The sequence below is a fragment of the Microtus oregoni genome, unplaced genomic scaffold, assembly GCF_018167655.1.
Source record: "Microtus oregoni isolate MIOR12 unplaced genomic scaffold, Mior012 000006F_ref0000085, whole genome shotgun sequence".
In the NCBI taxonomy this organism is placed as follows: Eukaryota; Metazoa; Chordata; class Mammalia; order Rodentia; family Cricetidae; genus Microtus; species Microtus oregoni.
Genome location: NW_024543065.1, coordinates 52579383 through 52651471, shown reverse-complemented (window position 1 = coordinate 52651471; position 72089 = coordinate 52579383). Strand labels below are relative to the sequence as shown.

The 72089-nt window shown below is 43.1% G+C and overlaps 2 protein-coding genes across 2 annotated transcripts in view; both read left to right on the top strand.

The window, feature by feature from the left end:
- Positions 1–20523, top strand: part of LOC121449308 (cytochrome P450 2B1-like) — a 21757-nt gene extending 1234 nt beyond the window's left edge. The window contains exons 2-9 of the mRNA XM_041653620.1: positions 4561–4723; positions 4858–5007; positions 6980–7140; positions 7842–8018; positions 8457–8598; positions 10316–10503; positions 10675–10816; positions 20342–20523. Coding sequence (XP_041509554.1) covers positions 4561–4723; positions 4858–5007; positions 6980–7140; positions 7842–8018; positions 8457–8598; positions 10316–10503; positions 10675–10816; positions 20342–20523 — 1305 coding nt within the window. The remainder of the gene's footprint in view (positions 1–4560; positions 4724–4857; positions 5008–6979; positions 7141–7841; positions 8019–8456; positions 8599–10315; positions 10504–10674; positions 10817–20341) is intronic.
- Positions 20524–42708: 22185 nt separating this feature from the next.
- Positions 42709–67588, top strand: LOC121449216 (cytochrome P450 2B1-like). The gene is made up of 9 exons (XM_041653508.1): positions 42709–42914; positions 48262–48424; positions 48560–48709; positions 50595–50755; positions 51484–51660; positions 52098–52239; positions 54419–54606; positions 54779–54920; positions 66710–67588. Exons 1-9 carry the CDS (start codon positions 42744–42746, stop codon positions 66889–66891), a joined length of 1476 nt encoding a protein of 491 aa, XP_041509442.1. The 5' UTR covers positions 42709–42743; the 3' UTR covers positions 66892–67588.
- Positions 67589–72089: the final 4501 nt, after the last annotated feature.

Below are 72089 nucleotides of genomic sequence, written 5' to 3'. Positions count from 1 at the left end.
GATTTTTCACTCCACTTCTCTGTTTCTGAAGGCCCTTCCTATTTGGAGGTAACTATGGTTGCATGAGTGAGTGTGCATGTGGGGCAATTGACTGGAAGGTGAGCAACTTATGAACAGCTACATCACTGAAGCTTTTCTACTTTTAGCATTTCCCCCAGCATACTTAACTGCCCAGAGACTCACAGGGAGGGCTGGTGACATCCTGTCATGATAGCACGACATGCTACACCTTTTCCCTGCAGGGACAGTCATCATGTCCTGCAAACAAGGTTCCTAGGGGTTGGCAATGTGCTCTGGGAAGGGAATTCCTAACCTTTACAGAACTCCTTAAAGAACTGTTCAAATCCACAATCCAATGTATGTGGCAATCTGGGAGCTGAGCTGACTTCCTTAACTGTCAGGAGATAAGAGTCTGTTTGTAGCTTGTAGAATAAACTCATAAAATTCAACTACACAGGTTTTCTGCTCATCTGGGTGATATTGGATACAAGGAAAACAATAAGATGTAGGAGGAAGCTGCTTGTTGGTTCCTGGGTGCTCAGACACAAAATAATCACACAGAAACTGTATTAATTAAATCACTGCTTGGCCCATTAGGTATAACTTCTTGTTGGCTAACTCTTCCATGTTAGTTTAACCCATTTCTAGTAATCTGGGTATCACCACGAGGCTGTGGCTTACGGGCTAAAGTTCCCAGCATCTGTCTCTGGAGGCTTCATGGCTTCTCCCTAACTCTGTCTTCTTCTTCCCATCATTCAGTTTTAGTTTTCCCCACTAGATCTGTTCTATCTTATCACGGGCTTAAGACAGTTTCTTTATTAACCAATGGTATTCACAGCATACAGTGGGGAATCTCACATCAATAAGAATTTTAAGATTGGTTGAGAGTTCAAACAGACTTACATAAGAGGGAGGACTCGAACAAATCACAGAGACATTCTAGAATGATGACAGGTTCAGAAAAGAAGCCATTCCTGAGCAGCAACTGGTCCTAGGGAAAAAGTAGAGCCAGGTGGATGAGGTCACAGTGTGACAGGGGAGAGGCAGGCATTGAATCTGTAGTTCTTTAAAAGAACTAGCTTGGTGTGAGCCAAAGATGGTAAGAACTGAAGTGATTCAACTAAGCAGGCAAGAGAAAAATCTCTCATGTCTTTATCTCTTTTCTGTTGCTACCAAAAAATTACAGAGGATGAGTTCTTTATAAACTAAAGGTTTATCCTACTCAAACTTGTGCAGTGTGGCAGTCTAAGATCAAGCAGTCCATTCTTCCAATTTCTAGCGAGAAAACGTCTTATGTGTCACAATGCAGGAAAACCTGTCACATTCACAAGAGGCTAATCATGTGGAGTGCCTTTGTTTAATAATAATCCATTCTCTGAAAACCCAGTCCTCTCTGTGAGACCAGCATTAACATAATGTATGGATTATCTGCAAAGACCCAGTGCCTCTCACTAGGTTCCAGCTCCCAAAGGCTCTGACACTTCTCAACACATCCATATTGGGGGCTAAATCAACAGCAGAGCATCAATGAAGGCATTGCACATGGAATAGGCAAGAGGAAAGAGCAGCTGGTCCAGACAGATGCCTTTGGATATGAAGTGGTGGTGATATCCTGTGGTGAACCCCAGACACAACCAGCTTGGCTCTCTCAAGTGTGTCGTAGATGAGCCTGGAGCCTGACTCAAATACAGCTGCTAAAGGCTGTGTCAGCTCCAGAAGTCCAAACCCATGTGCAGCTGACAAGCCCTCTGGAATGTTTCTTAAAAATTTTTCTGGTCTCTCAAAAAGCCGAGATTTTTTTTTTTAAGCTGAGATTTTTTACTAGGCATCTATGTTGATGTAAGATGATTTTGTGGGCTTTAATCATGGTGTGTTTGTTACAAAGACTGAGTCTTAATGATGACAATTTTTTTGGCCAGTAGTAGAGACACAAAAATGAGGTGAACCATCAAAGCTACTAATAAGATTAGAAATCACCACCTTTCTGTCACATAACACTTAATTTTTTTTAATAAACAAACTCTATTATTGCTACCTGGGGGACCAGTGTCACAAAGCACAGGACTCCAAATGAATTCATGGCATTGGCATGACCTAAGATTTATCTATCCAAAGGTGCTAGGGAGAAAGGCACTCACACTATCTATCTCAATGGTTTCCTTCTTTATTCTCTATTCTTCTTGTCTTCTTTATACTGTATACATTTTTCTCTGGCTAACATAACTCAGAAAACTTTTCAGGCAGTATAGGAATCACAATGTGGTTACATTCCATATTTCAATTGAATGATTATAAGAGATTTAGATCAAACCATGGTTTTTATTGCCTTTTCATGATTAAAAACAAAGTCGTTCTGGTATCCCACTTACATTTACATCTAAGTAACTTGTTAGATTAACAGAACAGGAGCAAACAGGAAGTATTTTATCTCAGGCAAATCTTTCGTTTGCAGGCTGCACATTGTGATTACAAAGAAAGCAGCAATCGTTCTACTATTTATCTTGATGGACGATTTTATAAGGAATCTTAAAGGAATCACAAACCTAAACTTTTATGCGTGAAAACTAGTCAGTTGTACTTTAAATCTTTAGGGTGCATATCCACCCATCAATAGTTTCTCAGGACCTCGAGGGCAGGAATGAATATAAGGAGTTAACCATCACCTTTGATCACCAACCAACCCTAGCCAGGAAAGTATGTCAGCCAGCAACAGTTGCCTTGTGTTTTTTACCCTAACCTAGTGAATCTGCAACTCAGATCTGTGCCCTTGTGAACATAATATTGTTTTCTGGGGCTTTTCATCATAAGGCTGTTATCAAAACATATGATTTAACCTGAAATTGTCTTAAATGTTTGTTTTAGCTAATGATGCACACAAAAACTTGAGAATGTGTATTTTAGCATCAACATAAAAGGAATTGAGCCAGCCTGGACCCTGGGACACAATTGTTTCTCTTAATCATTAGCTTGAGCTATGATCTATACAGCTACATAAGTGAAACTCATAGGTGTTGTGGATGTCACAGCTCAGGGGTGTGGGTTCCCATGGGTCTGTGAAATGAAGACTCAGAGACACCTTAAGAATGAATTTAGCCTTTCTTGGCTACAGGGCGGGTCAGTCTCTCTAGAGAACCTACAAGACTGATCCATCAATACTCAACATTCAGGACTAACCCTTCAGGACTCAGCCTTCAGGAATGACTGTTTTCCCTTTGCCCAGGGCTCCTTTATTGTTCTCCAATTTTCACCTAGCAAGTACATGTCCATATCCTCAAAACATCCTGACTGGGCCTCTAAAGAGATGATGCAAAAGAAATTACCTGATTCAGGACGAACCACAGTTTTCAGGGTTCCCTTCTAACCATGTTTTTCATAGGCTTTGTACCCACGGGAAATTCTCAGACAGAGGGCAACAAGAGAAACCAAAAAAATTAATTGCTAATAAAAGATGGATAAAGCTAGGTGCTAGCACTCTGGAGCTGGACCAGGTGTAGTCCAGCAGGAATGCTGCCACACATAGGCCCTGCTCTGTCATATTTCCTTATATTTACTTTTCTTCCTCAACACTGTGTATAAGTTAACATTATTATATCTATTAGACAGTAGAGTTTACACTTGTTTTTGTGTTGCATTAACTTAACAACTTTAACTTACACCGTTGTTATGATCTGAGGCTTTTTAGTTAATTGCTGCATAAGATTCCATGTTGTGGCCCCATCCAAAAACATAAATACATCAACATCAAACTTATGCAGAGCTTTTTCTTAGCATTGTCCCCTAAACAACCCTGGTCACTGACCATTTTCATAGCCTTTCATTTCTATTAGCTGCAGTGCAATCTAGAGAGAGTAAAAGTTACAAGAGGACAAGGGAGGGCTGTTTGCAAACCCTGCACCATGCTCCTCAAGGGCTCTCAGCACTGCAGGGTTGTCATGTTCCTGGGACCAATTCCCTGTAGATGACCTGATGGTAGCAGGGCCAGGTATTTCCCTAACTGTTCATACTGCAGTCAGACTCACATTCAAAACCACTACCAGGTGACTATCACTTTCCTTCCCATATAAACAAGTGGGTGGGTCAGGGCTGTTCTCTATGAACGTTGTCAGAAGGCATTGGACAGGCTGAAGCTGGACCACAGGAAGCATGGTTCACATGGCCAGACTGAAGGGTATGAGCACGGAACTAATGCACATCTGCATCCATATCTGTATCTATTATTTTTGAGGTAGGGTCATGTGCAGGCGAGACTGGCTTCAAACTGGATGTGCAGACAAGGATGACTACTGATTCTCTGGTCTCTACTTCTCTTGTTCCAGAATTATAAACAAGTGTTGCCGTGTCTCCCTACTCTACAGTGCTGGTGTCCTGATTAGAAAATCCAACCAATCAGTGCAGACCCTGTCTGTCTGGAGAATTAACCTTCACCTCTTAGGTCCTCAGGAGAGAAAGGGTGGCCAGAGAAGGGGTACCTACTTACCAGTCTGTGACTAGGTGTTTTCACAGTGTAACAACAACGTCTGCACCGACTAACCACAACCCTTGTACCCTTATGCTTGGCAGCTTCGAGAAAAATATGGAGACATGTTCACAGTGCACCTGGGACCGAGGCCCGTGGTCGTGCTGTGTGGGACAGAGGCCATAAGGGAGGCTCTGCTGGACCAAGCTGAGGCTTTCTCTGGCCGGGCGATAATTGCTTTGTTTGAGCCAATTGTACAGACATATGGTGAGATACGGGACAGGGTGAAGTGGCGGATGTGGTCAGGGAAGATGTGTGTTAGAGGTGGAGCCCAGCTGTGGGGAAGGACACAGGGTTTTCCAACTTCCATTGTAATCACCCATGCTTCACCACATTCTTAGGTATAGTCTTTGCCAGTGGTGAACGCTGGAAGACACTTCGCCGCTTCTCTCTGGCCACCATGAAGGATTTAGGAATGGGCAAGAGGAGTGTGGAGGAGCGGATTCAGCATGAGGCCCGATGTCTGGTGGAGGAGCTGCGGAAATCCCAGGGTGAGTCCCAGAGAATGGGCAAAAAGGAAGATGGTGACACAGGGACCTGAGTGTAGAGCCAAAAAATAGGAAGAGACATACAAGGATATAGAAACAAAATGGCACACAAACAGATAGACAGACAGACAGACACACACATATACACACACAAAAAGAGGTACACACACAGAGGGAGAGAGACACAAAAGACACACTGAGTTTGGAGATGAGGAGATTAAGAGAGAGGTGGGAAGAGATTCACAAGAGCAGGAAAGAAATGTGAGGTATTTTGTTTCCAAAATAACTCAGAAGCACGTACTGCCCATGGTGGTCACTTCTCTCTAAAAAATCAATCTGTAAATTAATTCTCTTTGTCAATTGGATAGTTTTGGTGGACACTCACCCTTTCAGAACTCAGAAGGTGAGGCAAGATGACCATGAGCTCAAGGCCATCCCTGTCTACAGTGTGAGGTCCTGCCTTTGATGTGGCTGTGGCTGAGTTGTGCAGAGCTTACAGCACCATATACAGTGGGCATGGTCCTGCATGTGTGTAATCCCAGCACTCTAGAGGTGGAGACAGGAGGATGAGATTTCCAAGGTCTTCTTCTACTGCACAAATTGTTCATCCAAGTTCTTCTTCTACTGCACAAAATGTTCAAGACCATTTTGACTTAATCGTTGTAATTGTCACCTATTCCTGCTCCCCTCCACGGTCTTCTCAAAGTCAATCACAGAGCTTTAGTTGATGAGGGGAATGGAGCAGGAAGACCTGAAGACACGGCCTAAGCAGGGAACTGTGTTTTCTTCCTTGTGAGTGTGCTGGTGAGCAGCAGTGAGCACAGAGGCTCATGAGAGTTTGATTTTGGTAAAAATCAGAGGTACTCTGAGGTTATTTTAAGTTTGTTGTATCAAGGGCACATTGGTAACAAGACTGTTGCTTGCACCTCCATTTTTTTACATGGGATATTTGTCATTTCTTAATGACCTTTTCCCGGAGATCTGGTAGGTCAGTGCAGAGGGGGGGAGGGAAGAAAGGTGCAGAGGGTGAGAAAAATGATGGGAGAAAGAAGTCAGTGATGGAGGGACCCAGAGGAAGAGAAACACGCTGAGAACGAAGCTAAAGGGGGACTGAGAGTGAAGCTCTGAGCTCCAGGAAAGTATCCTCATAGGATCAGAGACCACAGACAAGACAGCCCAAGGGTGAAGGGCAACAGTGGCCAAAGACTGCTGTACTGACAACAGCCCTCCAACTGCCAGCGTGCATGACTGAACATGGCACACAAAGGCTACATGCAGCAGTGGCTGATGGCTTCTAGAACACCACAGATCTCAGAAGTCAGAGAAAAGAGAGGTGGAGGAAGTTGGAGAAGTGACGGAGGAAGTGGCAGAATGGATGGAGGAAGTCAGAGAAGAGATGAAAGAAGTCAGATAAGGGAAGGAAAAAGTCAGAGAAGTGATGGGGGAAGTCAGGGAAGGGACGCAGGAAGCCAGGGAAGTGATGGAGGACATCAGGGAAGGGATGGAGGAAGACAGGCAGATAGGCATTGAGTATACAGGGCTTGTAATTGACACAGCCATCCCTGAACATTTCTGTGCACCATTCCTGCCAGTGGCAGTTAGCTAGCAGTTCAGAGTGAGGATATCATCCTGGGAGGAGGAGCATGTGCAGACTGACTGCACTCACTCTATGTCTTGTTCCTAAAATCCTAATTGCAGCCATGTTCCAGCCATGATTAGCTGAGTTCATGGTGAAGGTGCATCCCTATCTGTATATAGAAATGGCATCCCATATTCTGTACAGTACTGAGGGAGTTAAATAAAGGTATGCATGCATCTCTGAGTGAAGAGCCCAGACTCTTATGCGCACCATATGTGCAAATGTGTTGTTGTTCTTGTGCAGTGAGTGGTGGGGACGACTTTACAGAGATGGGGCTGAAGCCAAATACTCCCCTAATTTTGTATTCCCTGTCTCTTGTACTGTATCCTCCTTCAGGAGCCCCCCTGGACCCCACCTTCCTCTTTCAGTGCATCACAGCCAACATCATCTGCTCCATTGTCTTTGGAGAGCGCTTTGATTACAAAGATCGTCAGTTCCTGCGCCTCTTGGACCTGCTCTGTCAGACCTTCTCAATCATCAGCTCATTCCATGGTCAGGTCAGTAGGTGGGAAGGGAGGAGCTTTGAAGGCAGAGGAAACAAAGCCTGCTTTGTGAGTGAAGAAGGGAGTGTCTTTTGGCTGGAAGGAAGACAGAGAAAACATGGAACAGCAAGAAGCCTGTGACCTGGAGGGATGGAAGGAAGGAGGAACAGAAGGAGAGAGGCATGTTGAGCAAGGTGGAGAGACCTGAATGCAGAAATACAGAGCCATCCAGACATGAGAAAATGATGACAAGGGGGATGCAGCTCTACCTTAGAGGACAGAGGATACAGTACTTCATGCATGAGCCCTTGAGTTCATCCCCAGGACTTGGTGGTGAACAATACATGAAATTCCAGCATTTTGGTGTTAGAGACTGGGCTATCAGAAATTTGGGCTGATCCTAGGCTACATGTTGAATTTAAAGCCTGTGTGGCATTAATGTGTTCAAAATGCAATACCCCACAATGAAAACAAATTAAGACAAAACAGCAAGGAAGATGGGAGAGAGCGCAGAGAAGAGGAAAAGGGAGACACAGAGAACGTAAACTGAAGGCTAGAGACTGATTTAAAGGCATGTGCATGGTGTGCGTGTAGGAGAGGTGTGTATGTGTCTCTGTGTGTGTGTGCTCCTCATGACGTCTGAGGACCTAGGTGCACTGCCCAATTCCTGAGACCTGATAACCCATTGTGACCTGCTGGGCCCTTCTTTCTTGCAGATGTATGAGCTCTATTCAGGTTTTCTGAAGTTCTTTACTAGAATTCACAAACAAATCTACAAAAACTTGCATGAAGTCCTTGACTACATTGGCCACAGCGTGGAGAAGCACCAGGCAACCTTGGACCCAAACAATCCAAGAGACTTCATCGATACCTACCTTATACGCATGGAGAAGGTAAGTCCTGTGTGAATGAGATGGGATGGCTGAGAGTGAAGGCCAAGGATGTGAGTGGAGGAAAAGGGAGCAGAGGATGGGGAGGCTAGACAGAAAATGGAGTGGAGGAGATGCAGAAGCGTCTGCAAAATGAAGCAAATAAAAAGGAGAAGAAAATGTGATAGGGAGAAAGAAGGGTGGAGAAGAAACAGGGCAAGGGACAAAAAGCAGAAAAGACTACAGAGGAAGAGAAAGACTGGGAGACAAACCGTGCTAAATTACCAGAGAGCACAGTAGAGAGAGAAGACAGAGAAGAGACCAAGTGACATTGTTGAGGACTGGATAATGCTACGTGGTCCAGATAGTGAGACAGAAGGACAGTTCCCTGGATGTGTGTGCATCTTCCTGCATGGCTTCTGTTACCCCTGACCCTCCCTTCTCTCTCCCATCTGGAACCAGGAGAAGTCCAACAAACACTCAGAGTTCCATTACCAGAACCTCATAATCTCTGTGATTTCTCTCTTCTTTGCTGGCACCGAGACCAGCAGCACCACACTCTGCTTTGGCTTCCTGCTCCTGCTAAAGTACCCCCATGTTGCAGGTGAGTCACAGGCAGACAACTGGGGAAGCTTCTAACTCCCCCTTTTCTGCAGAGGTTTGTGTGGATGAGAGAGACATGAGACTCTTATAACTGGAGTTCTGAAGGCTTTGGTCTACTTCTAACCTAAGGCAGTGCTGTGGGTGGTGTGTGAATGAACCCTCAGCTGGTCCATTTCCATTGTTTTCTGCTATAACTTGAAGGTTGGATCATCTGTCCTTCCTTCCCTCTTTCCTTTCTTATTTCTTTCCTTCCTTCCTTCCTTCCTTCCTTCCTTCTCTCTTTCTGTCTTTGCATCTGTCGGATATTCACCCATCTTTTTGTTCATCCACCTCTTCATCTATTTACCCATTCTGTTCTTGTTCCAACCATTATCTAAACTTACATATATTCATTTTTCCATTCATTTTTATCTATACACCTGTTCACCCACACATGTAATCCTCTGTTCATCTTCTATATACCCATAGATTATTTATCCTTGATTCTTTCATCTCTAGTTAACTTAATGACATATATTTAATTCATTTATTTGGATGAATCAGTTTGTGAGTTTTATTCTTTATCACAGCTAGTTGAGCAGGCTCTTTGTCATTGATTCGTTGGTTCACTCATATACAAATCTTTTCATTCCTTATTCCTTCCCAGTGGCTTTTGAATTCACCCCTCATGTGTCCATCTATTCCTCCATGTATCTATTTAATAATTCACTCCTTTATTTGTGATTTGTTCATCATTCAACACAACTACCTGTTTATTTCTATATTTGCTCGTTTATTCATCCACATATTTGCTTGATATTTGGTTAGTTGCTTTCATTGATTTATTTGTATATGTTCCATTTTGTGCAGTGGGTCTCCCCTGCACATTCACACGGGTTCTGATATTAAAGCCAGGCTGTCAGGATGGAAATCAATGCATTTGCTGACTGAGCCCTTTCATTGGCCATCATATTACCAATGTGTTCATAGTCCATGTTCAGTTACACACAGGTTAATTTACTTTCCTTTTATTCCTGAGTCTATAGCCTTATATTGTTTGCCTGTATTTTTAATTTTTTTAACTAATGTTCATTGCTGTTTTCTCTGCATATATGTCTTTGTGAGCGTGTTGTTCCACTGGACCCAGAGTCATAGATGGTGTGAGCTGTCATGAGGGTGATGGAAAGTGAACCTGGGTTCTCTAGAAGAGCAACCAGTGCTCCTAAGCACTGAGATATCTCTCCATCCCCCTGGATGTTGAAATATAAATTCAGGAAGTCTCTCTCTCTCTCTCTCTCTCTCTCTCTCTCTCTCTCTCTCTCTCTGTGTGTGTGTGTGTGTGTGTTGTGTGTGTGTTTGTCTGTCTGTCTGTCTCTCTCTCTGTTATACAAGAACACAATATATAACATTACATTTCAAATGCAGAAAATTCTTACCATCTTCCCCTCCAGCCCTTAGACTGATAGATATAAATAGCCCTTTGCTATGGCTTTTCCTTTCCTCTCTTTTGTGAGCAAGGTTGGAGCTTGGGAGAGAGCCTCTAACACAGCTCCGAGTGTGGCTGGAGAGACAGATGCCCGGGAGAAGTGTAGGTGTGCATGTCCCAGAGTGCAGTGTGTCTTTCTCAGCAGTCTCCTGGCTCTGCACTGCCCTAAGCTATTGCTTACAATAAACAGGGTCACAGTGCATTGCCTTTGTGAAGGGGGCAAGCATTGTCTGCTGTCTCCCTTTCTGTGCAGAGAAAGTCCAAAAGGAGATCGATCAGGTGATCGGCTCACACCGCCCACCAACCCTTGATGACCGCACCAAAATGCCTTACACTGAGGCTGTCATTCGCGAGATCCAGAGATTAGCAGATATTCTCCCGATTGGAGTGCCGCGCAAAGTCACCAAAGACATTTTGTTCCGAGGGTACCTGCTCCCCAAGGTGAGACCAGCTGCAATTCCACATCTCTATGCCATGGTCATCCTCCACTCTCCCAATCACCACCATTGGCCTGTTTGTGGTTTCCCAGCATTCTGTGGCTCTCTAAGGACTAACAGTCTGCTATGGGAGCCAGGGTATGCTAATATCATTGCCTCTCACAATGTCTCCTAGAACACTGAAGTGTACCCCATCCTGAGTACAGCTCTCCATGACCCACGGTACTTTGAACAACCAGATGCCTTCAATCCTGACCACTTCCTGGATGCTAGTGGGGCTCTGAAGAAAATTGAAGCTTTTATACCCTTCTCTATAGGTGAGACTGACCTGTGCTTCATTTCCCAGACACTAGAGGGCAGGCTCATCCTCCAGGATACATTCAGGACTAGGTCCAGTCGGTTTCAGCTGGGAACCCATTCCACCTGGCTACTGTCCCAGGAGGGGTCTCTTGAACTAAAGGTGCATCGTGCTCAGGAGGATTTTGGAGAGGTATTGTAAAACCTCTAAACATGAGCATATTCATTCTTTTTTTTTTAATTTTATTATGAGGGGAGAACCTTTTTAAACAAGTGATTAAATGGCTGACAGAGGAGAACAATGGATGTTCACAGAGAACACAATGGGATAAGTGTACAACCAGGTTCTTCCCAGCGCTCCCAGCAGTAAAGAGCAGATTAATTAATAGAGAGGAAGGGAACACAGATATTCCCAGGTCAGGACGTTCTGGATGTCTCCAAAGTAAATGCAGCAATGCCCACGTAAAGTCCTCAAGGGAGCAGAAGACATTTCCTCCACTTTAGAAAGTGCAATGACCAAATTATTCATCCATTGTTTTCCAGTTGCATCAAATCCATCAGTTCTGTCTTTTTCTATTAGACATTTGTTTATTAAATTTCCCCATTTATTAAAAATAGATTCTTTCCTCATACAATATATGCTGATTACAGTTTCCCCTTCCCTCTTCTCCTCCCAGTCCCTCTCCACCTTCCCTCCTGTCAGGATCCATCCCCTTTCGGTCTCTCATTAGAAAAGAACAGGCTTCTAAGCAATAACAACCAAACATGATGAAATTAAATAGAAGATAAAACAAAAACCATCACTTCAATGTCAACAGAAAAAGTAGAGCCCAAGAGAAGGCACTAGAAGCAGAGACCCACTCATTCGCACACTCAGGAATCCATGGAAACACTAAACTGAAAGCTTTAAGATGTGCACAGAGGACCTGGTGCAGACCCGAGCAGGCCCTGTGCCTGCTGCCTCAGTCTGAGTTCATATGAGCTTTGCTCAGTTGGTTCAGAGCCTCATTCTCTTGGTGTCCTGCATCACCTCAAACTCTTACCCTCTTTCAGCCTCCACTTCCTCTGGGTTCTAAATCTCTAATAACAATGACATTCAATTTAGAGCTCTGTGTTTCAAGGTTTATCTCTCTGTGAAATGTCTGGCTGTATCTCACTGAATTTGTTTTTATCTGTTGCAGGAGGAAGCTTCTCTGGTGATGGCTTAATAAGAAAGGCTCTGATCTATGTAGCAGAATATCTTCAGGGGTCTTATTGTTGTTACTTTTATTTTTCTTTTTGAGCAGTAGCATTTTTTTTTTATTCTAGTCCTGGTTCCTGCTCACTTAAGCAATGCTGCATATTCAAACCATACACTGGATAATTACTCCCACAATACACTGCATTGTGCCACTGTTGAGCCCTATTATATCACACAGGAAGGATAGCATGGTTCATCAAAATTATGGGCTGGGTTTGTGTATACATTTCTCATTTGGTAGCCTGTAGAATACTTCCTATAGCAAAGATGCTAGATCATGGGTGTGAAGGTTCTATATAGACACCAGCTAGATGTCTCCAGTCCAGTGAGTTGTGTGGGAATTGTCTTCAACAATAAGGCCTTGCTGTCAGTTTGTAGAATCAACCTACTGTCTTGCAAACAGCCTTGGGTTGTTTGGGGTCTTCCGTGGGATCCCTTTGACCAGAAACTCAAATGAATGCAGCCCAGTCCTTGTACTAGAAACTTCATTTAGTGAGAAGAGGGACCAAGTCTCCTTCATTATTTGGAGACTTCGTTCGAATTGCGTTTCTGTAGTTTAGGAAGTTTCTACTATACTAGGTTTCCACACCAGCACCCAATGCCCCTCAATTCTAACTGTCTCTCCCCACACTCTATCCCTCAAGCCCAGCTCTCCTCCCTCCTGGACCTCCCATTCCTGTCCCTTATGATGCCCCTAGTATACCCATGAACTCTATTCTGTTTCCCCCTCCCAGGGAGATTTATATTCCCCTCCTAGTACTTTTGTCTGTATCTAACCATTCTGGGTCTATGGATTGTAGCTTGGTTATCATTTATTTAATGACTAATATTCACCTATAAGTGAATACATGCCATGTTAATTTTTTTGGGTCTGGGCTACCTCACTCAGGATTATTTTCTAGTTCCACCCCTTTGCCTGAATTTTCATGATGCTGTTTTTTTTTTAACACATTTATTCATCCTTCTGTTGAGGAACATGAAGTTTGTTTCCAATTCTGGCTTCTATGAATAGAGCAGGATTGAGCATGGTTGAGCAAGTGCCTCTGTGGTAGGGTTAAGCGTCCTTTGGGTATATGCCCAAGAGTGCTATAGCTGGGTCTGAAGAGAGGTGAATTCCTAATTTTCTAGGGACCTTCCACACTGATTTCTCAGTGGCTGTATAAGTTTGCACTCCACCCTCAATGGAGGAGTGTTCCCCTTACTCCACATCCTCTCCAGCATGAGCTGTCACTTGTGTTATTGATCCTAGCCATTCTGAAGGTATAATGTGAAATCTCCAAGTCATTATGATTTACATTTCCTAGATGACTAAAGCCGTTGAACATTTCTTTAAATGTTTCTCAGCCATATGAGTTTGCTCTATTGAGAACACTCTGTTGAGATCTGTATGCCATTTTTACATTGGATTATCTCTTTTTTATATCTAATTTCCTGAGTTCTTTATATAGTTTGGATATTAGTCCTATATTTGATGTAGAGGTGGTAATAATACTTCCCATTTTGTAGCTGCCACTTTTTATCCAAGTGATGGTGAACTTCTCCTTGTGAAAGCTTCTTAGTTTCATGAGTTCCCAGTTTTAATTGTTGATCTTAGTGTCTGTGCTGTTGTTGTTCTGTTCAGGAATACATCACTTGTGTCAACAACTTTAAATCTATTCCCCACTTTTTCTCTATTACGCTCAGTGTATCTAGTTTTATGTTAAGGTTTTGATGCATCTGAGTTGAATTGTGTGCAGTGTAGTAGAGTTTGGACCTATTTGCATTCTCCTACATGGAGTCATCCAATTTGACTAGCACCATTTTCTGAAGACGCTGTCTTTTTTCCTAGTGTGTATTTCTGGCTTCTTTTGAAGGATGTTGTTTTTACTTTGCTAATCCTACTGATTTATCAGCATAGGAGATCTTTCCATTTTCTCATGTCTTCTCCAATTCTTTCTCAAAGACTTGAAGTTTTTATTGCATAAGCCTTTCACTTGCTTTGTTAGAGTTACCCCAGGATATTTATATTATATAAGCTATTGTCAAAGGTGTTCTTTCCCTGAGTTCTTTCTCAGTGCGTTTTTCATTTGTATGTAACTGGTCTTTGTGAGTTAATTTGTGTCCAACTAAATTGCTGAAAGTGTTTATCAGCTATAGGAATTACCTAGTGGAAATTTTTGGGATACAAACACAATCATATATATATCATCTGATAATAAGTTTACTTTGACTTCTTCCTTTTCAATTTGTATCCCCTTGGTCTCCTTCAGTTGTATTATTACTTTAGCCTAGACTTCAAGTATTCTACTGAATAGATGTGGAGATTTTAGACAACATTGTCTTGTTCTGAATTTTAGTGGAATTGCTTTGAGTTCCTCTCTCTTTAAGTTGATGTGGGCTGTAGGCATGCTGTAAACTGTCTTTGTTATGTGTAGGTGTGTCCCTTGTGTCTCTGTACTCTCCAGTACATTTATCATGAAGAGGCACTGCTTATTGTCAAAGTCTTTTCTCCATCTAATAAGATGAGCACATGGGTTTTCTTCCTTTCAGTTTGTTTGTATTTATTAATGTTTCATTATATTGAACCATCCTGGATCTCTGGAATGAAACCTTTGATCATGGTGGATGAACTTTTTGTTGTGTTCTTGGATTTGGTTTCCAAGTATTTTATAGAGTATTTTTGCCTTTATAAGGCAAGTTGGTCTGTGATTCTCTTTCTTTTTTTGGGGGGGGGTATCAGGGTAACTGTGGCCTCATAAAATGAAATGGACAATATCGTTTGTGTTTCTATTTTGTGGAATAATTTGAGGAGTATTGACATAAACTCCTCTTTGAAAGTCTGAGAGAATTTGGTGTTGAAACTCTCTGTCCCTGGGCTTGCTTTTTGTTTTTGTTTTTTCTTTTTCTTTTCAGGGGGCGTGAGGTTGAATATAGGGAGAACTTTAGTGACTGTTTCAATTTCTCTAGGGATTATAGGTCTGTTTAAATTCCTTATTTGATCTTGATTTCACTTTGGTAAGTAGTACCTATCAAGAAAATATCCATTTCATTTAGATTTTCCAGTTTTGTGGAATACAAGTTTTTGAAGTATGTCCTTTAAATTCTCTGATTTCCTCGGTGTCTCTTATGTCTCACCTTTTCTTCTGATTTTATTAATTGGACAATCTTTGTCCACCTTTTCATTTAGATTAGGGTTTGTCAAGCATATTGATTTACTCTAAGAACTAATTCTTTGTTTCTTTGTATTGCCTTTTTGCTTCTATTTTATCGATTTCAATCTGGAGTTTATTTCTAGCCTTCTGCTTCTTTTTGTTTTAGAGCAGTGGTCCTCACCCTTCCTAATGGTGTGGTCTTTTTATAACATCAGTTAGCTCCAGCATTTCTCTGTTTAGTTTTTGTCTGGATGACCTGTCTATTGATGAGTGTGGAGAGTTGAATTCTCCCACTGTCAGTGTGTGAGGGTCAATATGTGATTTAAGCTGTAGTAGTTTTCTTTTGCAAACTTGGGTGTTCTTGTGTTTGGGGCATAGATGGTTAGAATTTAAATGTGCTCTTGGTGGATTTTTCCTCTGATGAATATGTATGTGCTTCCCTGTGTCTTCTGATTAGATTTAACTCTAATCTGTTAGATATTAAAATAGCCACAGCAGTCTGCTCCTCAGGTCCATTGGCTTGGAATGTCTTTTTATAGCCTCTTACCCTGAGGTAATGTCCTTTATGTTAGGTGCTTTCCTGGATGCACAGAAGGATGGATCCACTTTTTGCTTCCATTCTGTTAGTGTTTCTTATTTCATTTTGGAAATTGAAACCGTTGATGTTGAGAGATATCAATGGCCTTTGATTGTTGATTCCTGTTATTTCCTTGTTGTTATTGTTGTTGCTGTTGTTATTAGTGGCAGTGTTTGTTTGTGGTTTTCTACTTTTAATTTTAGTGGTTTGAATTATTTTATTCCCTGTGCTTTCTTGTATGCAGGTAATATTTTTAGATTGGAGCTTTCTTTGAGTACTTTCTTTAGGGATAAATTTTTAGATAAATATTGTTTAAATTTTTTCTATCTATGGTGATCAAAAGGTTTGCTGTTTATTGGCCCCTGGACTGATATCTGGTTTCTTTTTTTTTTTTTTAATCTGCAGCACTTCTATCTGGGCCCATCTGGCTTTTAGTGTCTCCATTTAGAAGCCAGGTGTAATTCTAATAGGTTTATCTTTATATGTTGCTTGGTCTTTTTGCTTTGAAACTTTTAAAAATCTTTGCCTGTTCTGTACATTAGTGTGTTAATGGGTCTTTCCTTTCTGGCCCAATCTATTTGGTGTTCTATATGATTCTTGTACCTTTATAGACATCTCCTTCAGATTACGAAAATTTTCTTTATGATTTTGCTGAAAGTATTTTCTGGTCCTTTGAGCTGGGGTTCTTTTCCTTCTTCTAGTCCCTTTATTTTTAGATATGGTCTTTTCACAGTATTTCAGATTTCTAGGATTTTTTTTCTGTCATGAGTTTTTCAAACTTAACATTTTCTCTAACTGATATATCCATTTCTTCTATCATATCTTCAAAGCCTGAGAATCTTTCTTCCATCTTCCTGGTGAAGCAGGCTGTGTAGTTCCTCTTCTAACTCACAAATTTTTCATTTCCAGAATTCCACCATTTGGGTTGTCTTCCTTGTTTCTATTTCTATTTTCAGGTCTTAAACACTGTTTGTGTTTTCCTGGATTTCTTTAAGGGATTTAAAATTTCCTCTTCAAGGCCCTCTACCACCATCAGAAGGCAGTGTTAAGGTCTTTCCTTGGACTGCAGCTATGTAGGATGCCCAGGGTCAACTGTGGCAGGGCTGATGGGCTAGCATGGGTTCACATTGTCCTGGCTGTTACTGATTGCGTTTTTATGTTGGCATCCAGGAATCTGGTTTTGGGGTGATTATAAGTCTAGGTGTCAATTTCCGGGTTTGTCTTTGTTGGGTGGGTGTTTGGTTTCTTGGTTTCTGGGGTTTATGTGAGCATGATGGCTGTGTGTTGCCATAGGGAGCTTTCTATGGATCTGTTTCCCTGTCCTGCCCAGCTGGTGTGTCCCAGGGAATGCCTGCTGGTGTTGGAGGCTGGGATAATGGGATGAGTTGCTGGAAGGAGGATTGGAGGAGAAGATATTTGTGATTCACTGGGTATGGGGCCAGGGAGGCAAGGGAGATCACAGCAGGAATTCTGCTGCAGAGCTGGAGGTGAGATGGGGGCAGTGGGGGTGGATCTGGAGAATCAGAAGGAGAGGCATGGATTCTCTGTCAGACTACCTGCTTCCCTGGTCAGAGTGGACTTTGGGTTAGTAATGGGTGTCTTATGAAGAAGATTAGGGAAATCCAAAGAGATGGGGAGTGTGGGTAGGGAAGGCTGCAGCAAGGGTTCTGTTGCAGAGGTGAGGTGAGGACTGGGGTGTGGGTCTTGGGGAACAGAGGGAGAGGTGAAGATCTGCAGTCAGCCTACCTGGATCCAGGGCAGGAGTGGCATGTGGGTTAGCAGAGAGAGTGCGAATTGTTTTTCTTAGGGAACAACAACAAGAATAATTGACATCATTTATGAACTGCCATGAGCTTGTAAGGCATTCGGCTAGGGAGGGATTTATCTGTGAGCACTGGGGAGATGAGGCATGTCCTGACACACCTGTCTGTATTACATTTTCTATGGCTTGTTAAACTCTAAGAGAGATCAAAATTACTAGCATTTATTTTTTCCAAGAATCCATTCATGATAGACAAACTCCTGAACTAGAGAAAGGTCAGATTTATAGCACCCATCAGTGTCTGTAGACCAGAGGGAGCTGTGCATGGTCACAGAGCTTGATGGGTTCCAGATCTTCCTTTGCCTTACTTAGCCTTGCTGAGGTTGTTGGTAGCCTGGAGCAGCTCAACTGATGTGAGTGACTGAGATTGGTTCTTCACTGGAAGAATATAATCTCAAATTAGTGTGTTGTTCAGTTGCCAGTATTTGGTTAGTTTGTTACATACAGAAGTGTCCTCTGGCCAAATTTAATTCAGTTGAATGGATTCTATGGGATGTAAACTTAGTGTTCAGGTTTCTTATCTTTTGGAAAAAGATAGGCTCTAGAAACAATTGGTTAGCTTTTAGTTGCCTCCCACCACCCTCATGCTAGGGATGGAGCCCAGGGCTGTCTGTTACCAAGGTAAGCAAGTTCTCTTCCAAAGAGCACATACCTCCAGATTCCCCCTAGTGCATTCTAGGGATGCTCTCCTGCTGAGCATGTCTGTACTCATCCCCTCACAGAGGGATTTAAGGCAAGTGTTCTCCTGCTGAGCTATGTCTCCTCTAGGACATGTCTAGCCCTAGGTGCCAAGAGACTTCAGTGTCCCTAGGCTCAGCCCTGCTCCTGAATTGTTCATATGACTGTTCCAAGAGTAGAGAGCCAGAAATGTGAAAAATAGACTGAGCCAAATCAATGATAGAGAGGTCTGGAGATTAAGTCAGATTCCAATAAAGAGAGATGCACAGAGACACAAGGAATCTTCAATAGGAGGATGTGTGTGGTAGGACTCAGAGCATGGACATGAGAGAGAAGAAGATGCATGAAGAACATATTTGATGATATAGTCAGGAAGAGAGGAATGGGAGAAAAAAGGAAGGGGAGAAAGGCACAACTAGAAAGAGACCAAGAAGCAGGAGGGAAGACACAGAAGGAAGACATGACAAGGTGTCCTTGGACAAAAAAAAAAAAAGGAGGGACTGAGATAGCATCTAGGGAGTTTGAAAGACACAAATGCATGGAAGACATCCAAAGACAAATAATAATGATATGTACAGACACAGGTTCAGGTAGGTTGCCATTGGCAGAAAGAAAAAAGTAAAGAGAGAGACAAAACGGGTTAGAGCCAAAGAGACATAAATGGTGTCCCAAGACCAGCGTCAAGTATGGAAACTTTGTGTTAATAGTGAGATAAGCCATTAAAAGCTGCTCTGGAAAAACTAGTTCACAAAACCAGTACTAGGGAAACCATCTCAGAGACCTCTCCACGAATTTCTAAGCTCATACCACCTAAATTCTGGAAAGGTGTGGCCTAAGCTGGGAAGGTGCTTTTTTTACATACTCCTACACAGGCCTGATTTCCCAACAGTTGGAGGGCACAGGGGCTGCTGGGAATCCCTCCTCCACCTGGAGACTGAGGCAGCCAGTTGCAGAGTAAGAATCACTGAGGTACAGGCAGGTGGTGGAGCCTCTGTCTGGAAGTTCAGGCTCCCTTGCTCTGTGCTGCCTCATGCCCAAGGAGAAAAACCAACAAGGATTAATTATACCCCTGTGAATGCGGTGGGTGCCATGGATCCCGCATTATGTGCTTCTGCCCATTATCTATTGTACGAACAATTGTATTTGAACTCGATATGTACTTTCTGCTCTGTGTGACCTAGGACCATGAAAAGAAACCTGCAGTTCCTTTTACGGAGCCTACAATCAAATTACTCTCAGTAGTCCTGACTAGTCAGAATTTCCTTCCTCATTGTTGAAGTTCATTGATCTCAAGCTGAAGAAGAAATGGGAGTGGGTGGGGTGGGGTGGGGAGAATGAGAGACAGAGGGGACAGAGACAGGGGACAGACAGAGAGCTCTTGCAATGTATTCTATCATCTTCCTGCCGTGATCTCCCAAGTGCTGCACTTGCAGGCATGTGTCTCCATGCTTGGCTCATATAGGACCCTTGATATCATCCAGTTTTTGATCTAAGAATCTTTGTAAACAACACCTTCACCCTCATGGCAGCCAAGGAGAGGAAGACCAATCTCCCCACATGAGTAAGAAGGGAACATTAAAGATTTTACATTATATATGTTTACACATACACATTTGTTCCTACTCTATTGTGTTCTTACAATTCTGAAACGAAGGACTCTGATAATGAGCAAACCCTAGAAATCTGTAAGGAATTACCATGTGTCATTCACCAACTATTTGTCTTGCATTTTATGATTGAATTATTGCATATATGTTTACATGCATATACATGTGCTCTATGGAGGGTGTATATATGTTTATGACAGAGGACAGACTATAGGGGTTTGTTCTCTCCTTGCAACATGTGTGTCCAGGGGGTGAACACATGTCCTCAGCAGTGATGACAGATACCTTCCATGCTAAGAAGTCTCACTAGCCCTTACACCAATTGCTTAAGGCTTTGTGAAACTCTTACTGGTCTCAGTTGAATTGTAGGTTGAGGGTCAAACTCATTCTTCTCCATTGCAATAGGAGAGTTGTCTGGGTTTAGGGAAGGGACAGTCTGAAGGTTGTATACTGTCCTGGGGCTCACATGGCTCATTCTCTGTGCTTACAGGAAAGCGCAATTGTCTTGGCGAAGGCATCGCCCGCAACGAATTGTTCCTTTTCTTCACCACCATCCTCCAGAACTTCTCTGTGTCCAGTCCTGTGGCTCCTAAGGACATTGATCTCAGGCCCAAGGAGAATGGCATTACCAAGGTGGCTCCAACATACCAGATCTGCTTCTTGGTCCGCTGACTGGGCTGAGATGGCCAGGTGTCCCCACTCCTGTTGAGAATGGCCCCATCTTTCTTCCTGCTGCCATCCAGACTGTAGGTCACTGCTCATATCTTTCAACGTTACTGCAGCTTCTGCAAAGCTCTGAGGTGTGTTCTTCTGCCCTGAGAATGACACTGGAGAAATCAATCACTGTCTTTCTTGATGTGTGAACCGAGAGACTTCTGGAGGCCACATCTCACGCTGAGTCTGTTCCTTACTGCACCCAGCAACCACAGTTTTCATGTAGAGACTTCTGGTGCTCAATGAAACAATCTAATGAATGCCGGAGGTCATGTCAAAGGAAGAGCAAGTGGAAATTGAAGTTCAAAGTGTCAGATCACAAGGAGGAAATCTCTATGATGGGCTATTCTTGTTTTATGCAAGACTATGAGAACACAGACTCTGCAATATCTTTTGATTCCACATTGCTTTTACATGTTTGCTGCTAAAATCTTTCCCTGGTATCTGGTTTTCCCTGGTGTGAGTAGATCTGGGGAGAACCCCCTGCCTGTAACATAGTGTGTTTCTCTCATGAAAACAACCTGATCTACTGGGCAATTTTACCTGTGGATTATCAAGAAGATGATTCCTCCCTAACTCTGCTGTCTAATCGATATAATGTAAGCTTATACAGAATTTTGGTAAATAAAAATGAGCACAAGGAAGTAATACACAGTCTGTGCCTATGAGCTCCCCCTAAGGTACTCCTGCAGATCACAGCTCAAGTAAAGAAAAGCAATGAGCCAGCTGTCCCAAATTCCTTGAATCTTAATGCTGAGAAATCTATCACAGGCTTTAGTGTGCATTAGTAGTTGAAACAAAGCTTCAAAATAACTTTAGATTAGACAAGATACCTTGCTAATGGTCTTTTTAAGATTAATTACCCTAGAAATGCAATCTAAAATTCACAAGACACATGGCTGAGCTGCCCATTCATTTAGGATAGAGTCAAAAACAGCCCAATCATTGCCGACTGTCAGGTGAATACATCATTGCACCCGCTCCTGACATCAAATTGCTGATATGGATGTGCACCATGAAGACTTGAGTTCAGGTGACTGATTGTTTTTTACATATGTAAGTGTTGGGTCCTGGTATTGCATATAACAGTGAGTAGAACACCAAAGTTTAGGAACAGAGCAACTTTTGTTCAGGGGCTCCATTGAGGAAGGAAATTCTGACTAGTCAGGACTACTGAGAGTACTGTGAATTTGTAGAACCCTAAAGGGAACTGCAGGTTTTTTTTTTTTTTTGGTCCAAGATCAAACGCATAATGGTGCCACAGTTTCCTGTGAGTGCAGACTGGGGTGAAGCCAAGAAATTTATGCTTTCTCTGCAATATTCTCTTGATCCTGAACTTGCAGATTTATGACACTCCAGTCACCTTGGAGATCCAAAGAGAATCTGGAATTTATGACTTCTGATAACAGGTTATTAGTTCCAATATGTTTACATAGTTGTTGGTTAGTTTGAATAGCTCTTCCCCTGCCAGAGAGAAATGAAATGTAACCCTTGGTGACTTCTGCATTACCTGAAAGATTTTGTTGGGGTGTGTAAGCAGTTGGGAGAAAGAGAGAGAGAGAGAGAGAGAGAGAGAGAGAGAGAGAATTAGAGAGAGAATTAGAGAGAGAATTAGAGAGAACAACATGAGAAGAGAATGAAAAATCAAACTATCAGAACAGTGTGAGTGTTTTTTCCCTAACCCTCAGACAGAAAAGTCTTAGCTTCATGGATTCTGTAGATTTCCCTTCAAATCCTGTGCTGTCTGAAGGCTAGCCTGCAAGGCTGGAAAAAATGCATTCTATATATGGTCTTAATTCTATGTCTGTGGACTTGCCTAATGTGTGTGGTTCATGTAGACAGAATCACATAGCTGTGATCTTTTGTGTCTGGCATCTTTTACTTCACACATTATTATCTAGGTTCCTGTGCTTTGCAGACAGGGTCACATCATCCAAGGGCTTTAGATCAGATGCATTGCTGTAGGCTTTAGGCTTGTCTCATGATCTTTCTCAGCAAAAGCACAATACCTTCTTTCATGTGTTCTGCCAGCAGAAGAAGGGGTCGAAATTTAGGGTGGGTCTTTCTGTTTCTTCTTCTTTTTTTTTTTTACTTTTTTTTTATTGAGAAAAGGAGAAAAAAAAAAACAAACAAGTTTCCACCTCCTCCCAGGCTCCCATTTCCCTCCCCTCCTCCCACCCTTCTCCCACTCCTCCCACCCTTCTCCCCCTCCCCCACTCCTCTCCCCCTCCCTCTCCAGTCCAAAGAGCAGTCAGGGTTCCCTGCCCTGTGGTAAGTCCTAGGTCCTCCCCCCTCCGTCCATATCTAGGAAGGTGAACATCCAAACTGGCTAGGCTCCCACAAAGCCAGCACATTACGTAGGATCAAAACCCCGTGCCATTGTCCTTGGCGTCTCATCAGCCCTCATTGTTCGCCATGTTCAGAGAGTCCAGTTTTATCCCATGCTTTTTCAGTCACAGTCCAGCTGGCCTTGGTGAGCTCCCAATAGATCAGCTCCACTGTCTCAGTGGGTGGGTGCACCCCTCGTGGTCCCGACTTCTTTGCTCATGTTCTCCCTCCTTCTGCTCCTCATTGGGACCTTGGGAGCTCAGTCCAGTGCTCCAGTGTGGGTCTCTGTCTCTATCTCCATCCATCACCAGATGAAGGTTCTATGATGATATGCAAGATATTCGTCAGCATTGCTCAAGGATAGGGTCATTTCAGGTTCCCTATCCTCAGCTGCCCAAGGAACTAACTGGGGACCTCGGCTTGGGCACCTGGGAGCCACTCTAGGTTCAAGTCTCTTGCCAACCCTAAGGTGGCTCCCTTAACTTAAAATTGTGCTTCGTGCTCCCCTATCCAACCTTCCTTTATCCCAATCCTCCTGTTTCCCCAAGTTCCCCCCATCCTCCCCTTCTCCCTTTTCTCTCCCCATCTCCCCTTACCCCCATCCCACCCCACCCCCAAGATCCCAATTTTCTCCCCGGCAATTTGGTCTACTTCCCATAGCCAAGAGGACAACTATATATTTTTCCTTGGGTTCACCTTCTTACTCAGATTCTTTAGGATCAGCAATTGTAGACTCCGTGACCCTTATTTATGGCTAGAAACCAATTATGAGTGAGTACATCCCATGTTCATCTTTTTGGGTCTGGGTTACCTCACTCAGGATAGTGTTTTCTATTTCCATCCATTTGCATGCAAAATTCGAGAAGTCATTGTTTTTTTACCGCAGCGTAGTACTCTAATGTGTAGATATTCCACACTTTCTTCATCCATTCTTCCATTGAAGGGCATCTAGGTTGTTTCCAGGTTCTGGCTATTACAAATAATACTGCTATGAACATAGTTGAACAAATGCTCTTGTCATATGATTGGGCATCTCCTGGGTATATTCCCAGGAGTGGTATTGCTGGGTCCAGGGGTAGGTTGATCCCGAATTTCCTGAGAAACCGAAACACAGATTTCCAAAGTGGTTGCACAAGATTGCATTCCCACCAGCAATGGATGAGGGTACCCCTTCCTCCACAGCCTCTCCAGCAAAGGCTATCATTGGAGTTTTTTATTTTAGCCATTCTGACAGGTGTAAGATGATATCTCAAAGTTGTTCTGATTTGCATTTCCCTGATCGCGAAGGAGGTTGAGCATGACCTTAAGTGTCTTTTGGCCATTTGAACTTCCTCTGCTAAGAATTCTCTGTTCAGTTCAGTGCCCCATTTTTTAATTGGGTTAATTAGCATTTTAAAGTCTAATTTCCTGAGTTCTCTATATATTATGGAGATCAGACGTTTGTCTGTTGCCGGGTTGGTGAAGATCTTCTCACAGTCAGTAGGTTGCCTTTTTGTCTTGGTGACAGTGTCCTTTGCTTTACAGAAGCTTCTCAGTTTTAGTAGGTCCCATTTATTCAATGTTGCCCTTAATGTCTGTGCTGTTGGGGTTACACATAGGAAGCGATCTCCTGTGCCCATCTGTTGTAGGGTACTTCCCACTTTCTCTTCAATCAGGTTCAATGTGTTCTGACTGATAGTGAGGTCTTTAATCCATTTGGACTTGAGTTTTGTGCATGGTGATAGATATGGATCTATTTTCATTCTTCTACAGGTTGACATCCAGTTATGCCAGCACCATTTGTTGAAGATGCTTTCTTTCTTCCATTGTATACTTTTGGCTCCTTTATAAAAAATGAGGTCTTCATAGGTTTGTCGGTTAAAATTCGGGTCTTCTATACGATTCCATTGGTCGACTTCTCTGTTTTTATGCCAGTACCACACTGTTTTCATCACTGTAGCTCTGTAATAGAGTTGGAAGTCAGGGATGGTAATGCCTCCAGACAATCCTTTATTGTATAGGATTGTTTTGGCTATCCTGGGTTTTTTGTTTTTCCATATAAAGTTGATTATTGTCCTCTCAAGATCTGTGAAGAATTTTGATGGGACCTTGATGGGGATTGCATTGAATCTATAAATTGCCTTTGGTAGAATTGCCATATTTTCTCTGTGGATCCTCCCAATCCAAGAGCAAGGGAGGTCCTTCCATTTTCTGGTATACTCCTCAGTTTCTTTCTTCAATGCCTTAAAGTTCTTGTCAAATAGATCTTTCACTTCCTTGGTTAGAGTTACCCCAAGATATTTTATGCTGTTTGTGGCTAACGTGAAAGATGAAGCTTCTCTGATTTCCCTCTCTGCTTCCATATCCTTTGTGTATAAGAGGGCGACTGATTTTTTGGAGTTGATCTTGTATCCTGCCACATTGCTAAAGGTGTTTATCAGCTGTAAAAGTTCTTTGGTGGAGGTCTTCTTGCTTCTAATAAACTAATAAAAAAAATTCCTCACTGGATACCAGCAGCCTGGGTTTTATTTGATGCCTGAAACAGTCAAGTTAACACTCATGTGTAGCCACCACAGTGCCCAGTCCCCTGACCTCCTGGCTGTTCTTACATGTGACCTCTTGATTGTCTAGTAACTAAGGTTCTCCTCAGAAGGGCTTCTTGCTGAAAACTCCCATCACATTCTTGACAGGTTTGTGAAAGGACAACCTGTTGCCTTGTTTCTTGCTCCATCGTGAGAACCTCAAAGAGCAGGTGGCTATTGCCAGGTGTTTAATACAGTGAACGGTAGCCAGCAAGTAAATAAACCACTGGATAAAGTGACACAGTGAGTAACTCCTTAAACTTGCCCCATGTGCAGCCGGACCTAGTCTGCCTAATCTCTGTCAGTCTCTTATGATGACCACAGGAAATCCTTGTCCCCATAGTATCCAGGATGAGCCCAGTTCTGTGACTCATCTGCACTTGCTGTCTTCCACCTTCTGACATATGTGTCTGGGAGCGACCCTTTGAGTGGTGTCCCCTGAGAATGAGCCTCTACACAACACACTGCTGAGACAAACAGGTGCTCATGTGAAGGTGATTTATCATCATCACCTAGGAAGATGTCTCTATGCAGCCATTGGCCAATCAGCAGGCAGCTCTCAAATCATCTGAATGGAACTAAATTTCATTTGTCTCACCAAGCTCCCTGTATCCTAGGGAGAGTTACCAGAATTTTGCCAAGGGAGATTCCTGGTACACCCTCCTCCACCAACAGTAGAAATAGGACAACAAGCAAAGCAGCCAACCCATCAAGAACAACAGGGGAATGTGCATCAAGCCAATGGAGGACCATGGTGTTCTGTCTTCTCCTGAATCTTGCCAGGATGGACCTAGGGTCTCTCCAGCTCAAGGTCTGTCTCTGTCCTGGACAATGGCTTCTGCCTTTGCTGGAGAACCTTCTCAAACAGACCTGATGACCTTTCTCAAATTCTTCCAAAGGGTGAGATGTGGAGGAGGTCAGGGTGAGGAGGCAGGAGGTGGGTGGAAGGAAGTGGTGCTCACAGGCAGTAAAGAGTTGCAAGTCCATGGCTCAACAGGCATCGCCAGATCAGTTTGGGAATTCTCTTGTTCCAGGCATGCTGTGGTACTAGAGAAGCTTCTAGAATTCTTTTGACAAGGAACAGAGGGAATGTTGGTAGGGACATAGGTTCTGGTAGACATACTGTGTTCTCCATCATGGAGAGCAGCATTTCATGTGTGAAGTCTGTGAAACTCATAATTTCCAAAGTTGGAAGGTTCTCAGAAAATCTGGGACAAGAGCAATCAGGAAAGCTTATATGAGAGATGGTCACATGAAACCACAGAACTCAGGATAGGATTCTAACCTGATGAGACCCAGACAACCTAACACTGGGCAGTGTGATCCAGTGAGAGGACGGACCCATTACTAGGGTCAGCTTTGATGTCTGGGCTTTGACTCTGCAGCTGAGAGGAAATATGAAGACAGAAAATGATAAATAATACACATATTACACAAAGTAACTGCTTCTTCAAGGTAATTGAGTAAATGATACTTCACCCCTTCAGTGATTGTGCCATGCACAGAGGAACTGAGAGAGTCAAACAAAACTGTGTTGTGAAGAGAATGTACTGGTATTATACCATTAAAGTACAATATCACAGGCACATCACGATACACTCATGACTGGTCTGGAAATCAAGAAGATTATAGTGACTATTATCCTTTGTCTACAGCAGAATCCTGGGACCAAGGACTGTCATCTGGAATTTGGTATTCCAGAACAGAATTTCCACAGACTTATGCTTGGAAAATGGCTGCTGTCATGGGAAAAGTGACTGGACAATTCTGTTCTTCAAAACCTGGTTGCCCCCTGAAAGGGACTGTTTTGGTTTATGTAATGTTCTTTTGTTTGGGGAGATAAAGCTCTCTTCGTATGGTTTTCTTGTTTAATTTGTCGTGTCCTGATTATATTTTAACTAATTTTATTTCTCAAGTGGTTGATCATACCTGGCTATGTATTGGTCTTAAAACAACCTTCTTTTGTGATATTGCCTGTGCATGCAAAACAGCCATGGTTTGATGACAAAGAGTTGCAAGTAACTGAAGAAATCAAGAAAGCTTTACGTAGACAGACACGTGTTGCTGGATTAGTTACAGCAGGAACTTCAGTTCTTTTTGTTATGCTTGCTACTACTGCACTTGCTTCAGTGGCTTTGTCTCACTCTATTAAAAATGTGGTGTTTGTTAATCAATTATCTAAAAATGTTTCTATGACATTGGAGACACAAGCAGATACTGATGTAAAAATGGAACATACATTGAATACCTTGCATGATGTAGTACAATGTTTGGGAGATGAGCTCCAGAGCTTAAAAACCAGAGCACAGCTGAAGTGTCATGCTAATAATGAATGAATATGTGTTACAGCTTCTGTGTATAATGACAGTGTTATCTGTTGGGAGAGAGCTAAGTACATCTATAGGGAATCTGGATGATTCTTTTGAATCCTTAGATTTGACTAAATTACATCAAGAAATTTTGTATATGAAAAAGGCTAATTTGGATTTTGATGCAGAAAAGCAGCTAAAGATATTTTGGAACATTTTTAAAAGTCTTTTCCATTATGGTCAGGCATTTACCTCACTTCTTAGCGATATTACAATTATTGGAGCTTATGGCTTTTGGGGGTACAATTTCTTTACCTATCGGTTTCGAGGTGATTATGAACTCACTGTAAAAATTGGGCATGGAATTTCATGGATCAAAACTCCACACACTTCCCTAAAACTTGTTATCAGAGATGGGTGAGTTTTCTTTGCCTCCTTTCAACCTAAGACAGAACATGAATCATTGGGATTCATGCTCCCATGATGGGTAAGATTGGAGAAAAGAACCACCAAGGCAGATGCAGTCTTCCGAGGGGACTCTTAGAGGTCTTTAAAAAAAAATGAAAAAGGAGGAATGTGTGGGAGTTCACATGTGACTCAGTCTCCATCTGTGGTCACTTCTAACTTAAAGAATCATTTGAGTTCAAGCTTGCCTTCTCAGCTTTTTCCAGGAACCTTGAGGCCTGTGGTAACTCCCGTGGTAGCCCATAGAAAGAGCACTTTTGTCCAGATGGAAGAGCACATTTTTCTGCTAAGATTTTGGCTGGTGTATGCCAGCTGGAGGCACGCCTCATTAAAAATTAGGAGCTTCTTAGCTGGATGAGATAATGTACCTGCTTGAGCTTCTTCCCAAGGACACTGTAGGGAGGTCATTAGCTGACTGTACTGCCCTTTGTTCTGCCTTTTCCTCTCATTAGTACATGTGCTCAGTGAGAAATAGACTCGGGACTGTTTAGTACTTCCCTTCAGTCCTCCCTGTCTATCCTATGTTTCTGTCTTCATTTCTCTTCACCTAACTTTTCCTCAGCCTCAGTAGCCCCTCCCAGGGTGCCCTCAGCTGATTTCTATCAGAGTGGGCTCTCACAGTTGTTGGCTACTCCCTCATCTCAGTGAATTATTTCTCATTCCCATGAGCAGCATTCACTCTGCAGGTTAAGAAGTTTATTACTTTTCTTTTTGGAGATAGGGTCTCATTAGCCCAGGCTGTCCAGCACTCACTATATAGCCACCATGCCTGGGCTATGCCTTGCTGATGATCAAGTCTAGGACATCATGTGTGCTAAGCAGGTACCCTCTCAACTGAGCCATGTCCTTAGCTGAAGATATCAGTGTATTGTCACCATCCCTGTCTCGTTGTTATTTATTCACCCACTGAACCCATAGAACGCTCTCTCCTCACCTCTCACTGTCCTTGTCTGTCTGTCTGTCTGCCTCACACTCACCATTAGCAGGCTCTGAGCCAGACTGATCAGGGCTGACACCCGACTTTACTTCTGGACTACAGTGGCCCAGAGCAGGGTGTCAGCCACTCTGTGCTTTACTGTGTCCACTGAGAAATGTCAGAGGACAGCAGCACCTTAGGTATTTCCCTCACTTGAAAGATTAATTTTTGAGGGTTTCATATCCTATAATGTAATCACATTCACATTCTCCAGCCAGCTGTTCCTATAACCACCCCACGTCTCTAGCCACCCAAGTCTGTGTCCTCTTTCTGCTTTTTAAAAACCTTTCAAGTCTAAAAAATGGGGCACTGAACTGAACAGAGAATTCTCAACAGAAGAAGTTCAAACAGCCAAAAGACGCTTAAGGTCATGCTCAACCTCCTTAGCGATCAGGGAAATGCAAATCAAAACAACTTTGAGATTCCATCTTACACCTGTCAGAATGGCTAAAATCAAAAACACCAATGATAGCCTTTGCTGGAGAGGTTGTGGAGCAAGGGGTACACTCATCCATTGCTGGTGGGAATGCAAACTTGTGCAACCACTTTGGAAAGCAGTGTGGTGGTTTTTCAGGAATTCGGGATCAACCTACCCCAGGACCCAGTAATACCACTCTTGGGTGTTACTTCCCTGCCGCCCCAATCATACTACAAAAGCATTTGTTCAACTATGGTCATAGCAGCACTATTTGTAATAGCCAGAACCTGGAAACAACCTAGGTGCCCCTCAATAGAAATATGGATAAAGAAGGTGTGGCACATATATATTTTAGAGTTCTACTCAGCGGTAAAAAAAAATGATATCTTGAACTTTGCATGCAAATGGATGGAAATAGAAAACACTTTACTGAGTGAGATAACCCAGACCCCAAAAGAGGAATATGGTATGTACTCACCCATAAGCAGATTCTAGCCATAACGAAGGACACGGAGCCTATAGTTCATGATCCCAGAGAATCTAAATAAGAAGGTGAACCCAAAGAAAAACATATATTTATCCTCCTAGATATTGGAAGTTGACAAGATTGTCGGGCAAAAGTTGGGAGCAGGGAATTGGGGGTGGATTGGGGGAAAGGGAGATGGGGAGAGAGAATAGAGAAGGGGAGGATTGGGGAGAGCTTGGGGGAATAGGATAATTGAGATGGAGGAAGGGTGGATATAGGAGCAGGAAAGAAGTTATCCTAACCAAGGGAGCCATTTTAGGGTTAGCTAGAGTCTTGGCTCTAAAGGGGTTCCCAGGTGTCCAAGGGGATTTCCCCAACTAGTTCTGTGGGCAGCAGAGGAGAGGGTGCCTGTACTGGCCTTATCCTATAGCCACACTGATGAATATCTTGCATATCACCATAGAACCTTCATCAGGCGATGGAGGGAGATAGAGACAGAGACTCACATTGGAGCACTGGACTGAGCTCCCAAGGTCCAAATAAGGAACAGAAGGAGAAAGAACATGAGCAAGGAAGTCAGGACCGCGAGGGGTGCATCCACCCACTGAGACAGTGGGACTGATCTAATGGGAGCTCAGCAAGGCCAGCTGGACTGGGACTGATGGAACATGTGATCAAACTGAACTCTCTGAATGTAGCAGAAAATGAGGGCTGACTGAGAATCCAAGGACAATGACACTGAATTTTGATTCTACTGCATGGACTGGCCTTGTGGAAGACTAATCTGTTTGGATGCTCACCTTCCTAGAACTGGATGGTGAGGGGAGGACCTTGGACTTCCCACAGGTCAGGAAACCCTGACTGCTCTTAGGACTGGAGAGGGAGGGGGAGATGGAGTGGGGGCAATGGGAGGGAAATGGGAGAAGGGGAGGAGGTGGAAATTTTTAATAAATAAATAAAGTAATTACAAAAATAAACATGATTACTTCATAAAAAAACCCTTTCAAGTCCAGTTGGGGCAGCCACACCATAAGGTCAGTAATGAATAAACAGATTATTTTGTGCGAAGGATGTGATGCTTTCCCATCATGCTCCCCGGGCATGGAATTAGAACCTACCCTGCCCAGTAAGAGGAAGATCGTGGGTTCATAAAAGTTCATGGTGGCGTCTTGCCAGCTCATGAGTGTGTAAAGGTCTAGTGTACTGCTGGTCCTCCCCCATGGGATCAAAGGAGTTTGTGTGTGCCAGTTTCTGGAAGCACTGACTTTTAGACTCAAACACAGCATTCCTCTCTCTTTAGCCTTGTTTACTCCAGCCCCACCGAGATCAGGACTGTCACGAACAGGTTTGTTTACCACTGCAAGCTGCTGTTTGCTCATTTTAATAGATAAAGTATGAACACATTGGCCACACAACCAGGAGTTAGGGCTCAAGTCCCACTAAGAACAGAATGCAGGCTTAGGTTGATGAAGGAGACATGCCCCTTCCTGCTAGTCCACAGTTACACATTAGAAGCAGCTCAGTTCCTTGAGCTCAGAGGATTGAGGAAGGACATAGATGCAGAGGAGAGAAGAAAGGTGGGGCTGTGGTGGGAGGAGTGAGAGAAAAGGACAACAGAGAACACCATGCCCCAAGGAGTAGAAAAAGGCACTCAGACAGGGAAGGATAAAGGCAGAACAAGACAGGGAGAGAGTGACCACCTCAGTCAGAGAGATGCAGGAGACCATGGAGACATGTCTACTAACAGCTGTGTTCCTATCTTGTCAGATCCCTGCTTTAGTGTCTTCTCTACCTGTTTTGAATCCTCCTCTGGATCCCAAGTCACAGTCGAACCTTCTCTCTGTTTTTCTCATCTGTGTCTATGGTTGTTCCAGAAGAGAGGTAAAGGAGAAAGATAACACACACACACACACACACACACATGCACATGTGCAAAGTTGGCCTTAAATCCAAATTTTAAAAAATGTGTTTGGTTACCCCTGACATTCATACCACTATTGTGCCAGTGGGCATATCTCACAAGTGGATCATTACTGTACCTCACAGGGCTCATAGCTGGGTGAGACTGATGGTTGCTCTTCTCCTCCAGTAGCACGCATAGCACCTTCTAGCACTGCGAACACTAGTAAGTCAGGGTGAGGCTTCTGGATGAGTACCAGCTAGATTGCTTCATGTTCTTCTTCACCACAAGAATGTGGTGTCTTCAATACGGGTTTACTGTCAAGTTGTGAAAGGCAACGAACGGCATTGGAAAAAGAATGTGATGTTTGGGGTGGGACAGTCTATGGGACCCAATGGGCCAGCTTGAGAAGATGTAGCCTCTTCTTGATCTGGCGGTTTTAAGGGTGGCATATGATGCCTGTTTGGATGTTGTCTTCCTCCTTATATGGCAATGCCATTTAAACTCCTTTAGTCCGTGTATATGTCTTAGGACACCTCCACAGTAGTAGGACTCTATGTGGCTTTTCAAAAGTCCTTCAGTGTTGGTTATCCTTCCTCTCATTCCCCTCTACTCTGTGCTGTCACTCCTTCCCCATTTAATCCTCTTGTTCTAATTCCCACTTACTTCTTATGGCACCATGTGCTATGTCCCCATCCCTGAAAGATCCCCCACGCTGTCCCTTACCAGCTACTTAACCTCTGTGGGTGTGGTAAATGAAACACCATATTGAAATAATAAAAGCAACATAGAAGAGAAAACATGCAATGTCTTTCTGGGCCTGCATTACCTTGCCCTGGATGATCATTTCTGGATCCATATAATTCCCTGATCAATTTGTAGCTTCATGTTTCTCTACAGACAATTAGAATTCCACTATATATGAACCACATATTCCTTATCCACTCATCACTCGATGGGCATCTTGGCTATTTCTGACTTCCGGCTGTTATGAATAAAGCAGCAATGGACATGATGAACAAGTATCTCTGTAGTAAGATGCTGTGTCCTGCGGACATGCCCAAGAGTGGTGGAGCTGGAGTCTTGTGGCAGATCCACTTTCAGCTTGTTGAGGAACCTCCACAATGATTCCCATAGTGGCTGTACCAGTTTACACTCCCATCAGCCGTGAGCAGTCTACCTCATGTCCTGAATCCTTGCCATCATCTGCTCTCGTCTGCTTTAATAATGTCGACAATTCTGGCTGGAGTCAGATGAAACCTCAAAGTCGTGTCTTCTCCTTCCTCCACTTCTAAAGGAGATTATCTTGAAGCAGCTGTCTGGTCTTCCTGCTCTTACAGTGTTTCTTTGTTGTTCTTGGAACCTCAGGGAATTTGTGTGGTTGTTTTGTAAGTTTATTTACTGGGGACGGGCAGCCCACAGGGAGCTGATCTCTACATTCGACTAGTTTTGTCTTTCTGTAATTTTTTCAGATTATTTCAAAAGGAGCTTCTTGGATGAGGGGTGAGAGATGCCCTTATGAATTGGAGAAGTCTGGTTTTTAAAAGCTTCAATTGTATGTGTATGAATGTTGCCTGCATGTACATCTGTGTGCCACATGCATGCAGTTTTGTGACACAAAGTAAGTGCATGGAATCAAACTCAGGTCCTTTGGGAGATCAGCAAGTGCTCTTCACTTCTGAGCCATATTTCCGGCCCTATCTCTGCGTGAAATTTATAATATGTATGACAGTAAAGTGCATGAAGTGAATAGCCTGAGAATCCAGGATGTTCTCTTCTATAGTAGGGTTCTCATGTGTCATGTGGAGTGATACAATATCACTACAATGCCGGTTGTGATACGTTAAATGTGTATACTATGATCCTCAAAGCAATAATGAAACGAATTAGCACCTAGTAAGCCAAATAGAACCACAAAGACATCTATTAAGTTGGAATTTTTTACCTTGTACCTTAAAGGAGTAACAATGCCAACAAATCAAGGACAATGGTTAGTAGACTAGGTTACAAAATAGAATAATGAGAAATACTTAAGCCAAAGTAAGACAGGGTAGAGAGGAAGGGGCAAGAAAGAACATGAGGGACATATTATTTGCTTTTAGACTTATCCCTGTTGTATAAGGGGGAGAAAGCCGTGTCCCGCAATCTGGCTAGCTTAACCCCCGAAATAACCATACAGAAATTGTATTAATTAAATTACTGGCTGGCCCAATGTATCTAGCCTCTCATTGGCTAACTCTCACATCTTGATCAGCCCATTTCTATTAATCTGTGTTCACCACGAGGTCGTGGCTTACTGGCATGAGTCTGACTAGCGTCTGTCTTGGGCAGAAGAAGCATGGCATCTGCCACACTGCCTTCTTCCTCCCAGAATTCTGTTCTGTCTACTCTGCCCAACTAAGGGCTGCCCTATCAAAAGGCCAAGGCAGTCTCTTTATTCAATCAATAAAAGCAACACAAAAACAGTAGAACCTCCTACATCAATACCAAACAATGTCTGTAATCATGATACAAACTAAAATGTTAGATTGTAGATACAAGCAATTCCCATGGATATATTTTTTGGGTGTTATGTAGTCAGTGGGATATCCAAAGAAGGTGAGTCATTCCAGAATGCAATTTAGGCTCTTCAGCAGAAAGCAGGTCCAGTCTCTGATGAACTGAGTGTCAAACTGCTCTTCCAAAACATATTTATTGTTTGTAACACAAAGGTTGTTTTATGCGTAAAACAAATCCTCATACCAATACCCTCTTGATGTATTCTGTATGTTCGCTGAAGGAATCTTTCAAAATCCTGAAATTTTAGTCCTTTATTAGGTACTGTCTACATTACCCAATAACTCAAGATTCTCCAGGTGTGTCAGGATGATCTTGTGCCCAAAGTCATGCAACATATGAAAAACTCCCTCAGAAAAACAACTCTATAAATCACAGAAAACAATCACTGTTCCTGATTATGATTTTATCAAGCTCTAAAGACTTCCAACTATTACATTCTATTGTTACTAGATACAATGAGAAACAACTGTTACATTCTAATGTTTAGATACAATGACTCTACTAGATTCCCAAACTACTGCTCATTATAACTACACCAGAAACCCAATAAGTTCTACAGTGAACAGTGAAGAAATCTCATCCCTCTCCTGGGAGATACCTATAGGACTCTGCAGAGGACACTGCTTCCTTCAAGCTATAGTATACTCTGGAGTTGTTGCCTTTGTTGTGAGCCTTCTCCTAGGGATCATGAACAGATGACTATTGGCACCACATGAACAACATTTTTTAACCTTGTAGCTTGGTGAACCAATGATTTTATTGGAGGTTGCTCACAGGAACCTAAGTAACCCAAAGGCAGCCATATCACCACCAAATGGCTCATCAAAGCTGCCTCCTTGGCACTCCATGCACAACTTGCAGGCAGCTACACCAGAGAGTACCTCCCTCCCCATCAGCATTGCTTATTGTTTCCATCCTTCAGAGACGCATTTGTGAGTTTTATAACTTCTTGACTTTTTTTGAGCCTTGTGTCTTCATAGATTCCCATGATTCTTTACTCTTTCCAGGAGAGAATATTTCAAGTCACAGGAAATAGCTATATAGCCTGTCTATTAAAGGTTTTGTGCCTTGTATGGTGCTACTGGCAGGTGATGGTACCTTTAAGAGGTGGGGCTCAGTAGGAGGATGTCATGTTTATCATTGCCCAATGTGAGTGAGTAGTGAGAGCCCTGTCTCTTCTTACTCTTCTCTCACTGAGACCAAGAGATGCCTGGTTTTAATCTACAACATTTGTTAAAATGTTCTGAACACCCTGGCTCAATCTTTGACATCTTCACTTCAATGAAAGACATTGACCTGCATATACATTATAACGATTTTTAACAGTTATAAAAGCAATCTGGAGGAGAAATTACATTTTCAAACAATATTGTTGATAGATTGGATATGACTATGCCAAGGAAGGAACACTGGTCCCTGCATGTAACCATACATAAACATTGACTCACAATGCATCACAAAACCAAAATGGAAGTCCAAACTATAATGCTTCTAAAATGTTCAACATTTCCAGTTGGGTGTAAGGAAGACATTTAGTTTTGTCACTGGTGGATAATCCATGAAAAGAATGTAAATGGAACTTTACATATTAAAAAAAAAACACTTTGGCCCCTTAAATAACATCGTTTCTGTGTGCTGTGGCATACACCTTCAAGTTCAGCATTTATGAAGTGGAGTTTGCTGTAATTTGAGATGTGTCCTATAATTTGATATGTTTGTTTATGTGTACATTTGCTGATTTTTTAAAAAAGAGATTTAAGGAAGGTGCTGTAGCTCCGTTGGTAGAGTGCTTGCTCAGCAAGTGTGAGGCCCAGGTTCAACATGGAGCTCATCATAGACTTGGTGCTGGTGCCCACCTGTCATTCCAGCAGGTGGAGGCAGGAGGACCAGTTGAGGATTGGTTCAATTTGTTTTTGGCTATAAAGCAAATTCAATTCTGGCCTGAGATGGTTTCTCTTACTCAGAAACAAAGTCCAGCATTGCTCATGTTTCTATCACCTTTCCTGCATTGCCCAATGGCACCGAGTTTGCTGATGATAGAATTTCTTAGAGCAGACTAACAACCTATGTGCTCTGATAAAGCTCTGCCTTCCAAATTCTTTGTTTAAAATGTGAGGATGTCTTTTGTAGGCTGTGAGGTGGTCAATTCTCTTCCTAAGGATGGAGTGAGCAGACAATGACTGGACAACAAGGGAACTTTATTTACATAGTGGGAACAAGCATTTAAAGGAGAAAGTAAACATCGAGACCCCATGGTGGCAGGACACACACCCTGAGACACTGTGAGCATCATATCTCTGCACTCCTGGTCTTCTGTCTCTGGGCAGGTCTCAAGGGCTACAGTCAGCCTTGGGAATGAATTCTCATCTTCAGCCAAGGGATAGAATCTCAGAGGCAGGAATGTGCTCCAAGACGATGTCCACAGTTCGAGTCCCACAAGCTGAAGTCCTGGGATCCCGAGCAGGCTCTCTGCTTAGACAGAAGCTTCAGAGCAGCAATCCTCTGACGCGTCTGTTTCTGTGAGTCTTCATCACACTGTTTCTTCTTAATAGAGCATCTGGAAGCTCAGCCCTCAGCCAGGAGCCAGGAACCTGCCCAAAAGCCAGGCTCTGGCCAGGATGTAGGGTATAGAATCCTCCTTCTCTGACCATTCAATGACTTTACCCCTCCAGACTTAGCCTAACCCAAATTTATAGGGCTATCTGGTTTCTGATTGACTGAATGTATATGTATGGAAATAATGTAAAAATGGAACCAATCAGAGAAGAGGTCTCAAAAATCTAGTGGGAGATGGAGGAAAACTAGTTTACAGTCAGGTAAGTGAGTACCCACCTGTGCAGTGGCAGAGAAGCTGGTACTTATAGGGCCCTGGTCTCCCTTATTCCTGGGGTGCATTCACGGGGACAGTTTATGATCTGCTAACTAAGCTTCCTGTGTGTTTCTGTGCTCTCCCTGCCCCTGCCTGGTGGTTAGCTACAGGGCATTTACTCCATTTTTAATATGGTAATTTCCCACCTGCCTGGGCAGAGATCCTTGTGCTGCAGTTAGGTAGTTAAGGACTCCCCCAATGCTGAATAAACTGGCATTCGGCTGATTTCCTTTCGAATGACCCTGGCCTCTCTGTGTGTTCTTTTCAATCTCCAGGCTCTTGCCCTTACGATACAGGGGCGCGAACTGTACCAAGGGTGTAACACAAAATCGGGTGTTACAGGTACTCGAACTGTCCAAAGGGCTTCCATCAGTTCCTGCTTACCTTCCCCAGAAGCTACATGGGGCAGGGTTCTCTACCCCTGCCTTCTGGTTGCTGCTGCCACTTTGATCATCCACCCAGCCAGCAGACCACCATTGCCTGCAGCCATCTGCTCCTCCACTTGGTTCACCATGGCAACTCTTTGTGCCATTTGCGTTTCTTTCCCAGCTGCCTCATTTGACAGGTTGGGTGCCTCTCTCAGGGTTGTCAAATAGTAATGCAGAGCAGCTGGAAGTCCTCTCCTGTTTCCCCTTCTCTTCCACAATTATCTCTGAGCCTCAGGTGCAGGACTGTGCTGTGGTTATAGTCACTTCATACTTTTTTCTCCAGGATACCTCTGGCTTCAGGGCATTCAGAGACAATTTGGAAGCTAGCAGCCACAGCCTGAGGACTATCTAGTGACTTTATAGATGCATCATTGATGATGCTAATCCACAGTATGAGAATTGCACAATTTTACTTTCACTGGTTTTGAGACATGCTCTCACTATGTAGCCCTGACTGTCCTGGAACTCACTTTGCAGCTCAGGTAGGGCTGGAATTCATTGAGATCCACCTGGCCCTGCCTTCTGCATGCTGGGATCAAAGGCATGTGCCCCACCACTGGCTCATACACTTTTATGTGCTTAGTTAGTGCTACATCTGTTTCCCTAAAGTCGCCACCATGAACATCAAATGTTTCATTGTTCTGAATTTCTGCTGTGGGTCTTCTGTCCCTCGACTTACAAATGGGAAACCCCAAAGCAAAGATACATACACACGACTTACATCACCATTTCCTTTGTGGTCAGTCTGCGTACACTATTAAACATTTACAAAATGCTTTAATTATTTTTCCTCTTTTAAAAACATTGTGTGTGTGTGTGTGTGTGTGTGTGTGTCTGTGAGTGAGATGTGCTACTGTCCATGTGCAGATGTTAGTGTCTTTCTCAGTTGTTCCTCATTTTATTAACTACTTTAATCAATTAATTAATTTAAGACTAGTCAATGAGATCAGTCTCTACCAGCTCCACATTCAAAATCTTGAGGTTCTATATATATGTTCCATGTTCATGCCTAGTTTATGTGGGTTCTGGGAATTCAAACTAGGTCCTTGTGCTTGTGAGGAAGATACATTTCTGACTGAACTATTTTCCCACCTCCTCTACAACTTTCCCTAACTTTTGTATTATATAAAATAATGATTTCTTATGGCAATTTCATACAAATCATAATTCAATCCTCTACTACCCTGCCTCTCCCTCTGTAATGAGGATTAAAGTTGTGGTCTCATTTATACCAGACTAGTGTCAGACCACTGAGTCCCCAGCCCCTCACTGTTGATGGCCAGAGTCAAGGTATGGTCATTTGAATGAGATTGATCCCATAGACTCATATGTTTGAATGCTTGGTCTTCAGTTTGTGGCATTGTTTGGGAAGGATTAGGAGGTGTGGCCTTTATAGGAAGTGGGTTGTGGAGGTGAGCTTTGAGATCTCAAATGTCTACTCATTTTCAGTTAGCTCTTGGTCTCTCTGATTCATACTTGTGGAATAGGATGGTGCCTCTTCATAGTAATAGAAAAGTAACTAAGGCACCAGGCAACTGCTCTTCCACTTGTTGCAATGCCCACTCTTTTAAGTATTCATTTGGACATAAGGTCTTGCTAGGTTACTTAGGCAATGGTTGATGTTTAATCTCAGCTTTCCTAATGCAGAGATGAGAAGCAAGGGTGGCCATGCCTCTCCTTAGACCTCCCTTTCTTAATAAGACTTCACTTCTCATTACTGGAGAGAGATATGGAGTGAGGGAGGGGAAGCAGCATCCTTTTTGTGAAGTTCAGCCAATGCCTGTCTGATGTTGGCAGCAGAGTTATAGTTCAACGATTCTGGAAGGAAAAAGGTCAGGAAACCATGGTGATTTCAGGCTTGCATCTGTACTTTTCTGACCTTGGCAAGGTGCCACAATAGACTTTAATAACCCTGGGACCTTTGTCCTGCCAAGTGGGTTTATCTGGCTCTGAACTTGCATCATTATTCTAATGCAGGATTCCCCGTGGGAGCCATGAACTGCATTTCATACAGTAGCTGTCATAATCTTCACATTTTGGGGGAGATATATTGCCTTGACCTACTAATAGAAGTACATACGGGTTAAGAACCTCTTTCGTAGGCCACACAGTGGATTAGAACACCAGCCTGGGATACAGAGGGAGACCTTGTCTAAGACAAACAAACAAAGAGACCAACATCCAAATGTATTTGATGTGGGACTCCCCTCTGTAGGTTGTGAATACCATTGGTTAATAAAGGACTGTCTTGGGCCTTCGCAGAGCAGAATAGAAGTATGCAGGGTAAAATAAACTGAATGCTGGGAGAAAGAAGGTGCAGTCAAGAGAAGTCATGTAGCGGATGCCAGAGACAGACATGAAAGAACCTTGCCAGTAAGCCATAGTCACATGGCAAGGCACAGATTAATGTGGTTTGATGGAACAAGATCCCCTGAAAGGTCTCCAAGAAACCTAAAACTACTTAGGCCAGCAAACAACAGGAAGCAGTTTGGAGCAAGAACCACCCAGATTATCAAAATGATTGTTTACAAATGCTTCTTTTCATTTAAAAGGGGTTGGGTATAAATAGTTTATGGTCACAGTCAATTTCTTTGTTTTTTTAAAAAAGGGTAATATGATATAGAGATATATACTTTGCATTAGTATGGCTCTTGAACTATTGGTACAAATTTAGAGCTGATTTCAATAGGATGTGTATATTTATTTCTGCTCTTATTTAAGTTATTGTGTTTGTGCAGCTCATTTAAAATTAAATGTATCATTTAAAATTACAGATTAATAGTCATTTATAATAGTCAAACCTATAGTCATGTTAGTTACATATTCTAGATATACAATATCTAGAATAATAGTTAGATAATCTTCAACAGTTCAAAGACCGACAGAATATGGCATTTAAAATATTTGAAGATCTTAGACTTTTCTCAATAGTAAGACATTTCTGCCTCTGGCAGCACCAACTACTTCAGGGAGGTTATTAGTCATTGAAGAATCTCACTAAGGAATTTGCCTTCAATATGACAAGGCTAGCCATTTGGGTAAGAAACTACTCTTGCCTGAACTGCTTGATGGTATGTTGTATGAACTGGACATGCAGGACCCTCAGAAAAATGACTGCTGAACTTGCCTAAAGAAGGTGAGACAGTCAGTCCTTCAGGGTTCCTGTTTCAAGAAAGAGTCTGACAGATATTTGGCAGGACATAGAATAAAGTGACTGACAAACTGCCAATATAGGCAATATAGTCTTTCAAATTTTCTGCTTCATGGAAAAGGCTACCAGAAATTATGGGCCTGTAGGCTAAAGATGGATACCTCAATCTTTCAGAAGAACTTTGGATGACTGTCCAGGCAGAAAGATGTCTCTGTCAATTCTAGAGTTTTAGAAGTTGCTTACAATGCATTTTATGATTACTTAGACAATATTATATCCTTCAGGGAACTTTGAAGGAGTTGAAGGCAGATAGTAATAGTTTTTCTTAGTTATGATAAAAGATAAATTAGATATGAAACTTTGAGTTACAAATAGACTAAACGTTGTAGGTGTGATTCTTTCTTGATACATGTTTTGTTATGTGTAATTTTATTATGTTAAAGTTAAGAACCTTCCTTTGTATTTAGACAGAAAAAGTTAATGATATGGGATTCTCCTCTGTATAATGTGAATATGTTTTATTAATAAAGAAGCTGTTTTGTCCTATGGCATGGAAGAATAGAGCTAGGCAGAGGAAATGAACTGAATGCAAGGAGAAAGGCAGAGTCAGGGAGATGCTATGTAGCTGCCAAAGTAAAAAGTAAAAAGTAAAAAGATGCCAGAACCTTACCAGTAAGACACAGCATCATGGTAATACACAGATTAATAGAGATTGTTTAATTTAAGATGTAAGAACTAGCTAGGAATATGTATAAGGTATTGGCCCAACAGTGCTGTAGTTAATATTGTTTCTGTGTGTTTGTTCCAGTCTGTGTGGGCAGGAAATGAATGAACAATCTCCATGTACAAAACTAAAAATAATGCCTTACAGGATTGACCACAGGGTGATTTTATGGGCTCATTTTCTTCACTGAAGTTCCTTCCTCTCAAATGACCCGAGCTTGTAACAAGTTGACAATAAAGCTACCCATCAAAGATACCCAGAGGTTCCAGAAGCTCCTCTGCCAGGTGTCAGGCTCTCTCCTGCTGGATCCCAATCTCCCCACTCCTTTTTCTTCTCCTTCTATTTTCTCAGGTTTGGAGATCACCAGCCAGAGATACCATGAGGACTCTCAAGAAATCTCATCTGAAGCTCCTCAGAGACTTGGGCCAGGGACTGTGCTGATACACAGAGACACACACGGGATCATACAACACTCTTATCTTACTTAAATGTGAATGAATTTACATATGAATCTAAGAACATACAGATAGGCCTCCACAATTTAAGATTATACATGCAAAGACACCCCCATATATGCAAGGGTAGATTAGAAAGCACTCCTAGACTCTAACACAGAAACATAGAACTCCATTTTCATATTAGAAATGAATATATATATATATACATATATATATATATATCTCACAGTAAACATGCACAGGTCCATGTCTGAGAAAATAAACAGACAGAGTGAGCTGGCATATGTACACTCACCCTCAGAAATTGAGACACATTACTCCCTATGACCTTTTGTCCTGTGTATCTCAATCATGGTGTTCTTGCCAACATGTAGGGTAGAGGTAAGAAGAAAGGGAGTTAGCAGGTCACCAACAGCCCAATCAGGAAGTATGGTACTTGTACCCCTGGACAGTGAGGAGACAGGAGGTGGGAACAACTGAAGTTGCTCAACTGGGTGGAGATCCAGGTTCAGCATAAAAGTCCTGCTGGAGTGTGCAGTGAAGTGAACGGTGCTCAGACCAGGATCATGGAGCCCAGTGTCCTGCTCCTCCTCGCTCTCTTTGTGGGCTTCTTACTATTCATGGTCAGGGGCCACCCAAAGGCTCGTGGCCAGCTTCCACCAGGACCCCGTCCCCTGCCCCTCTTGGGAAACCTCCTTCAGATGGACAGAAGAGGCCTCCTCAACTCCTTTATTAAGGTAAGACATGCCCACAGCCTGTGCCGTATGGGATTAGCCCCATGTTTGCTCCTGAAGATCACTCATTTGGGGTAAATAAGGAACTCCTTCCAGGCAGTAGGTTCAGGTGGGAAGATTGCTGAGTGAAAGGTGAGGTGCTGGTTGGTGGTTCATGGTGCTCAGGTTGACAGGTGTGTCCTCACTGTTAAACAGTATGAGACACTGTGCTTGGAGTGTGAAAGGTGTTGGGGTCTCATGGCGTGAAGGGCTTACAGTTTTCCTATCTGATGTTCCTTTGTTAAAAACGAGAAAGAAAAATGTCACAGGCATCCACAGATAAGGTTTTCTTCTGCCAACACAAGGGATTAGCCTGCTATGTTCAGGAACAAAGGGGAGGAGAGGCAGGTCAGGAGGTGGAGTAGGTAGGGAGTGCTTATCAGTTATAAACACAAGGACCATCCAAGGAACCAACCATGATAGCATCTTTACCAGTCTTCAAAAGCAAGATTTCATGTTCAATTTCCACTTGTTTATTCATTATCACTTAGCATCTTTGGCTCTACTTACCATTTAGAGATCTGCTTTAGCTACAGCAATCCCAACTCCTGATACCCCTTGGTTTTTAATATAACACCCACCTGGACCAATGGTGTATTCATTTGTCTTTTATTTTTTGAGACAAGATCACCCTCTTTTATCAGGTAATTATCCTTCTGAGTTAATATCTCACATGCTGGATTTAAAGATGTGTGATATACCTGGCCACAAGAGTTTTAAAAATGTGCTTCCCACCTGTTGGAAAAGTCAAGTTAACATCATATTTATATTTTATTTTTTGGTTGCTTGTTTATTTGGTTGGATTGCTTTGCTGTTGTTATTTTTCTTTCTTTTTTTGTGGAGATGTGCTTTCTCTGTGAAACAGTCCTGGCTGTCCTGGAACTCACTCTATAGAAAGACTCAAACTCATCAAGATCCACCTGCCTATGCCTTCTGAGTGGTGGGATTAATTTTCATTATTTAAAAATCTAAGTCCTGCATTTCTCTTTTTCCTCTCCTCTTCTCTGTTTCTGAAGGCCCTTCCTACTTAGAAGTAACTATGGTTGCCTGAGTGAGTATGGATGTGGGGGCAATTGACTGGAAGGTCAGCAACTTATGAGCAGCTACATCACTGAACTGGTACTTCCCCCTGCATCCTTAACTGTCCAGAACTCACAGTGAGGGTTGGTGACATCCTTTCATGATAGCATGACATGCTGCATCTTTTTCCTGTAGGGACAGTCATCATGTCATCTGCAAACAAGGTTCCCAAGCATTTGCAATGTGCTCTGGGAAGGGAATTGCTCTTCTCTACAGAACTCCCTCAAAGAACTGTTCAAATCCAGTATCCAATGTATGTGGCAATCTGGAAGCTGAGCTGACTTCCACGACTGTCAGGAGATAAGGGTCTGTTTAAGATGTAGAACAAACTCATAAAATTTAATTAGTCAAGTTACCTGCTCATCTGGGTGATAATGGATACAAGTAAAACAATAAGATGTGGGAGGAAGCTGCTTGTTGGTTCCTGGCTGCTCAGTCCTGAAATAATCACACAGAAACTGTATTAATTTAGTTAATGTTAAGCCCATTAGCTCTAATTTCTTAGTGGCTAACTCTTCCATCTTAGTTTAACCCATTTCTAGTAATCTATGTATCGCCACGAGGCTGTGGCTTCCTAGCTAAAGTTCCCAGCGTATGTCTCCAGAGGCTCCATGGCTTCTCCCTAAATCTGTTTTCTTCATCCCAGCATTCAGTTTAGTTTGGCCTGCCTAGTTCTGCTCTATCCTATCATGGGCTCAAGGCAGTTTCTTTATTAACCAATGTTATTCACAGCATACAGAGGAGAATCCCACATCAATAAGAATTTTAAGACTGGTTGAGAGTTCAGACAGAATTACATAAGAGACAGGACTTGAACAAATCACAGAGACTTTCTAGGAAGATGACATGTATGGAAAAGAAGCCATTCCTGAGCAGCAGCTGGTACTAGGGAAAAAGTGGAGCCAGGTGGATGAGGTCACAGTGTGACAGGGGAGAGGCCGGCATTGAATCTGTAGGTCATTAAAAGAACTGGTTTGGTGTGAGCCAAAGATGGTAAGAACTGAAGTGATTCAACTAAGCAGGCAAGAGAAAGTCTCCTCATGTCTTTATCTCTCTTTTGTTGCTACCACAAAATTCCAGAGGCTAAGTTCTTAATAAATTTAAAGGCTTATCCTACTCAGAATTGTGCATTGTGACAGTCTAAGAACAAACAGTCTCATCTTCCAGCCTCTAGTGAGAACCCGTCTCGTGTGTCACAATACAGTAGAGGACAGGAAAACCTGTTCATGCAGAAGAGGAGAACCATGTAGATTGGTATTGTTTAATAATAATCCACTCTCTGAAAACCTAGTCCTCTCTGTGAGACCAGCATTAACCTATTCTATGGATCTGCCCCAAAGACCCAGTGCCTCTCACTAGGTTCTAGCTCCCCAGGGCTCTGACACTTCTCAACACAACCATATTGGGGATTAAATCAGCAGCAGAGAATCCGTGAAGGCATAGCACATGGAACAGGCAAGAGGAAAAAGCAGCTGGTCTAGACAGATGCGTCTGGATGCCATGTGGTAGTGATGTCCTGTGGTGAAACCCAGACACAACCAGCTTGACTCTCTCAGGTGTGTTGTGGATGAGCCAGGAGCCTGACCCAAATACATCTGCTAAAGACTGTGTCAGCTCTGCGATCTTCAAACCCATGTGCAGCTGGCAAGCCCTCTGGAATGTTTCTTGAGAGCTTCTCTGGTGGATCAAGAAGCTGAGATCTCTTCTAGGCATCTGTGTTGATGTAAGATGGTTGTGTGGTCTTTAATCAGTGTGCCTGTTAAAAGACTGAGTGTGAATGATGACATTCTTTTGGCCAGTGGTAGAGACACAAATAGGAGCTGAACCATCAAAGGTACTAATCTGTGCATCAGAGACTTATTCATCAATCTAAGTATCTGTCTAACTATTATCTGTATATCCATGTATTATCTATTTGTCTATCAATCTATCTGTCTTCATTATCATCATCATCATATTCGTGTTTGTGTGACTCTGTTTGTGAATGGTGCTTATGCATATCTGGTATCTGAAGAATCCAAGGAGGTCATCAAATTCCATGAAGCTGGCATTACAAGCAGTTTTTAGCTATCTGACATGGGAGGTGGACCAAAACTCAGGGCTTCTGCAACAAGAGCAGTGCTCTTAGCCACTGAGCTACCTCTCCTGCTCCAACTATTAAGTTTTGACTTAAGATGTTAAGCGGGCGATGGTGGCGCACGCCTTTAATCCCAGCACTTGGGAGGCAGAGGCAGGCGGATCTCTTGGAGTTCGAGGCCAGCCTTGTCTACAAGAGCTAGTTCCAGGACAGGCACCAAAGCTACAGAGAAACCCTGTCTCGAAAAACAAACAAACAAACAAAAAAAGATTTTGTTGAACTGGGTCACCTCTCAAGAAGCCTACCTCCATCAATTTTAAAGATGAACACTTTCTTACCACTGATTTTGAACATCAAGACTGGTCCCTGATCCAGTCTGTTTGGTGTTCTGTATGCTTCTTGAATATTTAAGTGAATATCTTTCTTTAAGTTGGGAAAGTTTTCTTCCATAATTTTGGGATGTACTCACTCATATTTGGTTTCTAGCCATAAATAAAGGACATTGAGCTTATAATTCATGTTCCTAGAGAAGCTAAATAAGAAGGTGAATCCAAAGACAAACACATAGGCATCCTCAGGAATATTAACCTTCATCAGGCGATGAAAGGAGACAGAGACAGAGACCCACACGGGAGCATCGGACAGAAATCTCAAGGTCCAAATCAGGAGCAGAAGGAGACGGAGCACGAGCAAGGAACTCAGGACCACGAGGGGTGCACCCACACACTAAGACAATGGGGATGTTCTATTGGGATTTCACCAAGGCCAGCTGGCCTAGGTCTGAAAAAGCATGGGATAAATCCGGACTAGCTGAACATAGCGGACAATGAGGAATACTGAGAATTCAAGAACAATTGCAGTGGGTTTTTGATCCTACTGCACGTACTGGCTTTGTGGGAGCCTAGGCAGTTTGAATGCTCACCTTACGAGACCTGGATAGAGGTGGGCAGTCCTTGGGCTTCCCACAGGTCAGGGAACCCTGATTGCTCTTCGAGCAGATGAGGGAGGGGGACTTGATCGGGGGAGGGGGAGGGAAATGGGAAGCGGTTGTGGGGACGAGGCAGAAATCCTTAATAAATAAATAAATTAAAAAAAAAAAAGACTGGTCCCTGTCTCAGCTCCTTGTAGTCGCTACCTCCCACTATCCCGACACACCATCAACTGCATGTATGTTTGAACATAATTTAGATGCAGAGGATGGAAACAAAACTTGCTTTCATGTATCATTAAGTTGGCAAGTTTCACTTACACCGTTGATCTGATCTGAGGCTTGTTAGTTTATTGTTGCATAAGATTCGATGCTCTAATCCCATCTAAAACATAAATACATCAACATCAAACAAATGCATAGCTTTATCTTAGCATTGTCCCCAAACAACACTGGGCACGGACCATTTTCATAGACTTTCATTTCTATTAGCTACAGTGCAATCTAGAGAGACTAAACGTTACAGGGGGATGAGGGAAGGTTATTTGCAATACCACACCATGCTCCCAAGGGCTATCCACACTGGAGGGTTGTCATGTTCCTGGAACCAATTCTCTGTAGATGCCCGAATAGTTGCATTGCCAGGCATTTTCCCAACTGTCCATACTGCAGTCATGACTCACATTCAGGACCACTACTAGGTGACTATCACTTTCCTTCCCATGTAACCCAGTGGATGGGTCAGGGCCGTTCTCTCTGAATGTTGTCAGGAGGCATTGGACAGGCTGAAACTGGACCACAGGAAGCATGGTTCAGCGGGCAGACTGAAAGGTATGGGCATGGAACTAATACATAACTGCATCCATATCTGAATGGATTATTTTTTTGAGATAGAGTCAAATGTAGTTTGAGACTGGCTTCAAAGTGATATGCAGACAAGAATAATTACTGATTCTCTGGTCTCTACTTCTCTTGTGCCAGAATTATAAACAAGTGTTGCCCTGTCTTCCTACTCTACAGTGCCTGTGTACTGATTAGAAAATCCAACCAATCAGTGCAGACCCTGGCTGCCTTGTGAATTAACCCTTCACCTCTTAGGTCCTCAGGAGAGAAAGGGTGGCCAGGGGAGGGGTACCTACTTACCAGTCTGTGTCTAGGTGTTTTCACAGTGTAACAACAACGTCTGCACCAACTGACCACAACCCTGGTGCCTTTATCCTTGGCAGCTTCGAGAAAAATATGGAGACGTGTTCACAGTGCACCTGGGACCGAGGCCCGTGGTCATGCTGTGTGGGACAGAGGCCATAAGGGAGGCTCTGGTGGACCAAGCTGAGGCTTTCTCTGGCCGGGGGACCATTGCTGTGCTTGAGCCAATTGTACAGGGATATGGTGAGATAAGGGACAGAGTGAAGTGGCAGATGAGGTCCGGGAAGACGTGGGTGAGAGGTGGAGCCTGAGCTGTGGGGAAGGACTCAGGGTCTTTAATCTTCCATTGTAACCACCCATGCTTCACCATGTTCTTAGGTATAGTCTTTTCCAATGGGGAATGCTGGAAGACCCTTCGGCGATTCTCTCTGGCCACCATGAGAGACTTAGGAATGGGCAAGAGGAGTGTGGAGGAGCGGATTCAGGAGGAGGCCCGATGTCTGGTGGAGGAGCTGCGGAAATCCCAGGGTGAGTCCCAGAGAATGAGCAGAAAGAAAGATGGTGACACAGGGACCCGAGTCCAGAGCCTAAGAAAGAGAAATAGACAGACAGACAGACAGACAGACAGACAGACAGAAAGACAGACAGACACACACACACACACACACACACACACACACACAGAGTATGGAGAGGATGAGATACTGACAGAGGTAGAAAGAGAGAATCACAAGGGCAGGAAAGAAACGTGAGATATTTTGGTTCCAAAATAACTCAGAAACACGTACTGCCCATGGTGGTCACTTCTCTTCAGAAATTCAATATGTGAATTAACTTTCTTTGGTGAACACACATGCTCTCAGAACTGAGAAGGTGAGGGATGATGACCATGAGCTCAAGGATAGGCCTGTCTACATTGTGAGATCCTGCCTTTGATGTGGCTGTGGCTGAGTTGTAGAGAGCTTACAGCACCATACACAGTGGGCATGGTCTTGCATATTTGTAATCCCAGCACTGCAGAGGTGGAGGCAGGAGGGTGAGATTTCCAAGTTCTTCTTCTACTGCACAAAGTGTTCAAGACCATTTTGACTTAATCGTTGTAATTGTCACCTATTCCTGCTCCTCTCCACGGTCTTCTCAAAGTCAAACACAGACCTTTAGTTGATGAGGGGAATGGAGCAGGAGGACCTGCAGACATGGCCTAAGCAGGGAACTGTGTTTTCTTCCTTGTGAGTGGGCTGGTGAGCAGCAGTGAGCACAGAGGCTCATGGGAGTTTGATTTTGGTAAAAATCAGAGGTACTCTGAGGTTATTTTAAGTTTGTTGTATCAAGGGCACATTGGTAACAAGACTGTTGCTTGCACCTCCATTTTTTTACATGGGGTATTTGTCATTTCTTATTGACCTTTTCCCGGAGATCTGGTAGGTCAGTGCAGAGGTGGGGAGGAAAGAAAGGTGCAGAGGGTGAGAAAAATGATGGGAGAAAGAAGTCAGTGATGGAGGGACCCAGAGGAAGAGAAACACGCTGAGAACGAAGCTAAAGGGGGACTGAGAGTGAAGCTCTGAGCTCCAGGAAAGTATCCTCACAGGATCAGAGACCACAGACAAGACAGCCCAAGGGTGAAGGGCAACAGTGGCCAAAGACTGCTGTACTGACAACAGCCCTCCAACTGCCAGCGTGCATGACTGAACATGGCACACAAAGGCTACATGCAGCAGTGGCTGATGGCTTCTAGAACACCACAGAGCTCAGAAGTCAGAGAAAAGAGAGGTGGAGGAAGTTGGAGAAGTGATGGAGGAAGTCGCAGAATGGATGGAGGAAGTCAGAGAAGAGATGAAAGAAGTCAGATAAGGGAAGGAAAAAGTCAGAGAAGTGATGGGGGAAGTCAGGGAAGGGATGCAGGAAGTCAGGGAAGGGATGGAGGAAGTCAGGGAAGGGATGGAGGTACTCAGGCAGATAGACATGGACTTTTCGGGGGGTTGTAGTTGACACAGTCATCCCTGAACTCTTCTGTGCACCATTCCTGCCAGTGGCAGTTAGCTATCAGTTCAGAGTCAGGATGTCTTCCTGGGAGGAGGAGCAGGTGCAGAGTGACTGCACTCACTCTATGTCTTGTTCCTAAAATCCTAATTGCAACCATGATCCAGCCATGATTAGCTGAGTTTCCTTGGTGAAGGTGAATCCCTTTCTGTATATAGAAATAGCATCCCATATTCTGTACAGTACTGAGGGAAGTTAAATAAAAGGATGCATGTATCTCTGAGTGAAGCGCCCAAGCTCTTATGTGCACCATATGTGCAAATGTGTTGTTGTTCTTGTGCAGTGAGTGGTGGGGACGACTTTACAGAGATGGGGCTGAAGCCAAATGCTCCCCTAATTCTGTATTCCCTGTCTCTTCTCCTGTATCTTTCAGGAGCCCCCCTGGACCCCACCTTCATCTTCCAGTCCATCACAGCAAACATCATCTGTTCCATTGTCTTTGGAGAGCGCTTTGACTACAAAGATCGCCAGTTTCTGCACATTTTGAACCTGATCTATAAGACCATGTCGCTCCTCAGCTCATTCTCTAGCCAGGTGAGTGGGCAAGAAGAGAAGAGAATCCAAGGCAGAGGGGAAAAAAGGCTGCTTTGTGAGTGAAGAAGGGAGTGTCTTATGGCTGGAAGGAAGACAGAGAAAACATGGAAAAGCAAGGAGCCTATAACCTGGAGGGATGGAGGGAAGGAGCAACAGAGGGAGAGAGGGATGTTGAGCACAGTGGAGAGACCTGAATATAGAAATACAGAGCGATCCAGACATGAGAAAATGTTGACGTGGGGGATGCAGCTCTACCTTAGAGGACAGAGAACACACTATTTCATGCATTAGCCTTTGGGTTCATCCCCAGGACTTGGTGGTGTACATCACATGAAATAACAGCATTTTGGTGTTAGAGACTGGGCTATCAGAAATTTGGGCTGATCCTAGGCTACATGTTGAATTTAAAGCCTGTGTGGCATTAATGTGTTCAAAATACAGTAAGACATAAATTAAAACAAATTAAGACAAAACAGAAAGGGATATTGAGAGAGCAAACAGAGGAGAGGAACGGGAGATACGGAGAATGTAAAATGAAGGCTAGAGACTGATTTGAAGATACAGTTCAAGGCATGGGTATGCTTGGTGTGCATGTATGAGAGAGGTGTTTGGGGGTGACTATGGGTGTGTGTGTGTATTTTCCTTCATGGCATCTGTGAAACTAGGCACACTGCTCACTTCCTGAGACCTACTTCTTACAGCTCACCTCCTCAGTCCTCTTTTTGCAGGTGTTTGAGCTCTATTCGGGTTTCCTGAAGTTCTTTCCTGGTACCCACCGACAAATTTACAAAATAATGCAGGAAATTCTTGACTACATTGGCCGCAGCGTAGAGAAGCACCGGGAAACCTTGGACCCCAACAATCCAAGAGACTTCATCGATACCTACCTTATACGCATGGAGAAGGTTAAATCCTGCGTGAATGAGAGGGGATGGCTGAGAGTGAAGGCTGAGGATGTGAGCGGAGGAAAGGCGGGCAGAGGATGGGGAGGAGAGACAGGAAATGGAGTGTAGGAGATGCAGAAGCGTCTGCAAAATGATGAAAATAAAAAGGAGAAAATGTGATAGGGAGAAAGAAGGGTGGGGAAGAAACACAGAGTGAGGGACAGACGCAGGAAAGACTTCAGAGAAAGAAAAAGCCTGGGAGACAAACCGTGCTGAACTACAAGAGAGCACAGTAGAGAAAGAAGGCAGAGCAGAAGCCAAGTGACATTGTCGAGGACTGGAAAATGCCATGTGGTCCAGATAGTGAGACAGAAGGACAGTTCCCAGGATGTGTGTGAATCTCCCTGCAAGGCTCCAGTCACCCATGACTTTCCCTTCTCTCTCCCATCTGGAACCAGGAGAAGTCCAACCAACACACGGAGTTCCATCACCAGAACCTCATGATCTCCATGCTGTCTCTCTTCTTTGCTGGCACCGAGACCAGCAGCACCACGCTCCGCTTTGGCTTCCTGCTCCTGCTAAAATACCCCCATGTTGCAGGTGAGCCACAGGCAGCCAGTTGGGGAATCTTCTAGCTTCCTTTTTTTTCTGCAGACCTTTGTGAGGATGAGAGAGACATGGGCCTCTTACATCTGGAGCTCTGAAGCCTTTGGTCTACTTCTAACCTAAGGCAGTGCTGTGAGTGGTGTGTGAATGAACACTCAGCTGGTCCATTTCCATTGTTTTCTGCTAAAACATGAAGGTTGATTCATCTGTCTATCCTTTCTTTCTCCTCTTCCTTCCTTCCTTGCTTCTCTCTTTCCTTCTGTCTTTGCATCCATTCGCTACTCATCTTTCTGTCCATTCACCTGTTCATCTATTTACCCATTCTATTCATGCTCCAACCATTATTTAACCATCCATATACTCAGTTTTTTCATTCATTTTATATCTATACACCTGTTCACCCACACATGTAATCCTCTTTATACTCATAGATTATTAATCCTTGATTATTTCATCTGTTTGACCCAATGACATAAATTTCATTCATTTATTTGGATGAATCAGTTTGTGAGTTTTATTCTTTATCACGGCTAGTTGAGCAGGCTCTCTGTCATTGATTCGTTGGTTCATTCATATACAAAGCTTCTCAATCCTTATTCTTTCCCACTGGCCTTGAATTCACCCTTCATGTGTCAATCCAATCCTTGGTTGGTTGTATTCATTGATCTCTTTGTGTTTGCACCATTTATTGACTTGTTAACTGATTAGTACAATGAATGAGAAGTGGAATGTGCACATCCAATTTTGCTTTGCTCATTTCACTCACTCAGCAAATCTTTCCTTTAGTACCCAACTCATCCATTGCTTGGCTGACTTCCACACTCACATTCTAAGAATTTGAAATCAATGTGATGTTGTTGTGAGTGTGTCTACTGCTGCTCGGGTGAGGAGTTGGGAGGACAACTTTGTGCAGTTGAGTCTCTCCTGTACATTCCCATGGGTTCTGATGTCAAAGCCAGGCTGTCAGGATGGAAATCAATGCATTTGCTGACTGAGCCCTTTCATTGGTCAATATACTCACAAATGTGTTCATATTCTGTATTTTTATACATAGATTAATTCACTTCCTTTTTATTCCTGAGGATATAGCCTCAGATTGTTAGCCTGTATTTTTAATTTTTTTTAAAGTAATGCTCATTGCCGTTTTGTTGTAAAAAGAGCAGCAGACTACTTCCCACTGTCTGGCTCCCAAGCCGCCTGGCTAGCTTATATCCTGAAATAGCAACACACAAATTGTATTCATTTAAACACTGCCTGGCCATTAGTTCTAGCCTCTTATTGGCTAACTCTCACATCTTGATTCAACTCATTTCTAATAATCTGTATGTCACCACGAGGTCGTAGCTTACCGGGAAAGATTCAGCAAGTCTGACCTGGTGGCTGGCTCCATGGCGGCTCTCTCCGACTCTGCCTGCTTTCTGCCAGCATTCTGTTCTGTCTACTCTGCCTATCTAAGTTTTTCTCTATCAAAAGGCCGAGGCAGTTTTCTTTATTCAACCAATGAAAACAACACATAAAAAGAAGACCCTCCTACACCATTGTTTTGTCTGCATATATGTCTGTGTGAGGGTGTTGAATCCACTGGACCCAGAGTCACAGACAGTGCAAGCTACCATGATGGTGCTGGAAATTGAACCCAGGTCCTCTTCAAGAGCACCCAGTGCTCTTAACCACTGAGACATTTTCTCTCCAGCCTCTGGTATTTTCAAATATAAATTTCATGCAAAGAACTCTCTCTCTCTCTCTCTCTCTCTCTCTCTCTCTCTTTCTCTCTCTCTCTCTGTGTGTGTCTGTCTGTCTGTCTGTCTGTTATGCAAGAACACAAATTATAACATTGCATTTCAAATGCAGAGAATTCTTACCATCATCCCCTCCAGCCCCCACCAAGATTGATAGATAAAATAGCCCTTTGCTGTGGGTTTTTCTTTTCTTTCTTTTATGACCATGGTGGGAGCACTGGAGAGAGCCTCTAACACAGCTCTAAGCGTGGCTGGAGAGACAGATGCCTGAGAGAAGCGCAGGTGTGCATGTCCAGAAGTGCAGTGTGTCTTTCTCAACAGAGTCTCCTGGCTCTGCACTGTTCCTAGGATATTGGCTCACAGAAAACAAGGTCACAGTGCATTGCCTCCATGAACAGGGCAAGCATTGTCTGCTCTCTCCCTTTTCTGTGCAGAGAAAGTACAAAAGGAGATCGATCAGGTGGTTGGCTCACACCGGGCACCAACCCTAGAGGACCGCACCAAAATGCCTTACACTGAAGCTGTCATTCGCGAGATCCAGAGATTTGCAGATATTCTCCCGATTGGAGTGCCGCACAAAGTCACCAAAGACACTTTGTTCCGAGGGTACCTGCTCCCCAAGGTGAGACCAGCTGTGATTCCACATCTCTATGCGTTGATCATTCTCCACTCTCCCAAACACCACCCTTAGCCTATTTGTGGTTTCCCAGCATTCTGGGGTTCCCTAAGGCCTAACTGCCTGCAGATGGGAGTCAGGGTATGCTAATATCTTTGTCTCTCTCAATGTCTCCTAGAACACTGAAGTGTACCCCATCTTGAGTGCAGCTCTCCATGATCCACGGTACTTTGAACAACCAGATGCCTTCAATCCTGAAAGCTTCCTGGATGCCAGTGGGGATCTGAAGAAAAATGAAGCTTTTATGCCCTTCTCTATAGGTGAGACGGACCTGTGCTTCATTTCCCAGACAGTAGAGGGCAGGCGCATCCTCCAGGATACAATTAGGACTAGGTGCAGTCTATCATAGCTGGGAACCCATTCCATCTGGCTACTGTCCCGGGGGGTAGCTTGAACTAAAGGTGCATCCTGCTCAGGAGGATTTTGGAGTGGTATTGAAAAGCCTCTAAACCTGAGCATATTCATTCTTTTCTTATTTTATTATGAGGGGAGAACCTTTTTAAAAGAGTGATTAAATGGCTGACAGAGGAGAACAATGGATGTTCACAGAGAACACAATGGGCTAAGTGCACAACCAGGCTTCTCCCGCTGCTCCCAGCAATAAATAACATATTGATTAATAGGGAGGATGGGGATACAGATATTCCCAGGTCAGGATGTTCGGGGTGTCTTTAAAGTCAATGCAGTAACGCCCAAGTAAAGTCCTCAAAAGAGCAGAAGACATTTCCTATACTTTAGAAAGTGCAATGAGCAAAATAATCCATTCATTGTTTTCCAGTTGCATCAAATCCATCAGTTTTTTATTCTTCTATTAGACATTCGTTTATTAATTTCCCGTTTTATTAAAAGTAGGTTCTTACCTTATACAATATATGCTGATTACTGTTTTCCCTTTCTGCTCCTCCTCCCAATTCCTCTCCACCCTCCCACCCAACAGGGTACATCCTTTTCTGTCTCTCATTAGAAAAGAAACAGTCTTCTAAGTGATAACAACCAAACATGATGAAATTAAATAGAAGATAAAACAAAAAACCATCACTTCAATGTCAACAGAAAAAGTAGAGCCCAAGAGAAGGCACTAGAAGCAATGACCCACTTATTCGCACACTCAGGAATCCATGGAAACACTACTGAAAACTATAAGATGTGCACAGAGGACCTGGTGCTGACCCGAGCAGGCCCTGTGCCTGCTGCCTCAGTCTGAGTTCATATGAGCTTTGCTCAGTTGGTTCAGAGCCTTGTGCTCTTGGTGTCTGGCATCCCCTCCGACTTTTGCCCTCTTTCTGCCTCCTCTTCCTCTAGGTTCTCTAATCTCTAATGACAAAGACATTCCTTTTAGAGCTCTGTGTTTCAAGATTTCTCTCTCTGTGAAATGTCTGGCTGTGTCACTCTAAAATTGTTTCCAGCTCTGCAGGAGGAAGCTTCTCTAGTGATGGCTGAATAAGGAGGGCTCTGATCTATGTAGCAGAATGTCTTCAGGGGTCTTTCTGTTGTTACTTTTATTTTTCTTTTTGAGCAGTAGCATTTTTTATCCTAGTCCCTGGTTCCTGCTCACTCAAGCAATGCCGCATATTCAAACCATACACTGAATAATTACTCCCACAATGCACTGGATTGTGCCACTGTTGAGCCCTATTATATCACACAGGAAGGATAGCATGGTTCATCAAAATTATGTGGCTGGGTTGATGTATACATTTCTCATTTAGTAGCCTGTAGAATACTTCCTATAGCAAAGATGCTAAATCAGGGATGCGAAGGTTCTATATAGACACCAGCTAGATGTCTCCAGTCCAGTGAGTTGTGTGGGAATTGTCTTAAGCAATAAGGCCTTGCTGTCAGTTTGTGGAATCAACCTACTGTCTTGCAAACAGCCTTGGGTTGTTTGGGGTCTTCCGTGGGATCCCTTTGGTCAGAAACTCAAATGAATGCAGCCCAGTCCTGGTAATAGAAACTTCATTTAGTGAGAAGAGGGACCAAGTCTCCCTCGTTATTTGGAGATTTCGTTCGAATTGCGTTTCTGTAGTTTAGGAAGTTTCTACTATACTAGGTTTCCACACCAGCACCCAATGCCCCTCAATTCTAACTGTCTCTCCCCACACTCTATCCCTCAAGCCCAGCTCTCCTCCCTCCTGGACCTCCCATTCCTGTCCCTTATGATGCCCCTAGTATACCCATGAACTCTATTCTGTTTCCCCCTCCCAGGGAGATTTATATTCCCCTCCTAGTACTTTTGTCTGTATCTAACGTTCTGGGTCTATGGATAGTAGCTTGGTTATTATTTATTTAATGATTAATATCCACATATAAGTGAATACATGCCATATTTATATTTTAGGGTCTGGGCTACCTCACTCAGAACTCTTTTCTAGTTCCATCCCTTTGCCTGAATTTTCATGATGCTGTATTTTTTTCTTAAACATCCTAATAATACTCCATTGTATAAAGGTAACACATTTTATTCATCCTTCTGTTGAGGAACATGAAGTTTGTTTCCAATTCTGGCTTCTATGAATAGAGCAGGATTGAGCATGGTTGAGCAAGTGCCTATGTGGTAGAATTAAGCATCCTTTGGGTATATGCCAAAGAGTGCTATAGCTGGGTCTGGAGAGGGGTGAATTTCTAATTTTCTAGGGACCTACCACACTGATTTCTCAGTGGCTGTATAAGTTTGCACTCCACCCGCAATGGAGGAGTGTTCCCCTTACTCCACATCCTCTCCAGCATGAGCTGTCACTTGTGTTATTGATCCTAGCCATTCTGAAGATGTAAGATGGAAACCCCAAGTCATTATGATTTACATTTCCCAGATGACTAAAGCTGCTGGACGTTTCTTGAAATGTTTCTCAGCTATATGAGTTTGCTCTATTGAGAATTCTCTGTTGAGATCTGTATGCCATTTTTACATTGGATTATCTCTTTTTTATATCTAATTTCCTGAGTTCATTATATAGTTTGGATATCAGTCCTTTATTTGATGTAGAGGTGATAATAATATTTCCCATTTTGTAGCTGCCACTTTTTATCCAAGTGATGGTGAATTTCGCCTTGCAAAAGCTTTTTAGTTTCATGGGTTCCCAGTTTTGTTGATCTTCTTGTTCTGTTCAGAAAGTCATAACGGGTGCTTCAAATCTTTTCCCCACTTTTTCTCTATTATGCTCAGTGTATCTGGTTTCATGTTAAGGCCTTTGATCCATCTGAAGTTGAGTGTGTGTAGTTAGGTAAGTATGGACCTATTTGCATTCTCCTACATGCAGTCATCCGATTTGACCAGCACCATTTGTTGAGGATGCTGTCTTTTTCCCCAGTGTGTATTTCTGGCTTCTTTGGAAGAATGTTGTTTTTACTATGCTAATCCTACTGATTCATCAGCACAGGAGATCTTTCCATCTTCTCATGTCTTCTCCAATTCTTTCTTCAAAGACTTGAAGTTTTATTGCACAAGCCTTTCACTTGCTTGGTTAGAGTTACCCCGGGATATTTATATTATATGAAGCTATTGTCAAGTTGTTGGTTCCCAGAGTTGTTCTCAGTGCGTTTTTCATTTGGATGTAACAGGGCTACTGGTCTTTGTGAGTTTATTTTGTGTCCAGCTAAGTTGCTGAAAGTGTTTATCAGCTATAGGAATTACCTAGTGGAAATTTTTGGGACACACACACACACACACACACAATCATATATATCATCTGATAATAAGTTTACTTTTTCTTCTTACTTGTCAATTTGTATCCCCTTGGTCTCCTTCCGTTTTATTATTACTTTAGTTAAGACTACAAGTATTCTACTGAATAGATGTGGAGATTTTAGACAACATTGTCTTGTTCTGAATTTTAGTGGAATTGCTTTGAGTTCCTCTCTCTTTAAGTTGATGTGGGCTGTAGGCATGCTGTAAACTGTCTTTGTTATGTGTAGGTGTGTCCCTGTGTCTCTGTACTCTCCATTACATTTATCATGAAGAGGCACTGGTTATTGTCAAAGTCTTTTCTGCATCTAATGAGATGAGCACATGGGTTTCTTTCAGTTTGCGTATATTTATTATGTTTCATATAATGGTTCATATATATTGAACCATCCTGGATCTCTGGAATGAAACATATTTGATTATGGTGGATGGACTTTTTGTTGTGTTCTTGGATTTGGTTTTCAAGTACTTTATAGAGTTTTTTTGCCTTTATAAGGCAAGTTGGTCTGTGATTCTCTTTCTTTGTGGTTTGGCTATCAGGGTAACTGTGGCCTCATAAAATGAAATGGACAATATCGCTTGTGTTTCTATTTTGTGGAATAATTTGAGGAGTATTCATAGAAACTCCTGTTTGAAAGTCTGATAGAATTCGGTGTTGAAACTCTCTGTCCCTGGGCTTGCTTTTTTTTTTTCTTATTCTTTTCAGGGGGCGGGAGGATGAATATAGGGAGAATTTCAGTGACTGTTTCTATTTCTCTAGGGATTATAGGTCTGTTTAAATTCCTTATTTGATCTTGATTTCACTTTGGTAAATAGTACCTATCAAAAAATACCCATTTTATTTAGATTTTCCAATTTGGTGAAATACAAGTTTTTTTTTAAGTATGTCCTTTAAATTCTCTGATTTCCTTGGTGTCTTTTATGTCTCACATTTTGCTTCTGATTTCATTAACTTGTTCAATCTCTGTCCACCTTTTTATTTAGATAAGGGTTCATCAACTGTATTGATTTTCTGTAAGAACTAATTCTTTGTTTCTTTCTTTATTTTTATGGCGCTTTTTGCTTCTATTTATTGAATTCAATCTGGAGTTTGATTATTTTTTGCCATATGCTCCTTTGAGGGTGACTTCTTTTTGTTTTAGAGCAGTGGTCCTCACCCTTCCTAATTCTTCACCCTTTTATAACATCAGTTAGCTCCAACATTTCTCTGTTTAGTTTTTGTCTGGATGACCTGTCTATTGATGAGTGTGGAGAGTTGAATTCTCCCACTGTCAGTGTGTGAGGGTCAATATGTGATTTAAGCTGTAGTAGTTTTCTTTTGCAAACTTGGGTGTTCTTGTGTTTGGGGCATAGATGGTTAGAATTTAAATGTGCTCTTGGTGGATTCTTCCTCTGATGAATATGTAGTGTGTTGAAATAATTGGAGCAGCTAGGCTGTGTCCCCGGCACCCGGCCGCCTGCATGGCTAGCTTTACCCAAAATAATTACACGGCAACTGTATTCTTTTAAACATTGCTTGGCCCATTTCTGTCTAGCCTCTTCTAGGCTAGCTCTCGCACCTGGACTAGCCCATTTCTAATAATCTGCTGTAGCCCACGACTGGCTTACCAGGAATGATCTTAACCTGCGTCTGCCTGGAGTGGGAGAATCATGGCGACTCTCTGACTCAGCTTCTTCCTCCCAGCCCTCTGTCTTGTTTACTCCTCCCAGCTATGTTTTAACCTATGAGGGCCAAAGCAGTTTCTTTATTGCTTAACCAATGAAATCAACAGATTGATATATGACACTCCCCCATCACTTCCCCTTTTTCTGTTTAAACAAAAATAGGAAGGCTTTAACTTTAACATAGCAAAATTACATATAGCAAAACAGTTATCAAGCAAGAATTACAGTTACAATATTTATATCTATTTTATCTTTTATCATAACTAAGGAAAACTATAACTATAACTAACCATTCTTCAAGTTTATCAAAGACTCCAGAAGAATATAATATTACCTAAGTAAACAAGAAATCCAAACTTTCGAAATGACACAGACATCTCACTGCCTGTACAGTCACCGAAAGTTCCTCTGTACCGTTGGGGCATCTATCTTGGGCCTACAGGTCCATAGTTTCCAGCAGACATTTCCACAAAGCAGGAAATTTCAAAGACAGTCACTCTCTGCTTGTCCTGAAGAATGTCTTGCAGACTCTTTCATGAATCAGAAACCCCGAAAGACCATCTCACCTTTAGGCAAGTTTAGCAGTCCTCTCTCTGCGGGTTCTCTGTGTCCAGTTTATGCAATAGTCCAGCAAGAACAGTTTCTTGCCCAAATGGCTATCAAACTCCATAAGGATCCTCTTCGATGCCCATCTTCCTCTTGAAGTAGATTGGTGCCGCCAGGAGCAGACATGTCTCATTGTCATGAAAAGCCCTAATTTATTAAAACATTAAATGCCATATTCTGCAGTCTTTGAAAGATATGAAGAATGTCTATCTAACTGAAATGTATCTCTATATATCTAGAAAATCTAACTAACATGACTACAAGCTTGACTATTACTGATGATTATCCATTAACCTATATTTCTTAATTATATATTACATTTTTTAATGAACTACACAATCACAATATCTTAATCAATAGCAGAAATATGCATATACATATAACAAAATTGACTGTAAAATCCATACCAATGCAAATTATTCATATCTATATCATGTCCCCCTTTAAATGTAAAAGAACATCAATAAACAATATTTTGGGAACATGGGCACAGTTTTTTCTCTCCAACTGCTTCCTGCTGAATGGTGGCGTCGTTAATTAGGTCTTTCATGATATAACCTTGTGCTAGTTTTATCTCAGTTGGTAGTTGAGCAAAGCAATTTTCTGAGGGTGTTCACAACAACCTTTCAGGAGGGCGTGGTCTATCATACCAAATTGAAATAGAAGAAATCCATAGGGTCTGGTCCTCTGTGAAAATAAAAGAAGACCCTCCCCAAAGCATCATATCCTTAGACCCAAATTTTGAAATCGTAATATCCTTATATCCATTCTGGTTTAGCTTGGCAGCCCATGTAAGGAAATTTCTCTCTGTACTTTGCTCCTTCACAGTCAAAAATTTTAAAGAAAACACAATGTACATAATCCAGACTCTCTGTGAATTTTCCATTTTTATGTGGCAGAGCATGAGACTCTTAATCTCGGGGGGTCGTGGGTTCGGGCCCCACATTGGGCGCCACTCTGTTGAAATAATTAGGGTGGCTGGGCTGCGTCCCCGGCACCCGGCCGCCCACATGGTTAGCTTTACCCAAAATAATTACACGGAAACTGTATTCTTTTAAACATCGCTTGGCCCATTTCTATCTAGCCTCTTCTAGGCTAGCTTTCGCACCTGGACTAGCCCATTTCTAATAATCTGCTGTAGCCCACGAACTGGCTTACCAGGAATGATCTTAACTTGCATCTGCCTGGAGTGGGAGAATCATGGCGACTCCCTGACTCAGCTTCTTCCTCCCAGCCTTCTGTCTTGTTTACTCCTCCCAGCTATGTTTTAACCTATGAGGGCCAAAGCAGTTTCTTTATTGCTTAACCAATGAAATCAACAGATTGATATATGACACTCCCACATCAGTAGTGTGCTTCACTGTGTCTTCTGATTTCATTTAACTCTAACTTGTTAGATATTAAAATAGCCACAGCAGTCTGCTCCTCAGGTCCATTTGCTTGGAATGTCTTTTTATAGCCCCTTACCCTGAGGTAATGTCCTTGATGTAAAGGTGCTTTCCTGGATGCACAGAAGGATGGATCCACTTTTTGCTTCCATTCTGCTAGGGTTTCTTATTTCATTTGGGAAATTGAAACCGTTGATGTTGAGAGATATCAATGGCCTTTGACTGCTGATTCCTGTTATTTCATTTTTGTTATTGTTGGTTGTGGTGGTATTGGCGGCGGTGGTGTTTGTTTGTATTTTTATACTTTTGATTTTGGTGGTTGGAATTATTTTATTCCCTGTGCTTTCTTGTTCACAGGTAATATTTTCAGATTGGAGCTTTCCTTTGAGCACTTTCATTTGGGCTAAATTTTTAGATAAATATTGTTTAAATTTTTTCTATCTATGGTGATCAAAAGGTTTGCTGTTTATTGGCCCCTGGACTGATATCTGGTTTCTTTTTTTTTTTAATCTGCAGCACTTCTATCTGGGCCCATCTGGCTTTTAATGTCTCCATTTAGAAGCCAGGTGTAATTCTAATAGGTTTACCTTTATATGTTTCTTGGTCTTTTTGGTTTGAAACTTTAAATATCTTTGCCTGGTCTATACATTAATGTGTTAATGGGTCTTTTCTTTCTGGTCCAATCTATTTGGTGTTCCATAAGATTCTTGTACCTTTATAGACGTCTCCTTCAGATTAAGAAAATTTTCTTTATGATTTTGCTGAAAATATTTTCTGGTCCTTTGAGCTGGGGTTCTTTTCCTTCTTCTAGTCCTATTGTTTTTAAGTGTGGTCTTTTCACAGTATTCCAGATTTCTAGAATTATTTTCTGTCATGAGTTTTTCAAACTTAACATTTTCTCTAACTGATATATCTATTTCTTCTGTCATATCTTCAGGGCCTGAGAATCATTCTTCCATCTTCCTGGTGAAGCAGCCTGTTTAGTTCCTCTTCTAACTCATAAATTTTTCGTTTCCAGAATTCCCCCATTTGGGTTTTCTTTCTTGATTCTACTTCCATTTTCAGGTCTTAAACACAGTTTGTGTTTTCCTGGATTTCTATAAAAGATTTATTAAATTCCTCTTTAAGGCCCTCTACCACCTTCAGAAGGCAGTGTTAAGGTCTTTCCATGGGCTGCAGCTATGTCAGATGCGCAGGGTGAACTGTGACTGGTCTGCTGGACTTGCATGAATTCACAATGTCCTGACTGTTATTGATTTTGTTTTTAATGCTGGCATCAAGGAATCTGATTTTGATGTGATTGTGTGTCTGTGTGCCTATTTCTGGGTTTGTCTTTTTTGGGTGGGTGTTTGGTTTCTTGGTTTCTGGGTTTTAGGTGAGCATGATGTGATGGCTGTGTGATTCCTCATAGGAAATTTTCTGTGAATCTCTTTCCCTGTCCTGCCCAGCTGGTGTGTTCCCAGGGAATTCCTGCTGATGTTGGAGGCTGGGATAATGGGATGAGCTTGGGGAAGGAGGATTGGAGAAGTAGATCTTTGTGATTCATTGTGGATGGGATCAGGGAGGCAAGGGAGAGCACACCAGGCATTCTGCTGCAGAGCTGGAGGTGAGATGGGGCAGTGGGGGTGGATCTGGAGAATCAGAAGGAGAGGCATGGATTCTCTGTCAGCCTACCTGCTTTCCTGGTCAGAGTGGACTTTGGCTTAGTAATGGTGCATCCTGGGGAAGATCAGGGAAATCCAAAGAGATGGGGAGTGTGGGTAGGGAAGGCTGCAGCAAGGGTTCTGTTGCAGAGGTGAGGTGAGGACTGGGGTGTGGGTCTTGGGGAACAGAGGGAGAGGTGAAGATCTGCAGTCAGCCTACCTGGATCCAGGGCAGGAATGGCCTGTGGGTTAGGGGAGAGTGCGAATTATTTTCTTAGGGAACAACTACAAGAAGAAATGACATCATCTATAAACTACCATGAGCTTGTAAGGTCTTGGGGCTAGGGAGGGATTTATCTGTGAGCACTGGGGAGATGAGGCATGTCGTGGCACACTTGTCTGTTTGTATTAAATATTCTTTGGCTTGTTAAACTGTAAGACAGATCAAAATTGCTAAAATTTATTTTTTCCAAGAACGCATACACGATGGATAATTTCATGAAATAGAGAAGGGTCAGAGTTACAACATCCATCAGTGTCTGTAGACCAGAGGGAGCTGGGCATGGCCACACAGCTTGATGGGCGCCAGCTCTGCTTTTGCCTTACTTAGCCATGCTGAGGTAGTTGGCAGCCTCAGGTCAACTGATGTGAGTGACAGAAATTGGTTCTTCACTGGAAAAGTATAATCTCAAGTTAGTATGTAGTTCAGTTGCCGGTATTTGGTTAGTTTGTTACATACAGAAGCTGCCTCTGGCCAAATTTAATTCAATTGAATGGACTCTATGGGATGTAAACATAGAAACTTAGTGTTCAGGTTTCTTATCTTTTGGAGAAAGAAAGGTTCTAGAAACAGTTGGTTAGCTTTTAGTTCTCCGCCCCCCACACACACACCATCATGCTAGGGATGGAGTGCAAGGCTGTGATACCATGGTAAGTAAGTTCTCTTCCAAAGAGCCCATTACCTCCAGCCTCCTCCTTGTGCATTCTAGAGATGCTCTCCTGATGAGCATGTCTGTCCTCATCCCCTCACATGGGGATTTAAGGCAAGGGCTTTTCTGCTGAGCCATGTCTCCTCTAGGAAATGTCTAGTCCTGAGTGCCAAGTGACTTCATTGTCCCTGGGCTCAGCCCTGCTCCTGAATTGTTCATATGTCTGTCCCTAGTGTGGAAAGGCAGGGATGTAGAAAATAAACTGAGACAAATCAATGATAGAGAGGTCTGGAGATTAAGACAGATTGCAATAAAGAGAGACTGACAGAGACACAAGGAATCTACAATAGGAGATGTGTGGTAGAATCAGAGCGTGGACATGAGAGAGAAGATGATTGGTGAAGAACCACATGTGAAGAAGTAAGTCAGGAAGAGAGGAAGGGGAGAGAGAAGGGAAGGGGAGAAAGGCATAACTAGAAAGAGACCAAGAAGTAGGAGGGAAGACACAGAAGGAAGATGTGACAACGTGTCCTTGGACAGAAAAACGGGAGGGACTGTGATGCTATCTAGGGAGTTTAGAAAGACACAAATGTATGGAAGACATCAAAAAACAAATAGTACTGATACGTACAGACACGGGTTCAGGTAAGTTGCCATTGGCAGAAAGAAAAAAGTAAAGAGAGAGAGACAGAGAGAGAAAGACAGAGACACAAAGAGACAAAACGTGTTAGAGCCAAGAGACATAAATGGTGTCCCAAATAACAAGCGCCAGGCCATGGGGACATTGTGTTGATAGTGATATAAGCCATTAAAAGCTGCTTTGGAAAAACCTGGTTCACAAAACCAGTCCTAGGAAAACCATCTCAGAGACCTCTCCATGTATTTCTAAGCTCATGCCACCTAAATTCTGGAAAGGTGTGGCTTAGCAGGGTAGGGTGCTTTCCCTAAATAGTCCTACACAGGCCTGATTTCCCTGCAGTTGGAGGGCACAGGGGCTGCTGGGAATCCCTCCTCCACCTGGAGGCCTGAGGCAGCCAGTTGCAGAGTAAGAATCACTGAGGTACAGGCAGGTGGTGGAGCCTCTGCCTAGAATTTCTGGCTCCCTTGCTCTGTGCTGTTCCATGCATGAGGAGACAAACCAACAAGGGCTAATTATACCCCTGAGAACCCTTTGGATGCCATGGAGCCTTCATCATGTGCCCATTCTCTATTGTGTGAACAATTGTATTTGAATCTCCATACGTACATCTGCTGTGTGTGACCTTGGATTATGAAAAGAAACCTGCAGTTCCGTTTAGGGAGTCTACAAGTCAAATTACTCTCAGTAGTCCTGACTTGAAGTTCATTGATCTCAAGCTGAAGAAGAAATGGGAGGTGGGGTGCGGATGAGAGACAGAGGGGACAGAGACAGGGGACAGACAGAGAGCTCTTGCAATGTATTCCATCATCTTCCTGCCATGATCTCCCAAGTGCTGCACTTGCAGGCATGTGTCTCCATGCCTGGCTCATATAAGACCCTTGATATCATCCAGTTGTTGATCTAAGAATCTTTGTAAAGAGCACCTTCACCCTCAGGGCAGCCAAGGAGATGGGGACCAATCTCCCCACATGAGAAAGAAAGGAACATTAAAGATTTTACATTATATATGTTTACACATACATATTTATTCTTACTCTATTGTGTTCTTACAATTCTGAAACGAAGGACTCTGATAATAAACATAACCTAGAAATTACCATGTGACATCCACCAACAATTTGTCTTGCATTCTATGATTGAATTATTACATATATGCTCCATGCATATATATGTGCACTATGGAGGGTGTATATATGTTTATGACAGAGGACAGACTGTGGGAGTTTGTTCTCTCCTTGCAACATGTGTGTCCATGGGGTGAACGCATGTCCTCAGGTTTGATGCACGCTGCCTTCCATGATAAGAAGTCTCACTGGCCCTTACACCAATTGTTTAAAGTTTTGTGAAACTCTTACCATTTTCACTTGAATTGCAGGTTAAGAATCAAATTCATTCATCTCCATTGCAATAGGAGAGTTGTCTGGGTTTAGGGAAGGGACAGTCTGAAGACTATATACTGACCCGGGGCTCACATGGCTAATTCTCTGTGCCCACAGGAAAGCGCATTTGCCTTGGCGAAGGAATTGCCCGCGACGAATTGTTCCTTTTCTTCACCACCATCCTCCAGAACTTCTCTGTGGCCAGTCCCATGGCTCCTAAGGACATTGACCTCACGCCCAAGGAGAGTGGCTTGACCAAAGTGGCTCCTACATACCAGATCCAGTTCTTGCCCCGCTGACTGGGCTGTGGTGGCCAGGTGTCCCCACTCCTGTTGAGAATGGCCCCATCTTCTGCCTCTGAGACCTGCTGCCAACCAGGCCGTAGGTCACTACTCACATCCTTCAACCTTACTACAGCCTCTGCAAAACTCTCAGGTGTGTTCTTCTGCCCTGAAAATGGCATAGGAGAAATCACTCAATGTCTTTCTTGATGTGTGAACCGAGAGACTTCTGGAGGTCACATTTCACGCTGAGTCTGTTCCTTACTGCACCCAATAATAACAGTTTTCATGTAGAGACTTCTGGTGCTCAATGAAACAATCTAATGAATGCCGGAAGTCATGTCGGAGGAGGAACAGGTGGGAATTGAAGTTCAAAGTGTCAGATCACGAGGAAGAAATCTCTATGATGGACTATTCTTGTTTTATGCAAGACTATGAGAACGCAGACTCTGCAATGTCTTTTGATTCCACATTGCTTTTACATGTTTGCTGCTATAATTTTCCCCTTGTATCTTGCTTTCTCTGGTGTGAGTAGATGTGGGGAGACCCCACTTCCTGTAACATAGTGTGTTTCTCTCATGAAAACAACCTGATCTACTGGGAAATTTAATCTGTAGATTATCAAGAAGATGATTCCTCCGTAACTGTGCTGTCTATTTGATATAATGTTAGATTATACAGAGTTTTGGTAAATAAAAATGGAAGTAATTCACAATTGTTGCCTATGAGCTCCAGGTAAGGGAATGCTCCAGATCACAGCTCAACTTAAGAAAAACAATGAGCCAGCTGTCTCAAATTTCTTGAATATTACATTTTGGTATAAGGCTGTTTGGAGGATGAACGAGGAATTTTTCAGGATATGAACCCTTGATTTCATGACGGATCTCTGAGAATCTCCTCCCCCACCATAAAGCCATGTGAGTTGAGTCTTTATTCCCACACATCCACGGTGGTTCAGAGAAATAATCTATGGTCCCAGCTTCCACCTGACCATGGCACTTTTGGAACCCAGTCGCCCTCTTTCAGTTTTCCATATCCAATATCATCTGCTCCATGATATTTGAGTGCTCTAATTTCTAGCATCCCAAATTTGTACATTCACTAAGTTCACCGAGTGAAAGATTCACTATCACCAGCTCTTTGTATACCCTGCTAAGGTCAGAGATTACACCATGGGCCAGGAATCAGTATGGGTGGATTCTCAGAATAGACCAGTGGTCTAGAACACAGAGACAAGAAAGCTCCCAGATGTCAGATTTCTAAAGGAGTGGAGATTACTTTAGTTTCTCGTTGTTTCTGAGGATGCTATTACTCAATGGGTAACCAGCAGCATCCACAGCAACTGAAGAAGAGGAGATGTGTGAAGTGAAGGCATGTTCAGATTGTAAAGTGTGCACCCATCTGCATGGAGCCCTGGGTGCATGACCTAGGTGCTAGCTGTTTGAGGAGTACTCTGTCCATTGAGGAGAGCAAGGCAGATTTAAGAGCATTAGAGTCCACTGGTGTGGGGACAGGGAGACAAGAGTCAGCATGTGAACGGAGAGGGGACCTAAGAAGGGAGAGGTAGGGGAGACACCCTGCCATTGGAGTAGTTTGGACAGGGAGGTGATGGTTAAGGAGAAAGGCCCTTCCATAAAGCAGCTCAAAAGGGCTCAGACCCATAAGGGAATGTGGAGTGGCCCTGAGGCGATTAAGGGCAGTGGGGAGAAAGGAGGGCCAAGTTAACCTGAGTTTGAGATATCCTTATCCAAATCTTGGAAAAAAAATAGGAGCTGTCCCAAAAACCCTGAGGAAGAACAGTCCATGTAAGCTGTCTTGAGGACCAGGAGTCAGGATCCTCCCAGGTGAAGGCAAAGAGGAAGTATGAGTCAGGTTCTAAAGGGACAGTAAAGAAGGCAGGAGGGACATTAGACAGGAGATTATATGGGTTGTGAACCATTGGGTGAACTGAAACAACTGCCTCATTTATGAGGCAGAGGTCTTGAACCAAGTGGTCAGCACCATAGGGCTTAAGCATGGGAAGGATTGGAGTGATGCGGAGTGAGTCAATAGGAATCAAAAGTCCTTGAGGTAGGAGATGGATAATAGGCTTAAGGTCTCAGCGGTGAGTTTCAGAAATAGGAAACTGGGGTTGGAAGGGAAGTCTTTAGGGCAAACTAGGGCTGGCTGTTGGTGAGTAACAATCACAGGAGTAGAAGTGTCCCATACTTGAGGATCTGCTGGATCAGGGAGAGTAGGGACAGAACAGTCTGGTATAGGAATCTGTGAGGCTATTAAAGTGAGAAGAAACTGTGACTCAGGAGAGTGTGGGGCAGCCAAAGTGACTGTGGCCCTGAAGTGGCTGAGAATATCTCACCCAAGTAGAGGTCCAGGGCAAGCAGGTATGACTAGGAAAGAATGACAGAAAAATGCCCTGCAAGAATGCAGTGGCAGAGTTTTAAGTGGGGAGGAAAAGGTACCATCTAACCCCATGACTGAAATTGGTGAGGGGAACATATGGCCTAAATGAGATGTTAAAACAGAGTAGGTAGCTCCTGTGTCCAAAAGAAAAGCAATGGACTTGCCTGCTACCTGCATCTTTACCTTAGGCTCAGAGATGGGTATGGGAGTCACCAAGTCTGGGTTGTGTCAATCTTCCCTAAGGCTGAGAAGTTCAAAGGCTGGCACAGTCTCACTTGCTGTTGTTGGTAAGGCTGGACCTCTGTGGCATGGCATAATAAATGAGCCTGCATGAGGGAATTGTGATTTCCAGTGTCCAGGTTGCTGGCAGAGAGGGCATGGCCTCATAGGAGGCCCAGGGCAATATTGTGCCAAATGGCCATTTAGACCACATTTGATGCAGCTGCTGGCAAGCTTTACTTAGGCTGAGCTCCATCCTGGTTGACTTCCCTTGTCCCCCTTCTGGGAGTCCCAGTGGCCTTAGGGCAGCTGCTATGGCTTGGGCATAGAGTGTTGCTGCCTGTTGCAGCCTTGTCTATCAGGAGGACTCAGCTGTTTCTTCTAGGGCATTAAAAACTTTAAAGGCCATTTTCACTAATCCCTGTATGGGGATTTGGGGATCTTCCTCAGCATTTTTTAAACATTTTTCTAATATCTGGTTGTTATGATTTTTGTCTCTTTAAGAGACAAGCCACGTCTACTCCCTGTGACCCCTGCCCTCCTCTCGCCATCTTAGATTCTCACTGTTCCCTTTGGCCACACACATGCTTCCCTCTCTCCTGCTCCCTTCTCTGTCTCTCTCCTTTCTCTTCTCCTTCTCCCCCCCCTCCTCTAAGTAATAAATATCCAATTCTATTCTGTACGATGTATCTGTCCACATGTCTCCCAGCCGCTCGCCTGCCCATTCGCTTGCCATTGGGAAATTGCACCTTATGGGGACTCACTGTTGCCTGCCCAGCCACTCACCACATGGCAGGGCCCTGCTTGGGGATCTTGAGGGCCCACTGCCTGCCACTGGGGATCTTGTAGCATAAAATTGGTGCCATGCCACTCAGATAGGCGCTCCTGCCCGAAACTCCTCCCAGGGCCAGGATCCTGAGCCAGGGTTTTCTTTCCACTCCCACCACTGGCTTCCTGGCTTCAATTGGTGAGTCTCCCCCCATTCTGCTATGCTTGCTTCTCTTTACCAGAACCGTGTTTGGACTGACCCTGGGGTGAGTCAGCCGGTGCAATAGCACTGCACACTCCTCATACAGTGCATTTGACTAGGTACCCAGGGTCCCCTGATTTCTTTATCTTTTTTTCCATTTCTTCTCTTTCCTTTTTCTCTTCCCTCATTGTAAACTCTGCTCAGAGTGGCCCCAGCTTCTCTGATTTTTGAGTCACCCCAAATGACGGGATCTAGCCAGGCCATAACACCCCACTCATGGTCCTAGGATGCTCGTCCATGAGTCCTGGATGTTTTCACCAATTCACACTAGTTCCCGTTATAGGCCTTGGGTGCCGCTGTTTCTCAGGTTTTCACTATTTTGGCTCTGGATAGCAACCGCCCAGGGCAGATCCCCAGCTTTTTTTTTTTTTTTTAAATTCCAGCCGGCTTTTTCAATTCCAGCTGTGGCATGGTGCAGTTTTTTTTTTTCAGTTCCAGACTTTTGCTCCCCTCTGCAGCTTGTGTTGTGGCATAGTGGCTCAGCAATAGGGCAGATCACACCTTTAGGTCCTTCTCATTAAGTTTAAAATCCTTACAGCTCAAAAATTGTGACAACACATGGCTGCCACCATTTTGACTGGGGTCAGGTGACTTTGCTACTGGCTTGGCTGAGAGCCAGGTCACGTGACCAAGCTCTCCCATTTTTATTTAATATACCTTGCTTTGTCCCCCGGTTTCACTAAAATCCTCTTGATAACTCCGTTACATGTGTTTTGCGCAGTGGCATGCCTTTAATAGGGCCCATCAAAAGCATCCATGTTGCCCAATTCCTGTTCACTCTTTCTGTGTATAATAATTGCTTGTTACATCTCATTTCAGACTACAAAATCATAAGTCTTATGTTTTAAACTGGTATGCACTTCTAAGTCTCTTACAAAAGTGCCTTATATTTAATCCAACCCTCATTTAAAATATATTAAGCTGTTCCCTACTATTGTCACTTCTGCCATTAATATTCTATTACAAGCAGTTTCTTCTTTCTGTCCTTTACGAGAATAAATCTTACCTGGTAAGAGCCAATACAGTCAGACTCAGACCCAACCTTCCAGACAGATTCTATACTACAGCTATACCTAATGAACAGCCCTCAACTGCTCAGAGATCTGGGGAATGTGATATTTAAATATTTAATTATTAAAAAAAATTTCATAACAGAAAGAGACAGGTTGGCTCCTAGCAACAGCACTCTGCTTCCTCCAAAGAAGATAGAAGACAAATGGGCACACTACAGCATCCATCTGCAGTTGTTTTCGACTGCCAAGTGCTGACCACTGGGCAAAACTGTCTTTCATCTAAACTAAAGATCTCCAGACATGGATAGAATCACTGGAATTGACAGCCTAGCTGCTCAGGTCAAGGTAGGCCTGTCTTCCTACAGATTTCTTAGCCCACAGGGTCTTCTAGAGCCTGGCAGGCCCTCCGCTAAACAGCAAAGGTAAAGTGCAACCTTCAGTGTCCATGGAGGACCCAAAAAAGAGTAGCTCTGGATGCCAACCAAGTAAGTTCTCTGTCATTTTTAATCAGTAACTCAAGTAAAATCTTATCCTTCTCAAAGATCTCTGATAGT

Bases quoted from the DNA above. Each gene is read 5' to 3' on its own strand.
- LOC121449216 (XM_041653508.1), top strand. From the start codon at position 42,744: ATGGAGCCCAGTGTCCTGCTCCTCCTCGCTCTCTTTGTGGGCTTCTTA. The intron at 48,425-48,559 runs GTGAGATAAGGG...CCATGTTCTTAG, and splicing joins GCCAATTGTACAGGGATATG to GTATAGTCTTTTCCAATGGG. The intron at 54,607-54,778 runs GTGAGACCAGCT...AATGTCTCCTAG, and splicing joins GAGGGTACCTGCTCCCCAAG to AACACTGAAGTGTACCCCAT.